The following is a 62,255-nucleotide window of genomic DNA, read 5'->3' on the forward strand; positions in this document are numbered from 1 at the left end:
TCTAAAAATCTCTTTAACTCCCAGTGTCATTTTCCATTTAGAATAAAAATCAATTTGTAAGGTTTTATTTTTCTAAAAAACAGCAGAAATTCGCTCACACACAAACCCTCAGCTAATTCGAAACTTTTRCAGTAACACTAGAGGGCAGGAGAGCAGCTTTTAAACCCAAGTCTTGCAATTTCAACTTCATCTGGCTAAAGATGGACTGAGGAACGCCCCTTTCATAAGGGAACAAAATGGAAATGAGGTAATTCTCTTCTTATAGACTACTTAAATCTGCTGAAAGTATCATGATTTTTATTACCRCATACTAGCACAAGTAAGGTAGTGCCAATTTGAGCTAAAGACAGTTTGCAATTAAATTTCCTTTCATGAACACTGTTTTTCACTGCAATCCAGCATCCCTCCATCCATTTCACTTATGCAGTCTTTACTGGCAGATTTAGTTAATGTATTTTTAGGTTTTTCCTCCTTCAGAAAATAATTTTTACATATTGTTTTATATGTCACAGTTAATTGTAAAGAGCTCTTCAGACTCACCGAGCTACCTTCCCCATCCATATACTGAGGACCATCAGGTTCTGTTCTCACAACTTATTTCCTTGATAGTCAAGAGGAACAGCCTCTTCTGGGTCAAAGRTGTTTCTGACTGCTGTAGAAAGAAGATGTGAGAATTAGTGTCTTTGAACACAGCATTTCACAGACCTCAAGGTGGTTGAGGTTTGCACCTCTGTAGGCCATGGAGTCTAAGCCCCAGCTCAAGCAGGGCTATCAGGAGCTGTTTGCCCAGGTKCATGTCCAGATGGSTTTTGAATATCTCCAGGGACAGGGACTCCACAATCCCCCTGGGCAGCCTGTTTCWGTGCTCGATTACCCTCACAGTGAAAAAGTGTTCTCTGATGATCAAATGGACCCTYCTGAGTTTCAGGTTGTGCCCATTGACTCTGCTTGGCATTGGCTCATCGGGCACCAGTAACCACAGCATTTATTTATAAGATGCAGAATAATGCATAACTATTTGTCGCATCAGAGCATTTTAAAATGTGCAATCTGGCACTAAAACATAGAAACCAAAACAAGTCTGGAACTTCAGATTAGGAACTTCTGCAGTAGCCAATGCWGTTTTAAAGTGGGGATGCATAGGACCCCCCTGAACAAGTCAGAGGCTCAATAACCAGTGACAGGAAAAAGTGTGCTTCAGTCTCACTCCTAAACAACACCAGTGTCTAGGGATGTAAAATGAAGAGGGGATTCACACCATGAGCACAAATCTGTCAAAATGCAAATGGGATTATGCAAAATACCAAAAGCACCTGCAAGAATAGTCATCGTGATCTATCTAATATCTAGATAGCATGRGAGATTTTGTCTACTTGTCGTGGGAAAGTGTTCCTTTTTTTTGTGTGTGTTAAAAAGTTTCCATGAAATGGAGTGCTTCTCTGATATGCATGCTGATGAAGCAGCTGCAACGGCTACCTTTAGAGGGTAATGACAGAAAATAAATAACATAGGGATGGAAAAAAATGTGAGCAAAACTTATCCCAAAGATGCTACAAAACTGCTTTTCAAAAAAATCAAAAGTATAAATATTTTAGCTATTTTTTGTTTCACATGGATTCTTTCTTATGCAGCTATTGATTAAACTTTTTTATGGAATTGAATGATACAAGTGCCAAACTATAACATCTCTGTATAAGAATGCTACATCTATCTTGTACAGTGACCTGAGAAAAGTAGAAGTTGTGCTCTGGATATGATTGTTTCAAACATTACATCTTAATAACAGAATAATCGAAGTCCATATTTCTTTATAAAGAAATGCCAGCAAACTAGATTTCACGTTAGCTAATCAGAAAAYACATCATGGATTTCCTTGTCCATGCTGGCAATGAACTGCAGTGGTGAGCAGTTCTCTTCACAGTTAAGGGAGACAGGTGAAAAACTTCAGAGCTGCTCAAGCTACAGTCCATGCAAGATGTGCTAAGTCTCAYTGGCAACAAAGCGATCACAGTACTCACTGTTTCACTATCCCAAARTCTAGAGACCAAACTCTTAACCAAGCAGGCACATCAGCACATTAGTCCTCTATAAATGTCACAAATATTCTACAGAAACTGAGGTAACAGTAAAATCTAACTACATTCCTACATGTGGAGAAATTCATTGAGGTCCTAGGGTACACWCCCTTGCAACATATACATTTGGGTAACTATGAGATGAGTGCTTAATGTCTGATTCTAGTCAGTAGAGATCTAATTACACAAATAATGGAGTCCAGAGAGCCAGTCCGCTCCCCATAATGCWGACACATATGCTTGGTCAGCTGTATTATCAATGTTGCTCCACTGACAACAGAAATCCTCAGGAAAATGACAAAATYTAGACAGATGGCAAAGCAAGCCCTGAGCATGTCATCTCTCTCCCAGTACTTGCAACTCAGATCACCACCTCTGACAGCAGATACCACAACAGAAATCTAAGGAAAATGAGATGTAAAGAAAATCTTAATGAAGYAGAAAATAACTCTTAGAGCTAAGTMTTCCTTCTACACATACTCATACAMTTTCTTYAAACTTACATAGAGGAACCTAAMTGTAGTCAGTTAACASASCTTTGWAATAAAACTYKKTTTTTSTGMTGCAAATATTTATTTATTTCTCAGTGTTACATTTTATCCTGAAGGTGTTACATTTTATTGTGASCAACATGAAGAAGCAAAAGAAAATTGTGTTTTCCTCATCTCTTTGAAACATATTTTCCTTTTTTTGATTCCCAAGCAAGAAAGATGAAACCTCCTTAAGCTCATCCTAGGCTAGCCAAAATGGAGTAATGCTGCATGAAGGAGAGAAATCAACATGAAAGAAGTCACTTATAAAATTTATGTCTTGGAATAAACAAAGCCAAATGTGATCTTGGTTGTTTTGATACAATCAATGGGATTCATTCACTACCATTGAAATGAGTAAAAACCTGATGAAGAGAACAAATACCAAGATTCTTTGCTTTACTGCAATAAGTTTGCAGCATCTAAATAACCACAGGACAGAGGGTTCTAAGGCAGCAAACCCAAAAAGGCTGTATTTTTACAGACTGACTCATGTGGCCCCCAAATTATTTGCCAAGCTCCAGCTTCTTTTTCTGCATAGTAACTCTAGGCCCTGTCCTCCCTTGTCCTTGAAGCCTTCTGACACAATCTCCAGTTGCAATCCTGAGCCATACACATCCTCACTGGACTGCTGGCAAGCCACATGGAGCAGGTACCTTCTTAGCTGGAGCTGAAGCCTTTCTTGAAGGAAAAGGGGCATTAGTCTGTCCAGGACTCTAATCTTGATGCTGACTTCCACAAACCTTGCAGAGACAAACTCTGCTACTGGARATGTGTCAAACTTCCTTGACAGTGACTAATGAGACAAAAGATGTTTGGAAGAGGCAAGCCTGATTTACAGCAGTTGTGTAAGCCAAGCTAAAATAAGAGAGAGGAAATTTAAATAAAGACCTCACTTTAATTGCAGATTGTGTTCTTGACAGCTCAGGCAGTTCATGGTGAGCAATCAAATAATAGAAGATCAGGTACGGAAATGTCATACTAATAAGCCTGGAAGGAGAAGAGATGACACAATTTCTGTTTGAAAAGGTACGAATTCTGTAAGCTAATTGAAGAATGCTGGTAGGAGACAAAATAAATTGCTTTGGYTTCCATCCTTCTTCCCTTTCATGAATGCCACAGATGCTCCCAATTGATTTARTTCAGTCAATTTCCCGATTGATATTTTTTAGACGCACTGAAAATCAGAATAATACCTTTTTCCAAGTTTAGCCATATTGCTGGCAGCTAAGAGAGAGTCACACCCCATGGGAGCAATTCAGATATTCTGCCTCAGTAAAGTGGGCAATGCCAAAGGTTGCCTGCTGGAAGGTCTGCATTACTTACACACAACATTGGAAACGGCTCCACRTGGGTTTGGGGTTGCAGGGATGAAGAAGAAAAACTTCAGAATGAGGGCAGTAGAAGATCACTCACTTTTTTCCACTTACCTGAACAAAACAGCTCAGTTAGAGGCCATCTCTTGAAACCTTCCCAGAAAGACTAACACMCTCTCCTGGGCTATTTCCAAGGGAATTTCTCCCATCTCAGCACACACCTCCATTTCAGGGGCCTCACTTCAGTGACAGTACTCAAGCTAGAAACAAGGATATTTTTCCAATATCAAAGAAGACTTTTTTCACATGCAAACTTAAAGTGAACATGCTCACTTTAGCTTGATGAGGTTTCTCMACCTAGTCTGGTGGAGGGTGACCCTGCCCTGCGGCAGAGAGGTTGGAACTAGATGATCTTAAAAGTCCTTCCAACCTGAACTGTTCTGTGATTCTCTGAAACATGTGCAAGCATCAAACTGACTCAGAAACAGTAACTTAAAGGCAGCAGGAAGGAACTATGTGATAGGACCAGCACATATCACATCTACATGTATTTTTAGAACAAAAAAAGAAGATATCTAAAAGTAGATAAAAATATAGGAACTTCCACAAAGTGAGAAATTCTTAATATGACTGTGGAGGCCTCCACTTCCTCTCAAGATTTAAGATACTTGAGTGCAAATTTGTAATTCAGTATGTTTTAACTGACTCTCCATACCCTCACCACTGTTAAAAGTAGTGTTAAGCAAAGCAGCAGGTATACTAACACCACTTCATCATCAGACTAGTTTTTCTCTCTGCTAGGTTTGAATCTGAAAGAGAAACTTATGTATAATTTGAAACTACATAAAATTCAAAATTTCCCCTCTTCACACCTAAAGTAGTTTTTAAGYCTCAACCAGCAGTTCACAGAGATCTTGCTGTCCACAGCACAATGGGTCAGCCCTGTCCATTTGTCCACATGCCTACCTAACTCCCAGTGAAGGGGCAAAACTAAGGAGTCTGTCCATGAGGGTGTTTTCTTTGAATGGTCAGCTACTTCATGAGTGCTGATGCCAGACGAGCTTCTTATTGAAGAAACAGGACTGGAGCTGAGCAGAGCCACTGGAGCTGAGCAGAGCCACTGGAGCTGCACAGCTGTTGCCTCCCAGCATAGCATAAACAGCCATTCCTCTGAGCTCCAGCCCTAGAAACAGCACACTTGGATGAGCTAAATTTTCAGAAAAATATGAGAAAGCAGCACATGAGTTAGGGAGCAACACGAGATGAAGTACTCTGCTTTAACAATGTAAGAACTAGGCAGATGCTAACGGAGAAATAACACTATGTGCATTTCTGTACCTGTTTCTTCACGTTCATAGAGTGTTCCTTGGATCATTCCAAGAGCCTGCAGATGACAAGTCCTCTCCATGCTTCAGAGCAGCTCCCTGTGACCATGGCTGTTCTTAACTGTCACCCATCCCCAACCAGAGCATCTTCTTCTGTTCCAACCCCCACACTTCCTGTGCATTTTTTCTTCCCCAGTCAAGACTTCTATCTTACTGGTTAGCAACAACTCCTAATTTTCATATTTTATTTAACTTTTTTGTTCTGCATTTCATGAAGTTTCAAACTTAGTTTCTCTAGTGAAATATTTAAACTAAAGGAGGGTAGATTCAGACTAGATATAAGGAAGAAATATTTTYTGATGAGGATGGTGAGGCACTGGAACGGGTTGCCCAGAGAAGTTGTGGATGCTTTGTCCCTGGAAACATGCAAGCTCAGGTTGGATGGGCATTTTTTGCAACCAGGTCTAGTGGAAAATATCCCTGCCCTTGGCAGGGAGGTTAGAACTAGGTGATCTTTGGAGGTCTTTTCCAATCCAAACCATTCAATGATTACGTGATTTTAAAATCATTTGTTCACTCTGAATGACTGCAGTTTGCTGCCCTGATGTCTCACRCTGAATATAAGCCACTGGTCTCTGGTGAGTTATTATTACACCTGATCTAAGAGGGAAACATGCCACATAGGACAAATCATGAGCTCCAGCACTCAGCAGTTTCTAAATATTATCAAAATCTCACTCAAACATCTTCTATTTTACACAGAAAGACCCACAAGCTGATGTATACATATATGCTGTTATACTGATTTCAAAGAGATTTTAAATCAACAAATGCAATGAGTGGAATGAGTGGTAGTATTCATAACAAGCCACAAGTTTCTGAGAACTGAAGGTACAAAAGYTTAATTGCATCCTGCCATGGCCAGCTACTTGTACACCCAGAAGGTGTCTTTAGGGAAGTTGAACGTGATTATAACCCTAACTAAATAAGACCATTGGATCCAAAGAAACCACTATGGATTTGTTTTTTTCATTATGTGATCTAATGGAAAGATRAACGAGGATAAAGACGCTGCTTACCAAAATATTAAAAAGTAGCAGACCTTAAAATGCAGTTGAGTAACAAAAAAAAAAAACCAAAATAAATGTACGCTTATACAGCAGGCACATAACACGTATCTGCCAACTGCAGTACACACACTCAATGGCACCAGAGAAGAATCGGCTCCCAAAATGCAACACAGCATGAGGGGAAAAGCTGACCTAACTAATAACTGGAGGAAATCACAGAAATCAAAGTTTTATGTCAAAGTGCAGCTACTGCAAATAATTCAAGAGGGCACATGGATTCATTTTCCTSAAATGGAGACWGTTTGCTTGAGACCAGCTGCCACCWTTGTGGCCTTCTCCACTCTGTAACCCTGCCGCAAATCTTCCTGCTCCACTGAAGCAAACACAGGTGATTCCTATTGACCCGGGTATACCCACTCCAGTATGTTTTGGGCAGCACGTGAATTACTTCAAATCAGGCATTTTAACGGTTCACATTAGTGGGGTTTCAATAGTGAAAGCTGACAGTGTCCTTGTGGATGATTSTCTAATCTGCGTGATACCAAAAATGCCTGAGAGATGCAGGACTCACAGAAAATCTGACACACCATCTACCAAACCCGGCAAAGTCCTGAGGGAACACTTTCACCACAAGGCTGCAGAAGCCAAAAGAGCCTCTCAGGGCAACATATCCGTGTAGGATCCCTGGCAGAGACAATCACAGAATCACAGAATATGCTCAGTTAGAAGGGACCTACAAACATCATAAAGTCCAACTCCGGGTCCGGCACAGCCACCCCCTACATTCACACCATGCGCCTGAGGGCGTTGTCCAAATGCTTCTTGCACTCTGTCAGGTTTGGTGCAGTGCCCACTGCCCTGGGGAGCTGTTCCAGTGCCCAGCCACCCTCAGGGTGAAGAACCCTTTCCTGATATCCACCCTAAACCTCCCTGACTCAGCTCCAGGCCATTCCCTCGGGCCGAATTCTACGGACAATATTTCACTTCGAAACTGTGAAGCAGTCCCTCAGCACAAGTTTGCCGAGATACGCACAGTAGAGAAGAGTGCCATGCTATGTTTATGTAGGGGGTGTGGAGCCAGCGGCCCGCACAGGGGGATGTCCCCGGCGGCCCCAGCGCTCCCGGAACGCCGCGCTCGGGGCGCTGTTTCCGGGAGGGAGGCAGAGAAGGCGGGGGGCGGGTTTGGGCGCTGCACCGGCGGGCGGCCCGTGCTCCCTCGGCGGCTCCGGCATCCAGGACGGCGCGGGAGGGACGATGAACTTGGAGCGGCTCAGGAAGCGAGTGCGCCACTACATCGACCAGGTGAGCCCGGCGGGGGCTGCTGGGGAAGGGGCGGCAGGCCCCCGAGTTGTCCCCGAGGAAAAGCCGCTCTCGGCGTGGCTCCCGCAGGGACGGAGGCCAGGGCGGGGCAGGGCAGGGCAGCGGTGCCGACCTTTGCAGCGGCGGAGAGGGTGTGATTTTGTAATTCTGCCCCGTKTTCCCTGGAAGGGGGGAGAGCGGCCGTGAGAGGGGTGCGGCGGGCCGGAAGCGCCGCCTGTGCGGTCTCCAGTGGAGYCGGGGCCTGCTGGTGGGGGCTCCTGGTTTCTCCCTCGTGTGGTGGAGGAGGAGGAGAGCCTGCTGTGGGAGCTGTGGGGCTGCTCTGCAGCGAAGGCCAATTTGCAGGATGCCACCCTTTCGGATTGTGCAGGCTGGGCCGTGCTTACCTAAGACAGGGGAAAAGGGCCTCAGTTGCACAGGGGAAACATCAGAAAAAAAAATATATCTTCGCTGAAAGGGTGATTAGRCATAGGAACCGGCTTCCCAGGGAAGTGGTGGAGTCACCCTTCCTGGAAGTGGACATGATACTTGGAGATATGGTTTAGTGAGTGAGGTGGATACAAAGGTCGGACTTGCTTATCTTGGATGTCTTTTCCAACCTTAATGTTTCTTTGATCTTTACAAGGRGGAACAGATTCAAACTAAGAGAGATTAGATTAGATATTAGGAAGAAATTCTTTACTGTGAGGGTGGTGAGGATGGCACTTGGAACAGGTTGCCCAGAGAAGCTGTTGATGACCCTTCCCTGGAAATGTTCAAGGTTGGTTTAAATGAGGCTTTGAGCAGCTTGGTCTAATGGAAAGTGTCCTTGCCCATGGCAGCTTGGAACGAGATGGTCTTTACGGTCCCAGACCATTCTGTGATTCTCTACCTGGTGATTAAAGCTGCCCATCGTGCTCCTGCACCACTGCAGACAGCTCTTAGGAGGGCAGGGTTGTTTTCATATGTTGATGGATTCAGCAGTTATGTTGCTGCAGGGCAAAAAATAAATAAATGCAGAACAAAAAAGACACAGGAGGAAAAATGCATTAATAAATTAGATTAAACATAGCATCAAACTATTCTGCTCTCATTCCAGTTCAAACTTGGTGCAGCCATTGCTACTGAGAAAAATACACCCCTTAAATTCGCAAGGCATTTCTTTGTGTGGCCAGCAAGTCTGACTGAAAGGCTGATTAGGGACCTAAGTAAATTGGRTAGGTTTGATTAGTTTTGTTTGCTGTTCTCATTTGTGTTAAACTGTTTCACCAAGCTGCTTTGCCACACAGCTGTATAGGCAGCTGTGCTCTTAAGAAGAAGGGGCATCAGGAGGAACATGAGGTTACTTTTTTGTTTAATATGGTCATCTTATAGTACCSTAAAACTGCTGAACAGAAGTCATGCTGTGCCTTGCAGACCTGGATTATAACTTTCATTTGACATTTTGAGAGAATTATTTAAATACCTTCTCTTGTAGATAGCAGTTAAATTTGTGGGGGTTGGTTTGTGGGGTTTTGTGGATTTTTTTCCCCCCTTGAGAGTGCAGATTGAAAACAATCTATTCTCTTGTCAAATTTGCTGGGCATTCTTAATCTTAAGYAGGAAATGTGGGAACACGTGATAGAAGAGACTGCTTAGGTCATGGAGTGTAGTGCTTTATGAGGACTAGGATACCATCAGCGTGTGAGTTTCAGGAAAGACTGYCAGACCTCTACTCCAAAAGCACTCCCAACAGTGTGTGAGGTTCTAAACAAACTCCACAGCCGCAATGGTGCAGGAGAGGACAGAAGCCCAAGGCTTTTTTGATCTTCAGGGAATCACAGAATGGTTTGGGTTGAAAGAAACCATAAAGACCATCTTGTTCCAACTCCCCTGCCATGGGCAAGGACACCTTCCATTAGCCCAGGTTGCTCAGTCCCTATCYAGCCTGGCCTTGAACACTTYCAAGGGTGAGGCATCCACAGCTTCTCTGGGCAACCTATTCCAGTGCCTCACCATCCTCACAGCAAAGAACTTCCTCCTAACATCAAATCTAAATTTACTCTTTCAGTTTGATTCCATTCCCCCTYGTCCTGYTACTACTTGGTCTTGTAAARTCTTACWAATCCTTGCAATGGCARGGTGTTTGATAAATGTCCAGCATATCCTGGCAACCATGTTAGGCCTCAATGCATGGAGTGGGATAAAAAGGAACAACAATAATGCCTGGTGATCTTCTCAGGATATAATCCCAGCCATTCTGTGAGATTTTGCCTGGCACTCCAAATCTGGTGGCAATTTAAGCTGAGTTAGTGGAATATAGCAGCAAACTCTGCTTCTGTCTAGTCTCTGGTTGCCACTACTCTTACCTATTTCACTCACTTCTGCTGAACTGGAGTCTTGAGAGTTGAACTCTGTATCCAAGAACAAGGGGAAATTCACACAGGCACTATAGTTATGTGAGGTTGAAATACCTTGACTGGAGAATGAAAATTTCTCAATTGGAAGTGGTGTTGCTGAAGTTACCTGAAGTAATTTATGTGCTTTTTTTTTATATTTAGTATTCTCTTTCTTCTAAAATGTAACATTTATTTTAACTGGAGGAGGAAATTCTTGCTACTTTTTCAGTGATGCAAATCAACTAACGACCTGTTGCCCTGTTTACACAGCACATACCTTTCAGTCAAAGAGACCCCATTTTATTGAAGATGAACAACTCCACTTRTAATTACTTTTGGCTATCCCTTGCAGGTTATAGTACTGACCCTCTTACACTATTTTTTTAAGTTACAAAGATCTGAAATGTGAATCACCATTCGTTAGTGACTACATGCATAAGATACTAAATGTGACTGATATACAATGTATTTCAAAATTATCCAGAAGCGCTAACCCCAAAGGAAGACTAATTATTTCTGTTCTGCTTTTTCAGCAACAGTATCAAAGTGCCCTGTTTTGGGCTGACAAAGTAGCTTCACTCTCTCATGGTAAGTCATTACTTTTTACATTTATTGACTTCTTTCTGATAGTATTCTGTTTTGGTGGGGTTTTAATACCATTTGGCTAAATGTTGAGGTTTTGAGTTTGGTGTAAGTGCTTCTTTGTGATCTTTGGAATCCTGCTCTCCTAAATAGGGTAGAACTCATCTTACTTCCCTTTTTGAATTTTGTGTTAAAATTCATGTTTGACCAAACCTTAACGTTTGTGTTCCTTAAGAAACAAAAGAACAAGAGCAACTAGGGACGATTGTGGTTTCCCACAGGACTCACGGTTGCCCTGGGTGACAAGTGCAATGCAGTTTTACAGAGGTTGTTGGTGTTGGCTGCCTGTGTCTGCCTACGGCCACTGGCGACTTGCACTTCTTAAAGTAATTCCAGGGGCTTGATCCCACAAAGGCTTTAGTGGCCAGTAAGGTAGGAGGATGTTAAGCTGGACTTCTGCAATTGCAACTCTGAGCTACGGGAGTCTAGTGTTTTCACTATTGTTAGGTTCCCAATGATCTTTTTATTGAGAGAGGCAATTATGGCTTGGTTTTTTCTGCCCTGTATCCAAGAGCAGGGTAACCTGCAACTGCTGCTTTTTTAATCTGTTTCTTTGTTGTCTCCTTCTCATGACACACCTCTAGTATGACATTCTTTGTATTCACTGTTCCATGAATCTGATGTCTTTAAAGTTAAAATCTGATTATCTTTTCATTTTAATCTCTCAGTGATAGATACTGTAAGTTCTTTATACCTATTTATAAATAAAATGTTGTAATTCAGTGGGATGCTCGAGGAGGGGGAAGATACTTCTCTAGTGAAGCAAAAGTGAATATTTTGTATTAAAGTATTTGAAGATATATTGTAAAGCAGTGGTATATGATTTGTTCTTTYACTTTAGAGGAGCCACAAGATATCTATTGGTTGGCCCAATGTCTTTACCTAACAGCTCAGTATCATAGGGCAGCACATGCCCTTCGATCACGTAAGTTGGATAAGGTAAGTCATTTTAGTCAAAGACATGCTACTGCTACCCCTCTTTTAAGCCTCTGCTGCTAACCATAGTGACTTCTTCATTATCAGAGGATTATGTTTATAAGAAAAGTAATTAAGAAAGCTGCATGATGTAGTTTATAAGGCCCCCTGTTCAACTGGTCAGGTTCAAAGTGTTATCTCCAGATATCAGGGTCACAGAAAAGAGAAGGGGACCAAGGATGTAGCTGCAGGAGGTATGGGAAGGTGGAATGTCATTTCAGATGAAGGTGTTTCAATTGTCCTTCCATTCTGATAGTGAGTGGTAAAGGCAGGAATGAAGTAAGTGTCCTGTGAGAACTTAGTAGTAGAGATAGTGTTACAGGCTTGGTTAGGAAGGACTTTTGGTGGTGAAAGGGGTGAAGAAACCAAAGAACTGAAAAAGGAGAGAGAAAAATGGAGTCTGACAGTGTAAGTGAACATGTTCTCTCTTTGTAACTAATGTGTATGAAATTTCTCTTTCAGTTGTATGAGGCTTGTCGCTACCTTGCAGCTAGATGTCATGTGAGTACATGTTTTAACCTCTACTGGAAACAAACCAAACTAAATAAAAGACACATCTTGGGAAGATTAAGTACTTGACAGGCAGTGTAGATTTTTATGTTTATGGAAAAAATGAGTTTAAATTTTCTGAGAGTTGATTTCAGTCTTTAGCTTTCAGTAGGGTCACTGGAGTATCTGTTGTAGCACTACTCTGAAGAAATCCAACTGACCTTTCTTTCCAAGGAATATTCCTCTGATATTTTGTGGGAGAAAAATGTGAACCACTTCTGTCCAATGTCTTCATGTTTACACTTTTCTTTGGTTGCTTGTAATCTGGCCAGACGAGATGTGACTTATGGTTGAATAACTATAGTTAGCAGCTTTATATTTCTGTATAAAATGTCATACATAAAAAGTAAAATGCAGTGCTTTCACAGGTGCAACTGAATCAATTGGTAGATTATTCTCTTTTGAATTTCTGTATTTAATATGCTGCTTATAGAATAAGATTGTGGTATTTTTTAAAAACCTGTGTTAGCTATTTTTACAAACGTACCTGTTTCATAATCTTATAATTTTTGCATATTATAGATGACCAATAAAAGAACTGCAATTATAARATGACATATGGCCAAATAAGAAAATGCACAAAAAACCTAGTGATGGGCACTGGTTGTTATAACTTATGCCTTTGAAATGATGCTGTGTTTATTAGTACTTTATGTRCAGATTTTTCAAAGCCTTGTTTTTCACATGTATATGTTTGGTTAGTATGCTGCAAAAGAGCATCAACAGGCCTTGGATATTCTTGATATGGAGGAGCCAATCAACAAACGACTTTTTGAAAAGTACTTGAAGGATGAAAGCGGGTTAAAAGATTCTGCTACAGACTGGGAGATGTCACAGTCCTCTGTAAGTAACATTAYTTTAAAAAAATATTTTTGTAGGACAAAAAATTGTGAAGTCAAAAAGTGATTTCACAGCTCTGTGAATCTGAAACTGCATTTAAGCTTTCTTTTTCAGAGAACATAATTTTCAGAAATGCTGAATTGTTCTTCTTTCAGTCACAAGTCATTTGTTAGCTGGCCTGTATGAAAATAACTTGTATGCAAAGATAAACAGTGCTTTTCAACAACTTTTTATAAATTACTTGCAGACACTTTGCTAGAGCTTCATAATCTGGCATTGTTTTTTATAGTCTTTTAGTTCTGTGCTWAGTCTTGATAATGTATGCTAACATTTCTTTCACTTGGGCTGCAGGTTCTGAGTTMACAAAGCAGGTTCTTTTTCTCCTCCAGTTATTTTTATTTAAATATTTCATAATCACTCAAGCATTGTTCTCGGTRGGATATTCTTTGATCACATTTGTGAAAATTATGTGAGGTGAAGGTGAAGATTTTGAAGCTCAGTAAAGAAATTCTAAGTAGACACACAATTTATAGGGATTGGTACCACATGTAGGCTGAAGAGTCTGTGAAGACTCTTTAGTTTCAGAGGTACAAATTAAAATGTATTAGCTGAAAAATTATAGTGTAGGTCATTGACAGCATTTTCCCTGTACAACTGAAGTAGCAAAGTGAGTTAAACTGTTGATGTGAGCTGATTTTTGAATGCTGGTATAAGGGAGTTAAAGGACTGTTTAGTCTGATGGTGGAGATGGGTAGTGTGTTAACTTCCTCATTTGTTGACACTTTTGTGGCCTTCTGACTGAGTTGTATACACATCTAGGGAATTTTGAAAGAATGTGTTAGTTAATAAACATTGTAGCACAACTGGTAATTATGATCTTTCACTACTTTCATTTCTGGAACATCTGTGTTTTGGATTGAAGATAGGATATATTTTTCTGTTCAGAACAGTTGAGTCCATTGATTTGGCCATTTTYATCTCTACTGTGGTCATTCTTGTCTTGCATGAAATTTGTGGTTTAATGGTCAGCAAAGAAGTGTATTGCTTTTGGAAGTGACAGTTCCTCTSTGTTGAATATGAAGGGAATTTAGTATAATAGGTTACAATTCAGTATCAGAGAGCTGGATGCCACAAATAGAGAAGATAAACTCTCGCCTCCTGTTGTTTATTTCAAGCATGTGTTTGTTTGGCAATAGGTAACGTGACAGAGCATTTTTTGGAATTTTTTTGAGACAGAGACAACTTTTTATTTAAACACAGCACTAGTAAACCAGGTTCTGTGATACAYGAAATACTTCCTACTTTACAGGGAGCACGTTTGATTTGTGTTCAAAACCAAATTGCAAACATTGATTCAGTCTTTGACCTCCAGTCCTGCTTTTCCACCAGATYAAAAGCTCTATATGCCTTTTGCGAGGGAAGATCTATGATGCTTTGGATAATAGAACCCTGGCAACTTACAGCTACAAAGAGGCCTTGAAGCTTGATGTTTACTGCTTTGAAGCATTTGATCTTTTAACATCGCACCATATGCTGACAGCGCAAGAAGGTCTGGAGAGAAGTATTTCTCAAATACAAGTAAAATTTACCGGCTTTCTCAATATGTGTTTTCCTAGATAAATGTAAAGGCAGTACAGCAAGTAACAGACTTCAAAATGTTAAGAATAGAAAACTTAYRAAATAAGTGAATATTATGATTTGTKCAAATTTACATTGGACTTCTRTTTTTCAGTCCTGCAGTGCTAAGAGTTGAAACAAAGAAAGTAACTCAGCAGTCCTGCTTGTTAGGTCCCAAACCTCCTCTGCTCTGTCCAGCCTTACAGTTTTTTCCTGTGTTCTCAATTTCACAGGCTTTGAACCAATGAAACACTCCTGGGGTTTCCTTAGTTGCCTTAGGGATTGGTTAATAGAGCATTCTGAGTGATAAAATTTGACACATGGAGTAAAAAATATAGTGGTGTGTTATCTTTATTAAATTGCATTTTAAAGTGCAGAAGGAAAAGCTAATCAATCCTTAATTTCCAAAATTAGTGGTGTTATCTGTTTCAGTGTATCTGTGCTGTTATATTCCTTACTTTTGGGATGACCATCATAAAATCCTTTACCATCTCTAAGTTCTTGAAATGTTGGCTCTTACTGTTTCTTCTGTAATATGAACCASTTCAATATTTTTTAATTCATATAGAAAAAGAACTTCTTGAATCTCTACCTCTTAATAGACAATGTACAGAAGAAGAACAGGAATTGCTTCACTTTTTATTTGAAAATAAATTGAAAAAGGTAAGTCCAAAAATTGACTAAAAAGCTGGAAAATTGATTGAAAGTCTTGGGGTGTAAATTTTCTTGGATCCCATTTATTCTGAACATTGAAGTAAATATGGGCTTTGTAATTTTTAAAATTATGGGTGCAGTACATCTCACTTTGTGGATAGTGTAACAGTTTTCTGTTGTTTTRTGCTGTGATGACAACTTAAAATTCTGATTTATGTTTTTGCAAATTTATTTATTGAGAAGCTTCTAAGTGRGGAAAAAGACTGTTAATAATGTAGGCAAAATGTCAAAAATGTCAGTTACCCAAAAATATTAGCCTGTAACAATATCATTTCAGACTATTTTTATCCCAAGATAAGGTGAGGGCACTAAAACACAACTAATACATTGTTCATTTAATGTCTGCAGCCTACATTGATATTGATTAAGATATTGATTATGGCAAACAGCTTTGTGTTCTACATGGGCTTTTAAGTACTTTTTAAAGAAGCATTTTACCAAATACATATTCTATGGACTTCCAATCTAAAAATTAAAATTTTAGGAACTTTAATGCTTCTTAAATATTCTTTTAGGSTGAAAACTATTAATACTTATACCATCTGATTTTAGATTAGTTTTTGTTTCAAATGTTGTTTCTTTTGTCTTTCAGTATAATAAACCCAGTGAAACACTGATWCCTGAATCAGTAGATGGTCTTCAGGAAAACCTGGATGTAGTAGTRTCCTTAGCTGAAAGACATTATTACAACTGTGACTTCAAAATGTGTTACAAGCTTACTTCAGTGTAAGTGTACAAAGCAGCTTTCTGKTTTTTTTTCTCATATGGTGTAGCGTAATAATTATGTCTGGACTTACAGCAAATATTGTTTTTCAATGGATAAACATACATAACGATATGTATTTCAATATATATGTGATATTTATGTCTCAGATATTTAAAATGTGTAGTTTGAGTCTGACAAAACGTGGTATTTTTATAATATGTTAGCAGAAATCCAAAGTAAAACTACTTAATCGGAACTATGATGTATTTACCGTCATGCATCCTCTTCCTCATTCTGGTACCTTCYGTTTACCTACTTCTTGTTTGCCTTCAGAATGAACTGGTTTCAATCAGTTGGTCAGTTAGGAAGTTTGATTTATCTGGCCAATTAACAGTTAACAATGCTATTGATAATGATCAAAAGATATTATTAACAACAAAATCTAGTATGTTATTTCTAATTTTGATGGCCCGGAGTAGTGTATCGGTTGTTATGTAGCCCAGGTGTGCACTGCTGCTCAGTTGTCAGAGGAGCCCAGAACACTACCATGGTTTGCTCCTCAGCTTACTGTAGTCTGAACACATGGATGTGTTTCTGAATGCAGCAGGAAACAAAATTTTACAGCTGAGCTAAATATGACTCCTAAGGCATACAGCTTAGTGTTAACCTCAGGAAGTTGAAGACTATTGCTTGAAATACATTTGGTGTCAAATGTATGKAAAAAAAATGAACAGAAATGTTGTTTGCTGCCTGCTGGTTAAATTTGAAGTGACCTGCAAAACKAAAGAGCTATTTTATTCTGATTTTCTAATTGTATCTTCAGCTTGACAGAATTTTCTGTTATCCCCTTTTTCAAGGTAAATTAACTGTTRTATTCCTAGTCTGTAGAGAGCCTTTATTATGGTGTCAATAGTTAACTTTTAGTCACAAATAGTTTTCTAATGCCATAAGTGGTCATTAACTGGAAAATTACATGCTATAAAAACAGCTTGCTTTTAACACATAAGATGTTTTGAAATGTGCATTGTAGATGTTGTTTTAATTTTTTTTTTAGAGTGATGGAAAAAGATCCCTTCCATGCAAATTGTTTACCTGTACATATAGGGACACTTGTGGAGCTTAACAAAGCAAATGGTAAGGAACATAAMATTTAATACAAGTCAACAGAAGGCTGTAAAGCATCAATTTTAATAAAGATTTTAAAATGCCGAGGTACCCCCTTATATACCACTGGAAAATTACATGTATTTTTCCTCCTATGTGCAGTTTCAAAAAACAGTAAAGAAGGGAATTTCAGAGTTGACAGCAGGATTGAGTGTTTAGGCAAAGGAGTTGTGCAAAAAGTTCATCGCCATGAGTGTTGGTATCTTTAAACTGCAGGACCTTGTAGCCAGGAGGCCGTTGAGCTACACTGCCTCATTCCCATCATTATGATTTCTGTTTCCAGGTGATCTTTGTACAGTATYTAGGTGTACTTTTTCTGCCCAACAATAAAATATAATAATTTGAACTAGAAAGAGCTCTTCAGCAGTTGTGTATGTTTTGGTGGGCATGCTTATTCTGTGATAAAAAAAAGTCCCAGACTCTCCTTGCCTTTGCTGTTGTAAAGGCYTCTCTTTAGATCAAATAAAGTTACAATCACACAACACCTTTGTTGGAATTATAGTAATAGCATACTTGCTGCTGGGACAGCTTTTCTCATTTCAGACTGCATATAAATCAAGTGAGCAGCTTGAATGTCTTTRAAATCAATTGGAAAATAGAATAAGGAGCTCATATGCTGTGCAGTCTCTCAGGGGATGGTGCATTATAAGCACACAAATAGGTCATTAAGTGTGCTGGTACTTCTTGGTGATTAGCAAACGTGATTCCCAGTTTTACGGTTAAGTACATCTGAAAATGGGGCCAGTACTCTTGATTTTTCTTCTGAATGTGCCTTGAGAAACATTACATACATAGGTTGGTATTTTGTGTTCCAGTTTTAATATTTGATTTTTCTGGAGCTGAGAGTTGACACAAAGTGCTCCAGGACAATCTCATTGGTTTAAGAGCATTGTGCTCTGAAGAAATAGAAGCTTTATGTGCCATAATGCTATTTCCTTTGAAATTGCATAGGCAATAGAATTGTTATCCTGTAGCTGATTACTGCTGCTATTATTAGAAAATCTGTAGTAAGTTATTCCAGTAACTAGACTTAATATTTTTACTAAAAAGCTRATCACTTGGAATTATTCCAAATAATATAATAATTTATTTGCTTTTGTCCTATTTTCAGCATATTAATGCACAGGACTCTACTTTGAAATGGATCTAGCCAGTATGTTATACCTTTTAGATGTAGGAAGTTGAATAGTGTTTTACCTTGACAAGGTACATTCAAGTGTAATACTACTGGCATTTATTTTAATGTATGTTAATAACCTAAGCTGTTGCAGAATTCTTTAAGGGTGGGAAGTACAGCTGYTTATTTGTGTGCTGTGAAGACTTATGGGTTGTTTTGGTTGGGTTTTCTTTAGCTAATTGCGAAACTGAAATTATTTTGAGGCAGTTTGAAGCATTTCCATTAAAAGAAAACATTTTTGTTCACTTGTTGATTAATAATGTTTCTTTGTGGAAAGCTAAAGGATCTGAAACATCTAAATGTTGAGCATGTTTTAATTTTCTTTTCTTGTTTCTTCTCACTTTGTAGAGCTTTTCTATCTTTCCCACAAGTTGGTGGACTTGTACCCAAATAATCCTGTAAGTTGTTCTAAGCCTTCATTGCCAGATCGTTTCTTTTTTAGGTAAAAGCACATAAAAGATGCAATGAAATWATTTGAGCTAGAGAATTCAAAATCTGTTTCTGGATAAAGCTTGTAGAATGGTTCACTCTTTTTATTTTCCCTTCATTGTAATTTCCTTATATCAAGGTTCTTTTTATAAAATTAGGTTTCTGTAAAAAGTATTCAGTGCAAATTATTTACTTKAATTTACAGTTTAAAACAAATGCTACAGTAATACATGTCTACATGTCACTGAGCAACCCTTTCCACTGTCCGATAACCTTCACAGTGAAAATTGTTTTTCTTTAACTTGATCTCAGTTTCCTGTGTTGCGACTTGTATCCATTGTTTCCCATGCTATCACTGCACCCCAGAGAAGAGTCTGGCTCTGTCATGTRTTCCCTACCATTAGATGATTAAGGATAGCAATAAGCTTTCCACACAGCTCTCTCTTCATGAGGCTGAATAAGCTCAGTTAGAAAGGTACATGCCAGTAGTTCTAGCTTGTCTGTAATACCAAATAATTGGGAGAGCTGACTGTGACTTCAGTGAAAATGTTTCCAACTTCTTGAATTATTACGTCTTCCTCTCTTTTGATGCTCACTTAAAATGAGTGTGATMTATCTAATAATATTCTATTTTGATTTTATTGTGTAGGTGTCATGGTTTGCAGTTGGATGCTATTATCTTATGGTTGGCCACAAAAATGAACATGCTAGAAGATATCTCAGGTAATTTTTTTTTTCTGTTTTCCTTAGTGAATCTGTTGCTCACTTGCTAAATAAACATTTAATGTTCCTGATAGTTTGTAAGCTCAGAAAAAGAAGCCTCAATAAACTGGTTACTACTTAAATACTCCTTTTGTTGCCCCCCTTTTTTTGATATAGCAATTTAGACCTCATTCATAGAGATACTTTAAAAATTAGGAAGACTTATGTGGTAGCTCTCTAGGCAGTCMTCTTCCTCTTCTGGGCAGGTGTAGTCCCTGCAGTGTTAATGCTGCTGAGCTAACTACAGCTGTAGGGGATCAGGCCTCAGTTCTTAGTTAAGAGATGCTCAGGCATTCTCCCAGGTTCAGGTTTCATATCTGAAAGGGAAGAATTTTATAGAAAATTCTAACATTTGGCTGTCCAGTTCTTTCTGTGCACAAACAACTATGGACTTTTTAGTCTTGGTCCATGCTGTTTCCTGTAGGTCTTCTGAATGTATAGTCAATATTTGCACTGGGAACCATTGCTGTGAAGTAGGCCATTTCTTTTGGTGCTGTAAGCTTAAAGAGAGAAGGCATAAATCAACCTGTAAGACTAATTTTTCTGAGATCTTTATAGAAAATATATATAAAGTTGGGTTAGTAATTTAGACTTTTTAAATGCCTGGTTCTTATGAGTAAAATGTTTAAATTCCTTACAAGCAGCAGTGTAAAATTCTTCAAGAAGCTGTCCTGAGTAATACATTTGGTTTTCGTGAGGAAATAAAAAATATCTTTAAATGTACAAGCACCCCTAGCCAGCAAGAAGGGATCTATAGATGTRTTGAAGAGAAAAACAAAAYAAAAAAMCTCAAATCAAAAAAACATCAAAATTCAGTGTAGTTTTCGCAAAAGGAAAAGAGATCTGTTGAAAGGGAAATAGTAATAAGATGCTTAAATTTCTCGGAGAAGAATGATAGTGTAAAGCTAGCAAGGCTAGGGACAGCTGTGGGCTACACAGTGGTTTTCAGAAAAGGAACTTGAAGACACAGTCAAATATCCTTGTATCTTTCTTTGCTGTCATGGTTGACAAGATACAAATGTTTGAATATGTAAAGTTTTGTCCCAAAAGATGAACAAACCATTCTCTTGGATCTGTGATGAGAAACAAYGAGTTTAACTGTGACAGACAAAATTTAGATTATATGTTAGGAAAAAAATTAYGTTTTTAAGGGTAGTTAGAACGTGTATTATCTCCATGTCAGCAGCTTTTAAGAAAAGGCTGGTCAAATTTGGTATGAGCTCTTTAGTYATGAATGCCCTTGTCTTCAGATTCAAAAAAATAATCTACACAGCTTTCTAATGTTCCTGTCAAGTCCACCTTTCTGTAAAGACTTCAGGTTGCAGTCTTGATGCTCAGGTTGCAGTTTTCTGCTCAAGACTTGAGTGACATTTTGTATRCTTCTCTGATGCACAGCCTGTGATGTGACAAATATTCATCTTCTTCAAGGCTAGCACAATTATATGGTGAAATTTCAACCTAAGTGTTCATTTGGTATTTCATGTCCTGCTTCTGAAACTTGGATTTGAAAGAACTTATTTATTTCAAAATACATAGCTAGGATTTTGCAATACATTTTGAGTCACTACTAATGTTTTCTCTATTTTACTCAATTCACCTACTATATAGTTGTTTATGCTCAGTAATATCAAATAATTCCYCCTGCCTGTGAACAATAGAAGAAATAATAAAATGAATTTTCACAGGAATTTGTAATATTTCTAAGCGCTTAATAGTTTGAACTTGTAAAATGAACTTTGTTTGACCACTGGTCATTACAGATAATTATCTTAATAGATACCTAACCATGTGGCATAGCATTGCTATCTAAGTAGTCATCTGAAGCAGATGAAATTTAATCCAGATGTGTTCGCTTATGACTTGCTCTTGCTTTTAGCAAAGCTACTACACTGGAGCGAACCTATGGACCTGCATGGATAGCATACGGACATTCATTTGCAGTGGAGAGTGAGCATGACCAAGCAATGGCTGCCTACTTCACAGCTGCACAGCTCATGAAAGGGTATGTACAAAATGTCATATTCAGGAAGATTAAAATTAATCCATAAGTAGGGTAGAATATTGACTTACATCCTTYTAAACAGCAGCAATGTGTTTGCAACAATTATCTGGTAGAGAACAAAGGAGGAAAAAAAGCCCAATAATTTAACCATCTGCATTTAAGTGCATTATTTAATGCACTGTATTGTGATACTGTTCTGATTTTATAAGTTTTAAAGTCAAGTTTTATATATATGTAATCTAAGCTCTACCTGAACATTTTTTGAAATTTGTGCATTATGGTTGTCATACCAGGTCATCAACTGCTGTGTAGTAATAGCCTGAACATCTCTTTCATCCTGTGGGAGAAGGCTGTAAAATGAGTTGTGCACTAATCATGTCATATTGCATATAAAATGATTGTATTGGATTGTAGTTACTGGTAAATGTAATTCTTTTAATTACTACTTTTTCCATATTCTATTTGTAAATGAGATGTATAAAGGAAATTAGGGAAAAAACATCATAACTAAAGTGCTGAGAAAATACATGTGTTTCCAGAGCAGATTACAATTAAATATTGCAGTTCAAACTCTTGTTAAAACAGAGATGTAAAGTCTTTGAAACTTCCCTTAGGGTCCTAGTCCATTTATATCAGCTTTTACTTGGATGTACATAAACATATGCAAACAGTTGGCATGTCTTTRTAGTTGTGACTCCATTCTTGATGACCACACAGAAACAAACAYGCACTTTGTTTGATTGTTTTTAGGTGTCATTTGCCGATGCTCTACATTGGCCTGGAGTATGGTTTAACCAACAACTCCAAGCTGGCTGAACGGTTTTTCAGTCAAGCTTTAAGCATTGCACCTGAAGATCCTTTTGTTATGCATGAAGTTGGAGTGGTAGCATTTCAAAATGGAGAGTAAGTTTACAAAATATGATCAAATACTGTCTTAAACATGGATTATTCTGAAGTGTGCCAATATATCTACTGAAGTACTTATATTGAACTAGTGTCTTTTGGTTGTAGTTTAGATGGTGTTCATCTTAAACCCTTGCTTTCGATGTTGTTCTTCGTTGTTTAAGGTTGCACAAGGACAGAATTAATTGCTTGAGGAACATCCAGAGGTTGATACTATCTTCCATGTGCCTGTCATCATGTAGCTGAATGCCTGAAAAGGCATCTATCTGCACATATACTGTAAAATTTTGTACAGCAAAACTTTTTGTCAGCTCAGGAAGTTTTAAATATATTCTGGRAAAAAACCTAATCTACATAAGAAGTGTTTAGTCAATATTCTTGGTTTGGTTCTGTTTTTAGTTTTTAGTTTTGTCTTGTTAGCTGTTAAGACTGCAATGCAAAATACAGCCAAATGTAAATTACTGGAGTTTATCTCTAATTTCACTCATATGATGAAATAATGTCATAGAAGTCTTCCTTGAATAGTTTTCTCTTACAGCTAGTAAAAATTCTTTACTCTTTTTTTCTCTCCACCACTTCAATCCTTAGCTGGAAAACTGCAGAAAAGTGGTTCCTTGATGCACTGGAAAAAATCAAAGCTATTGGAAATGAGGTATTTTTTCTAGTAACATGCRGGGTCATAAATCTGTAAAACTCCAGCAAATTCTGTAATAGCTTGTGACAAAAAATATTCTAAGATAAAAGCAATACAATATAAATGTTATTTTAAAACTGTGTCTTTGGTGCTCCTAGACATAACTTGTTCTAGTTAAGTAGAAAACAAGTTTTGTTTGGTTTGCATCAGGTTTTAATATCACTAACCCTTTAAAAAAATGTAATTGGCATTGGGGAATGTAAAATATAGAAAAATTAGTTACTGAATATTTTGAGCTTAATGGTCTGTTGTGTTAAGAATTTAAAAGGCTCATTATATTTTTATTGTTCATAAATAAAATTCCCTATTAATTTGTATGTTGTTTTTGGTTTTTTAAAGTAGACAAAATTTAGTTACAGTCTAGGAAGCTGCAGTTATTTGAATTGTTGCATTATTTTGCAGGTAACAGTTGATAAGTGGGAGCCTTTATTGAACAACTTAGGACATGTCTGCAGAAAACTCAAGTAAGCAGAGAGTATTAGAGCTACATTTCTCTGTAATGCTGCACAAATGTGTTTTTTCTCTTGTYTATATTGAGATTATGTACCAGATGAGAGCAGTGTAGAATTACCCTGTAAGAACAAGATTCTCTAAATCAGTTTATGAACATAACTACATTTATTACCCCTTATATCCCATTTATTACATAAAAGTTGAATTACCTAATGTAAAAAWCTTTCTCTAACTACTGATTCTTATTAGATAGGAATTGGTTGTAATCTTTTAGATCTTGTAATCTTTTAGATTCTTGTGTAGGTGTGAATTTTGATTCTCTGCTGTCCCAGTCCTCTCATACTGAAACACGTCCACTTATTAAATCAACACAAAGGTGGGTTTGTGCCAACTGAAGTAAAATATTCAGTGGCATTATAAAACAGCAAGGGAGTATTTCTTTATGGTTTATGGTTTTTAGAACAAAACTATTTAATATTCCATTTCATAGTTCCATTCCATGAACAGAAAAAGTGCAAAGTACCTACACAACCTTTAACAATTTTAACATAGAGATGTTTTCTCATTAATACCTTAATCTGACTTTAACTAGTGCTTTCTTTTGTTCAATCAATGCAACTTTTTTTTTGTTTTTAGTGGTTTTAATTGCTCAATTGGCGTACACTGTAATTTTTGTTTCAAAGCTGCTAATGAGAATGTGATTATGGTAGATGGAAGTTGTACTTCTGCTTTGGCTTTGGTAGTAATTGCTTTGTGCTGGAATTGCCAATTAGTCTTCATTATGAAATAAGGATGTATAATAGTTACTCCTTGTGCCAAGATCAAACAAAAGAACTGCTTCTGGAATCTGTTCATGAGTATAATTGCAGGGTTTTTTCAAATACTTGTTTTGTTTATAATTACTTTTGTCTTTTTTAATTTCTACAGTAGGTTACTAACTGCTTATATCATACTTTGTACAATTTGTAATATTTACTCAGGTTCAGAAATCAAAGCTAATACATTTTTGCATCCTTGTAAATCATCTTCGAAGAAAATCAAGTTGAGAATTTAGGCAGCTGTACACATGCTTTGACATCTTAAAAAACTCTGTAATAACTAATTTAGTAGTGTTTGTAATACATGGTATGGCAATTATGAAAAAACTTACTGGATGTATGTCTACTCACTACTATTATGTSGTTGTAATTTGAAAGCAGCATATTAAAATATGGTAGTGGTAGTCAACTGGACATGTAAATACTATGAGTGAAAATAAAATTGAAATTATGTGGAAGGTTTCTGCACCAAGCCAACAGTTGCATAGTTTTTCTGCCTCGTTATTTGATGCCCTCTAACAACTTCAGGTGTTGCTCATTGAATAATTGCACTATAGATGTTAAAATTTCTTGTGAGCAGGTGATTGCTMTCTTTATTTTTAACAACGTAGAACTAGGATGTCAAATGCGATAATTTAAGTTCTCAGAGTAATAACGTAGTGTACATTTAGTCCTTGTTTTATAAAATAATAATCAGTCTAATTAATAGATAATTTTCAAAGAAGGGGTGGTTGGTATTTATAGAAATCATGGATATATGTAAACCTTTTCTGGATAGAGAGTGTAGCAAAATGGAATTGACAAAGGTACCAGTGTGTGTAGCACTTAAGGSTTGTGAAATTTCTGCCCAGAGAGCTTTTCTCAGTTTGAATAATGTGTGATTTAGTCTCATATTGCTCCTTCTCTTCCCTGRGAAGGCAAATGARAGCAACAGAAAGAAAGCCAATGCTWCAATGAGCAGCATTAAATATCTAAAGCAATTTACCATATCAAGTAGCTAGGATCTCCAAATGGGACCTAGCTGTAGGCAGCTTTTGCTGCATAAGGAGAACAATGATTACACAGTCATAGAGTAAGAAAATTGTCAATATTCATGCGTCTTTTGTACATTCTGTTACGTTCAGAGTGTGAAACGATAGTTTTAAAGTTTGGGGACAATTGTGTTCCACTTTGCCAAGGAAAATGCCCACAAGATACTTTGTTAAAACACCTTTCACCATGAAGCTTCTAATAGATGTCCTGTATTTAACCTTAACAGGAAGTATGAAGAAGCACTGGAATACCATCGCCAGGCTCTAGTATTAATCCCTCAGAATGCTTCTACRTACTCTGCCATTGGCTACATCCACAGCCTCATGGGCAACTTYGAAAGTGCCATTGACTATTTTCACACGGTACGTAACTGGCTTCAACTGAAGGACTTGTCACAGGCTGTTTTTTATTGTTTCACTCTGGTTTGGATTTGGAACAGAGAATCAGCATTTTCCCAGTCTCCAAATAAGTGTTTATTTTATAATCTTAATAATGTTTTTTTTTAAAATATTTTCTGTTGTTAMTGTAAAAAAATGGCTTCTTTGGCAAACTTTGAATTGCAATTTACATTTTATGTACATAAGCTTCTCATGTAGTTGAAATAATTTAAAATACTTCTAACCTAGAAATTTTACAGTAAGTGAGCAGCAATACATGTTATATCTCATAATATGTGAATGATTCCCTGTCTGTATATATATTTTTTTCTGGTTTTGTTTTTGTGCTTTGCTTGCATACTACTTCAGCCAGTTCATGTGATGGTGTTATTTTGGTTGTGCAATGTTTTGCTTTTACAGTGAAGACTATGCTCAGATAGATTGTGGAACAACAAACAAGCAAACCAAACCATTGCAGATGTACTTATAATGTAAATGTTTTTCTTTGCAGCTAAAATGTAAATGTTTTTCTTTGCTGCTAAATACTTTTTACTGTTTTTTTTTTTTTTAATAGGCCCTTGGTCTCAGGCGGGATGACACATTTTCAGTCACAATGCTTGGACACTGCATAGAAATGTACATTGGTGATTCTGAAGCCTATATCGGTAATTCTCTAACTTATGTGTCTCTTAAAGTCAATAAGTCCTTTGAGAGGAGTATTATTCTTATATCAAGAAAGACTGCCTACCACTACCTAATTAACTTACAAGTAGACYATGTTTTTGTTGGGGGGGGATTAGTTGTTTTAGTGGCTAAATTGAGTCAGAACTTACCAGCAATTGCAGATGACCACTGCTTTTTGTGAGCATCATGACAGTAAATTCTCATCTGCACAAAGAAAGGAAACGGTTTGTTATTAAAGGTGTTGATGGTTTACTTTATAGAAAATACTGATTTGTGGCATCTTAGATCCCAAAGGGAATGGGGGGAAAAAAAACCAGCTATGGAGTTAGGAAATCAGAGCACTAATCTAATGTTGCTGTACAGCAAGGTATTTTCACCTTGTCAAAGCTTGGCTTTGTGGAGAAGTTGAGACAGGCTAAGTTCTTCTRACTCCAAAAACACAGCTTTATATATGGTGCAAAAAAAGGTGCTTAATGACAGTAATACATTATATTGCCATAGATTCAGATTTTCTATGAAATTTTTTTTCCTGCCAAAAAAAAATCTGTATTTTTTATAGATTTCTGCTTCTGCTAGATTGAACTTAGTGATTTATCTGTAATGAAYACAGTTGATGTCCTGTCAAGCATGTTAAGACAGCTGAAACCTTAAAAGTAAAAGCCATCTGTGTGCTCTAGTGCTTTTCCTGCAGAGTTTTCACACAACTGAAGCAGATGTTTTTCTCAATATTGTCTTGCTCCATATGCAGTCATTTAACACATCTGGAAGAACCATGCAGCCATGTGATATGCATTAATGCAAACCAAGCTGTGTGTAACTTAAACAAGAAAAAAAGCCCCTTTGGGATTGAGAAGAGAATTGGCAATTACTTCTCAAAACAGACTTGAATTCGAGCTGGATTTCTTACATTGTGCTTTTTTGAAAAAGGAGGCTGCTGGATTTTTTCAGAGCAACTCTATTCAGCTTCAGTCATTAAGCAGTAACAACTCACTGATGATCTGAAAGCAGAGAATTATAATAGTTTCTGGATGATGGTTTCTTTGAGATTACATTTTTGGGAGTATTCATTTGAAATAAACTAACGGTTTGTCTGTTTTCCTAGGAACAGAGATCAAAGACAAATTAAGATGTTATGACTTTGATGTACACACAGTGAAGACATTAAAGAACATAATTTCACCTCCCTGGGATTTCAGAGAATTCGACATAGAAAGACAAACTGTGGATGAAAGTGGCATAGTAACATTAGAGACATCAAATCAAAGGAAAAGTACAGATACCAGTCGCCCACTGGAAGAAACATTTGAGATTGAAATGAATGAAAGTGATATGATGTTAGAAACATCAATGTCAGACCATAGTACGTGACTATAAATACTGGTAGAGAGCTCCTTTTGTCTAAGTGTAGTGTGTTTGTTTTAGCATTTTTGTTATGGTGTTGTACTTTCATGAATTTGCTATTTTTTATATTAATTCAAACTACTACTATGTACTTAACACCAGGAGTTTTATAGTTCCTACTTTATAAATRCTCATTTCTTAATAGCACTCTCATGAATCCCCATCTGGATCAAGAAGACTTCATTACATTGATGCAGGCCATATACATAGTTTGAATCTTGTGCATTACTGAACATGGATTCAAGTTTTAGACACAACAGYACTTTGAAATTCAAGGGTATCGAGGGAGGAAAACCTCGGGGAGGAGTCTGTATTATATGAGCAATTGCACACGCTCTCACTGTGGAAATCTGTTGGGTCCAGGTGATCCCATTGCTTTGCTATTATCACTAGCACAGTAGTGTAGAGAATTTTGGTTCTGTCCCAGTGACAGTGGGAATTCTGCTGTGGCTCCACAGAGGGAATTGGAGATGCCCAAGTTTCCCTTCCATATGGCTGAAAATATTTGGATTGAAGTTTGCATTGAGTGCAGAATTCAATTCCAATCCCATATATTCCTAAACATRAGAAAGTAAGGTGAACAGGTTTTACTTCCTAGTTCTAAAACAATTCATCCAAAGTTACATATTCTCCTGAAAAACATGGCATCAGCCATGAGTCTTAAGTGGGAAAGCAGCCAAGGGAAAAATTAAATCATTTAGGAAATTTATGCATCTCCTGGCCAGAGTCAGGTGTCTCTTCTTCAGTGTGRCTGGCAAAAAAGTTCATACAGAGTTTCTTTTCTTTTGGAACCTGGTAGTTCGTGTGTGGTGYGGGTGACCTGGGGATTTTTCTTGGACACTCTGGAAGAATTTATAACGAGTGTGTCTCAACAGCTGCTCTGCTAGGCAGGTCTCTTCCTTTAAAGGATCTTTTGACAGTTACTTTTACATCTGTGCTTATGTCTCCTGAATGATTGTAACCAAGCCTATCTCATGGATCACATGACAGCAAAGGCTTATTGCTGCACACAGAGTAGCCAGTGCAAGATAGTGCAAATAGATTCCCAAAGATTTTCAAGGAGCCAAACTCCTTTATCTCTATAATGCCATTATTTTTAATCCAGCATACATAAATCTAGTTTTCTAGTAAGACATCCTGGCAATTTCTAAATGGAAGGTGGCAAAGCAGTCTTCTAGAGAAACAGGCCTTTTGACTACAGTCAGACATGGATATAAATCTTGCATTGTTTTKCTATGTTACTAATATTTTTCACTGGCAGAATGGTTTTAAATACTGCTAGAAGTTCATCTTGCTTCCTGCACTCCCCAGTTTCAATCTGATGGTGTGTCGGGTGTAATGGCAACACTGATTTATGTTATTCCTGCCTGTAGGAATCTACTGTGCTACTTCCTCAGTTGTGGTAATACAAATCCTTGTGTGATTACATTGTGAATGAAATCGGGCACTGGAACAGCATTTAAAAATAATTTCTAGATCTGATCAGTTCTCAGGTCCAAAGACAGCTGCTGCTATGTCTCTTGTCATCARTGGGGCAGAGTGGTTGGAATGGGAGGAGACAGATGGGATAGCAAGAACGGGCACTGCTATTAACAGCAGCAGATCGTAACACTGCCTTGGCAGTGCCTTGCTGGAGGCTAGGAATTTGTTACTGAGCCATTGTTTATTGGTATTAAAAGTTACCTGGAAAGAAATTTATGCAAACCGTCCTAGATTGTGAAGGACTTTTTTGGATGTCAGAGCAATTYGTGATATGGCTTGGCTCRSCTCCAAGCCTTTTAGGTAGCTAYAGTTGGGTTAGAGCTTGTGAGCTGRTTCATGATGTGTGTCTCAGGACTTTCCCTAAAGTTTTTCTCTTCTCATTTATCTTCTGTTCAATGCTTTGACCTGCTCTTGTTCTGTCCAAATCCCTGCCTTTGTACTGGCAGCACCTGCTTGCCCTAGCTTTCTGCACCTCCCAGCCCTGTCCTGCTCCAGTCCTGCTCTTGCCTGGACTCTGCTTCCTAGACAATGGTTAGTGCCTTTCTGGGTTATTAWGACATTTACCCTGGCTCTAGTTAAATTGAGTATTGTCCTTATGAGGACTTTGGTTATTAATTTTGGCCTGACTTGACCTCAGAATCTTGAATCTTGCTTCCATCCATTGCCGTTGCCTCACTTGGCTTTGGCTGCTGAGTACAAGGGCCCAGGATGGTTCAGGTTGGGTGGCTTACAACTACACCCCCAAAAGAGACATTTTTACTCTGTCCCATAACTTCATCTTTCTCTTCCAAGGATCGGTTTTGTCTGAGTGGGGAGATGTGACTGTTGCCTGAAAGGTTTTCAGAATAGATGTGAAAACTCACAAGATACTTCTGCTGCAAATGGCTCCAAAAGTCCCTTTATAGCTACTGATACCTGAAAGATTTGAAAAGGAGTAATGTGTTAGTTCAGTTGGTTAGAGGATGGTGCTAATAATGCCAGCAGTGCAAGYGTGATCCCCTTGTGGGCCATCTACTTGGCATCCACTCAACAAGAATTGACTCAATGGTCCTTGTGGGTGCCTTCCAACTCAGAATATTCTGTGATTTCAGTTTTCTCAGACAATGCCACCTGCTTTTATTATTCCATGTCAGATCATGTATATCCTTCATGCTGTGGACAGCTGTTTGAGGACCAATAATGCAGCAGGATGTGAAGACTGGCAATGACCCTGTGTGTTCTAATTAAACTGCAGGCTTTTTTGCACCTTCTGTCTAGTTTCTGTAGAAAGGACAAGTCTGTCCATAAATGCTTATGACTTATCCTTACTTTGGAGCTTGTTCTACCTCTGCCACCAATTCTAGATGTAGTCCAAGATACTCCAACTCACACAGGAATTTCAAGAAATTTTTTGGATGTAGAAATTGCAAAATTTGTTGATTGCAGTCTAAGACGGAATAAGCTTTGTTCTGATTGATGGGTCAGCATTTAGAATAATCATGGAATCATAGAATGGTTTGGGAAGGACCTTAAAGATCATGCATCTACACCTCCCTGMCAGGTTGCCCTGTGCAACCCAGCTTGGAACACTGCCAGGGATGGCRCAGCCACAGTCTCCCTGGGCAACCTGTTCTAGTGCCTAACCACCCTCAGAGTTAAGTTCCTTGCTAAGATCTAGTGTAAATTTCCCCTCTCTCAGTTGGTACCCATTTCCCCTTGTCCTGTCACCAGAGTTCCTGAGGAAGGCAGGCACAAAGGCCCAGAGGCACCGTTTGAAGAGGTCTCGCTGCTGCGGGCCACCGGAGCTGGGGCTGGCAATGCATTATGACAGAACCTCCCTGCAGGCACAAGACTCCTRGCTTCATGCAAGTAATTAGTAACGGCCTTTCTTCCTTTTTCCCACTGCTTTCTCCCCAGAAATTTGTTACCCCTCAGACCCTGCATCCWAAGACGGTGCATAACACACCCCCGCGGCGTCTGTGCCATTCCCGCCCTACGAGCCGCTCTGGGGCCGGGGTAACAAGGCACCCGTGAGCTTAGGGCGAGGCCGTGAGAGGAGGAAAATGGGCACATTTCAGTGTGTTCTCCTGGCACGGGCACAGTGGAGCCCTGTGGGGCTGCAGGAGCAATGAGGACCGGCACACATCCACCGGGGGACCCTCGCGAGATCCCGCCAGCCTTCGGGCAGTTCTCGCGAGGTTTCCGCGCGGCTGTGGGCGCGGCGGCTCCATGCGGTCGGAGCGGGAGGCAGGGCTGGGGTTGGGGTTGGGATTGCGGTTGGGTTTGGGTTTGGGGCCGGGATCGGGGCCGGTCCGGGGCGGCAGCCGCGACCAGCGGCCCATGGACACCCCGCTGCGGCAGGAGTCGCCGCGCCGCGACGCGGACGCTCCGCCGAACGCGCCGCCGACGCCTTCCCCGCCGTCCCCGCTGCCGCCGCCGCTTCAGCCGGCGCCGGGGAAACTGCGGGAGGAGAAGAAAACGGCGCTGAGCAAAGTGAGGGGGCGCGAGCGCGGCGCGGGGATCGGGGCGGGGGCGGCGGCTCCGGTGGGAGATGGGAGAGGATGGAAGAGGACGGGAGGGAGGCTGCAGTGAGGACACAGACCGAGTCTCACCTCAGGAGATTCCTGTGTTTATAACGGGTATTTCTTCATCTGCAGAATGAGGGTGTTCTTTGCCTGGAGTAGTGGGAGACCCCCAGCGTCAGCGCGGGAAATCATTTCACCTTTAACTGTGAAGTCAAGGCTGCCTATTGCTGTAGCAAAGCAGCTTCTGTCAAGGGCAAGAGCACATCTCTCCGCCCGTCTTTACTTGCAGACTTTAACAGGTTGCCCAGGGATGTCGTGGAATCTCCCTGGCCGGAGACGTTCAGAACCCACCTGGACATATTCCTGTGGCACCTGCTGTAATGACCCTGCCTTGGAAGTGCGGTTGAACCAAAGGCCCCTTTCATCCTTAGCAATACTTTGAGTTTTGAGTACTGTGGGATTTGATTTATTCCCCTTTTTTTGAATTGGAAAACTGAAGCACTGAACATCATTTTAATTCAGAGCTCAGTGAAGTTCAATTAAGATATTAAAATATTCAAAAATTAAAACAGATTTCCTAAAGCTTGATGGCCATTTTACTGCTTTGTGTTCTGGCATCATTCAGCCAGARGTTTCTACAGAGTTTCCAGCCTTTATTATTGGGCAGTTTAGCTGAGTGTGGTGAATTGACTCTGRGTGGCTGTCAGACCACCAGGCAACTCCTCTCACAGTCTTCCCTTAGCAAGACTCGAGAAGAAGGTATGATAGAACAAAGTGTCATCGCAGGGAAAACTGACACAGTTGAGGGAGGACCTCATAGCAGCTTCATACAGCTTCCTCACAAAGGGAAATTGAGGGACAGACCCTGATCTCTCTGGTGACCAGTGGCAGGACCCTAAGGAATGGCATGRAACTGTCAGGGGAGGTTTAGGTTGTAKATTAGGGAAAGGTTCTTCCCCCAGAGACTGGTTGGGCATTGGAACAGGCTCCCTGGGAAAATGGTGAGCACTAAGCCTGACAGTTCARGAAGCATTTGGACAATGCTGTCAGGCACAGGATGTGATTCTTGGGGCAGGGCCAGGAGTTGGACTTCAGTGGTCCTTGTGGGTAGCTACTAACTCAGGATAMAGTATGATACATGGAGATAATTAATTTACTTAATTCCTAATTTAAAAAAAAATAGAAAAGACTGGTGAGAAAAAAAGATTGCAACTAAAACACCTTCCTACCTTCCCCTTCATTCCCAGGCTCAACCTCCTCTGCCCSCAAGCACTGTAGAAAGATGAGGGATGGGGGTTGTAGACAGGACATAACAGCTCCTCTCTGTTGCTCCTTCCTCCTCACACTCCTTTCYTCCTCTGGCATGGGGGACCTGACATGGGACACAGCAGGATGCAGTCCTTCATGAGGTGTTGCAGGAGTGTCCCTACCTCATGCTGCAGTTGCTCATGACCTGCTGCAGCATGAATCTCCTTCATGGGCTACAGGCCTTCAGGATAAAACTGATCCAGTGTGGGCTCCTCTGCATGGGTTGCAGGGCCCTTCTGGGAATCTCCACCTACTTTGGCATGGAGCCCCCAAGGGCTGCAGGTGGGTGTCTGCTCCACCATGGTCCTTCACAGCATGTGTGGGCACAGCGTGCCTCACCATGATCTTCAATGGACTCTCCACTTYGACACTTGGAGCGCCTCCTCCCCTCCTTCTCCTTTTGTTGTTGTCTGCAAGGCCATGTCTTACACTTTTCCCCCCACTTACTCCTCTTTCTCACCCACAGCTGTGCAGCCTTTCCTGTTCTTCCTTAAAATACCTTTTCCAGAGTCACCACTATCTCGGCTTGAGGGGCTCAGAATGTGCCCTGGGGTGAATCTATTGGAACTGGCTGCACTCAGCATTGCACAGCCCTAGCATCCTCTCAGAGGCTGCCCTGAAACCCCTGCCAGTAGCAGCTGGACTCAGAGGCTTACTACACTAAAATACTGCTGTAACAAGACTTGAAAACTAGTTTAAATCATTTTTGGAGGAGATGCTTCTGAAATTTTATGTAATCAATATCTGGTTTTTAGTTTGTTAATGGTTAAATTGCAGTGGTACTCCAGCTCTTCAGAATTTATCAGTTACCCTACAGTTATAAATGCTTGCAGAAATGGATTTTGGGAATTTGTGCCATCTGTTTCTACAGTATTTAGATCAAAGATAAATCTCCATTTCTTTTTATATATGCAGGTGGTTATTCGAAGGCTTCCTCCTTGTCTAACCAAGGAGCAACTGGAGGAACAGCTGCATCCTCTACCTGCCCATGATTATTTTGAGTTTTGCACTGCTGATCCCAGGTGAGGGTGAGCTGTTTCTATAGGCTTTCAGGTGCTTAAAACCTAATCAAGGAATTTGGGATGTTCAAAATCATATATTTTTCCCCTTTTTTATTATATCTGTTGGTTACTGTTATGACTTGCTACAAAAGGTGGGGGTAACCCAGGTTCTTGTTGCTAGATCCCTTTGGGCAAATTAGTGTGAAATGACACTGAATTATCAGTGTTTGTAAATAAACAATGTAGGGTTTGTTATAGAACAATTTGGTTGCAAAGGAAAACAGGTATAGGAGCCGTTTTGATTGTTATAATCTATAGTAATAAAAACATGAAAGCATTGCAATGCAAAAGTTCAGCATCATCACACAAGGACACACATATGTGGAAAAAACGGAAGAAAGAGGAAGAAAAGACAAGAGTTTGAAGCAGAAAAGAAAGAAAACCAAAGTATAAGAGTGTGAGGATCTCACCAAGTCTTCTTCAAGTCAAGAAGACTTGATTGCTCTGCAGTCTTGGATCCAGACCCATGGGGAGGAGGTGGGGGGAAGTCCTGAAGAAGTGGTGGGGAGAAATCCATGGAACACATAATCTATTAGGTCTGTATTCACTCAGCTTCAGGTGAATATAAACCAGGTACCTCCTGTGGGGTAGAGAGCTTGATGTTGTAATGTGGATCAGGGGACACCTTTTAGGCACAGTTGCCCATCACACCAGCACAGCTGAGTCAGTTGTGCCCCATTATGTCACATCAGCAGCCATGGACCACTCAGGTCACACTTGACTGTCCCGGTACTCCCCAGGAGAGGAAGGGGAGCCTCACAAGCCAGTGGTTTGTGCAAGGAAGGAAAACTTAGCATGACAAGGGGCACAGTCCATCTCCACAAGGTCCTACTCTGTCTCACTCACAGCCCATCATTCACCTTGTGTCTTATCAGATCAGAGTTTTAGTCTTTACACACCTGAAAGCTCTCCTTGGTGTCTCCACAAATGAAGCATGTTTTGAGTCATTATCCCTTAACAGGTCAGTCTACTAGAGTTACATAAGGTATTTAGGAAAAGCTGGCTGCATATGCAGAAACAACAACATTCCTGCACTTTTCTTTTAAACCAAGGATTTTAAATGGGATTTTTTTTATATTAATAGGGCCTCATTTGGTTTGAAATCCTGATATTTCTTATAACTTTCATTGGTAAACATTTACAGCCTGTTTTGTTGGCTGTGAGCAAGATTCAGTCTGGGACAAGCAATCACAGAATGTTTTAATGAGTTCCATTTGAGTTTAATGTCTTTGTTTACTTGCATGTTTTTTAATGTGCTTCATACAGTTTTTCAGATAGTCTGTAGTTTTATTCATTTTTGTCTCATGCAAAAATAAAAAGAAGAAATATTGGTTGTTTTAAAAGAAAACAGAATTGCTGGTATAGTTATATAATTTATTCAGTATCACAGTGGCAAAATGCAATTCCCTTTTGAAAAAATCAATTTCCAGAAGAGAAGAARCTTAACCACTGAAACAAAACACCATGTATGCTTCACCTTCATATGTTCTGAAAAACTGAAGTATAAGATCCATCTTGTCATACCTTAGTGTGTGATGAATCACCCCTTCACTGCTATGAGATTCTTTCCACAGACTACAGAGGGATCCCAAATCTTTATTGCTGACCAAGTTTTGAAGTTAGGGGTTCTCTCAGAGTCAATTTCACAATCAGATAGAAATAATTTTTTAGAGAAATTATAAGTTTCTGACCTAGGTAGTTGCACATATTGCACATCACTTTGTCTGATGTTGCAGCAACAAAATAGTAGGTGCTTCAGCTTTGCTGTTAAGACCACAAAGATTGTGAAGTGAATAAAGAGGAGTACTTAGTCTGACTGGAAGCCTTTGTAGTACCTTACAATGCTTTTCTGAACTTTGTAATCTCTATTTCCAAGTGGGCTTCTTTAGGGCTTCTGTCCCAGCTGTTTGTTTGATAAGAGGAAAATACCAAAGGCAAACCAAAAATTTTTGAAGAAGAGTGTCAGTTCTCAGTGTGTTCAGATGCACAAATGCCAATTAACAGTTAAAAAAACTACAATTTAAATTTTCCAGGAAAGTTGTTCACATAAGAATTTATGGAGTCAGCCTGTTTAGAAAAGAGAAGGCACTGACAACAGTGGTGCATATAAAGTTTCATTTTTTCTCTTATGTGGTGAAATTTGGATTACCCAAAAATCTGGCTGTTCACTCATTTAATTGCATCTATGGCAAGTTACCAATAAAAGATAATGTGTTTTTCCTCTCATGGTGTTATTTGTCATGTTACTGTCTTCTGCCTTCACAAATTTAAACTCAAAAGAAATTTTAAGTTTGAATTTTTCAGCCTGAAGTATTTTATGCTTACTTCTTTTTTTCTTTGTCTTGCTTTTTTAAAAATGTTTCATATTTTCATACAAAATATGTAATTTTTCAGAATGGTTTTATCTTTGCCAGGTTTGTGTGTCTACAGCTTCTTTCAGCAAACTATGCAGCTTAAATAGGCATTTCACTGTGGTTCTGCATTTTTTTTTTAGATAAATAATTTTAGATTATTTGTCTTTTGACTGGCTCAGGATCACCTTGTCTCCTTTGTCCCCTTTGTTCAAATGCTGACACATACCCATGTATATCTTTTTATGAGTCATCTCTTTACATGGTCACACGCTCAGGAATATACAATAAACTTTCAGGAAGTAAAAGTTAAGAGACAAGGTTAATACATTGAGTCTCAGTCTTCTCTTAACCCAGCAGAGAACTCTTTTTGAATGTAAAGGATTAAATTGCCATCATCTGTCATGCTATCGACAGTTCACAAGATTTCAGAAAATTCTGTGTGTGTGTCTTCATGTCATTCCACCTAAGAGAAAAAGCTACAGGACAAGGTGGGCATGTTCTCTCTGTCTTTCACTGGATAGCTTTTTTCTAGATCCTGTACCATGTGCATAGTGGCAACCGATCCAGATAATTCAGTGATAATAAAAACATGTGAAGATGAAAAGAAATTTCGTGTCACCCAGTGAGAAGGATTTGAAGCTACTCAGTGAAGAGGATCACTGTTGAAAAGGGAAGGGGGCGTATAGATGCTTTGATACAGAAAGAAAAGTTTGCTTAAGGGCTGTAGTATCTCAGTTTAACAATGTCCCGTGTAACTACATCACAGAAGTTTCTAAAAGCTTATTCAGGTTTCTGTAGAAACTTTTTTTTTTACACAGTTCTCCGTTAAACTAGAACTTGTCAGAAATTCTTGCTACAAATGATGGATGTTGTAAGTGGGTCAGGAGCAGTTAGACAAATACTTCTCTATGAAAACCTATTGAACACAATGTAAAAATTTGGTATTAAAAAGTACCTAGGCTGCAAGTACTTGAAATTGTGTACTGGGTGAAGTGTTTGTACATTTCCCCTTTTTAATAAACTTTCTCTTGGCATCCTCCATCAGTTGCTGTTGGTAAGGGCACTAGGGAAGTCTTAACTGTAGCTTTTCCTACATTTTTATTTCCAAGGTAATCTCATCCTAGAGGACAAAATAAAGATATGCGTATCAACTCCAGTTTCTCTTTTTTTGTAATCTTAATAATATCTTTATATTATAAATGTTATCTTTAAGTTTACAATGTCCTATTATAGGCAAGCTATAAAACTTTTTAAAATGTCATGTGGTTAATATAATTTTCATTTTTTGTTACATCAATTTCAGTAAAATCATTTCAGAAAGTGACTTGTGTTTCGTTCATTTTTTTGACTCATCCGATTCACTGCATTACATTTATTTTCTCTTACATATTGACATCAAAAAACAAAACATTATTTATAGATGGTAATAAAGACTCTGCCTTCCTGACAGCCTGTCTTGTACTCAGGCTTCAAATATTAACTCTTTTTTTCCAGATACTCTTTTCCCTTTTTCTGCTTGTAAAGGTTTCTGAGTCTATTCTGAAGATTTGACTAATCGCTGGTCAAATGGCCCTGCAGGGTTTGGGTCATGTCTCTGGACTGGCACTGAGTGCTGAGTGCCAGGAATCATTGATAGTGTTGTGAGGTATAAAAGGAAAGAAATCTGAACACAGGCTTTGCTTAAGTGAAAACTCTTCAAATATCAGTGCTATTGTTGTATTGCAATGTATCACAGAGAGTGATAAAGCTTTCCAAAGAGCACTCCCCTTCACAACATTTTGCTCAGGATTACTGTAGCTAAACAGCATTAACACTGTAGGATACAGGTATGCACCCAGGAACTGCAGCACTGAAGGCACAGTGCCTTTAGAGCTTTGAGGGAGCCACCACTACTGTGTTGTGGATGAAATATATGAAGGGCTTTGATTGGCACAACTCAAGTGTTTCTGCTTTCTCTGCCAGACAAACTGCTCATTTATGGCTGTAAAAAAGAAAGACTAAGTTAGTTTAGAATTGTGCCAGTTCCACCCATTGCATGAATGACTACAGAGGATGACAATGGTGAAGGCCAGGGGATTTAGTCTGTGGATGATGAGTTACCAATTACTGTATGAGTGGATGGAGGAGTTATTAGACTTTCCAAAATTTTGTTGTAGACCTCTATATGCATTTAAGCATGTATATTTTTATAAATACCCACCAGGATTCACAAGCTGTTATTTCACTGAGATTGCTGTTATTATAGTTTAACATGCTGCTGTTTAGASTGTAAATATTTAAAATTGCATTCCTGTGTATCAGTCTTTTTACACAATTGTGTTAAAAGATATTTTGTAGAAGAAGTAAACATTTAGAATATGCTTCTTATTAAAGTTGCTGTGAAAATAAGGGCTTAAAGAGATGATAGTCTAAATGTTGTAGAAATAAATGTACCCTAAAATATTGAATACCCTTGAATGCAGAGCAGAAAAAGAAAAAACTGTGTTGGAATGAATAAATGTGTACACTCAGACTCATCTGGGTTATTTCCATAGCAATTGCTCCAAGTGCCAACATGTGCAGTGCATCTGTCCAAAACCTGCGTATGGAAAGCAGCATTATAGACAGCAAACATATGGTGAAATGGAACCAGCTCTCTGATGAGATGAATGCTGAATGAAATCTTTAATAATCTACTTGAAAAAATGGATACACATAGAGTTCACTGGCCCTGCTGTAGGACTAAGCTGGAAGATAAAATCCTGAAGAGCAAAAGCAGTATTTTAGACAGTAATTGCTAAAAAAAATGTACAAAAGTAAGACAAGAGTAGGAGAGGTCCTTTGCCTCAAAGTCGCCCTGTGAAGCCCTGTGCATTCTTTGCTGTTGAGGTCTCAGTGAATAGGTAAAAACATATAATCCAGGGTGAGGAGCAGCAGCTGGAAGTCAGGTGTCTGAAACCTAGAGTAAAAGTAATATATATGCAGGTCAATGCTAAGTATTTCAAATTTGCTAAGTTTAGTTAGCTTCACATTTAAAATGTTAATTTTATACACTTTTTTAGGCACACTCCGCACTTTGCTGGGTACGAAGTCTAAGACAAAGATTTGAAATGGTGTGGGTTTGGTACCATAAGCACTTGGATAGCTAACTCACATATGAGAACCAGCTCTATTTGTAGAAGTGGCTCCATCAGAGAAGGAACTTGTAACTGCTGAGCATTGTCACAGCTCCGTTTCTGCAACCTTCTGCCCTGATAACAATAATGGACAGTTCTGTGCCACTCTGCCGAGGTGTGCATCAATATCCTGCTGTGCACAACCGTGCTTTTAGATTGTTGTATGTTTCTGCTGATGCCTGTGAAATTTTTGAAGACGTTAGTAACACATAGGAACAACACTGGATCCCCTTACTTGCAAGGTAAATTCTAAAACTCTGTTTTCCATACCTGTTCATAAATTTCAGGCTCAGTTTCTCCTTACTAATAATCAATCAATGTTCTTCAGTTTTGAAAGATACTCACTCTTTTTCACTAAGCTGAAACAGCTAGAAAAAAATTATGTTGTGTACCAGGAAAAGATTATGTTGCCAAAGGAGATGAAATAGATGACATTGATATATCAGCTAAAGGAAACAAGGAAGGAACAAGTCTTTGTATTTTCAGTTCTTTTTCACAATGTGTCCAGCCTTAAGGTTCTAAGTAGGAGCTTAGAAAAAACTACTTAGGAAAAAAATAATCCAGCTGTATGATGGAGCTGCTTGCTGTGCATTGAGGCAGAGAAGTGCCACAGTAATGTAGGAGTGGACCATTGTCCAAGTAGCAGTCTTTAATCTACAGAAAGTTTTGGTATTTTACAAAAACTGAAGATGAAAAAGAACACTGAAGTAGTTATTAGCCTAGGAACCGAAGCTCAGTTTCTCAGTCTCAGATAATTAAGATGAAAAATAATGCTCTCTCGAGACTCCAGGTTTTGTCTGGTGAATATTCAGCATTTCAAGTTGCAATCAAAATGTCAGGCCTCATTTTATTTAAACTGCAAAGCACATGAAAATAAGAATAGTGCTGTTTATATGACACAAAAGGAAGTTTCCTTCTTCCTGGGAGTCCCATTTATCTGAGAGTTTTTTGCTGTTGTAGCCATTGGGTGGCACAGAGACATTGCTTCTAGCATGGCTATAGATTGCCACAAGAAAATTCCCTCCTTTGCTTACACATTTTAAAATACACCTTTTAACTCTGTGTAATTATGAAAAGTGTTAAATTTTGTCTTCTTTGAAATGGATGAGAGGAAATCTGCCTTGTATCTGCTTTGCATCTTGGTGGTAACTCTGCAGCCACCCCATCACACCTTTCAGCCCTGGCAATGCCCTAGCAGGCATTTTTGCAGTTACCCACTTACATTTCATGCAGTGGTGTTCCCGTATTAGAATGTCAAAATATACTGGTTGTATATGGATAAAATAGCTCTTCCTCTCTTCCTTGGAAATAGAGAGTTGATACTTTTCAAGCTGTAGAAACACTCCATAGCTGGTATTTGCAAAGCATTTAAATGAAAAAGCCCTCTAGGTTGGGGGGTGAGGCGTGTTAACATTTCTTCTGTCTACAGGATCAAACACAAGGGTGTATAAAACCATTAGTTATTGACAGCACTGCTCTTTATGGTCTCCTCCTAGCACCATAAGTGGAATCCATATGGATGCATATTTTAAAAAGAAAAAATTACTTTGGAACAGTCTTCCTTTGAGCTGCCACATGCATGAATTCTCTGATCCAATCCATATTTTGCTCCTTCTCAATTATTTTGAAGTACAATTTTGAAAGAGCTATGGCACTGAAATACAATTGCAGCTGTGTGTGTTGTCTCCTGGTGCTGGTGGTGAGCTGGTCTGAAGGTGGGCCATATATGACAATGGAATTATGAACATAGCTGTTTTAAGATATAGGCTTGTGTTAAGATTTGTTCAAAAACCTGATGTAACATGTAGTCATTATTGAGGCAGTTTAGAACAAATTGTTTTATATGAGATTTGCAGAAGTTTAAAGCACGTACATGCTGTGACTCACAATAACTTAGCTGACGGGTTCTAATTCGTTAAATTACCTCCATTTCATCATGGTTGTGGAGTGCCAGCCCTGAGGTTTTTATCAGGCACATTAAACGTTTACCCACGGAGTGGGATCTGTGCCAACAAATTCTTGAAGAATTGGAATTATTTTAAATACCTGTTTCTTTTGCTAGAAATGCTTTGGATTTTCACAGTGACTGTTGTTCACAAGTAGACATTGCATGTACATTGATAACACATGGATGTGAGATGGACTCTATTAATTTGTGTGTAGTTCATTGGATTATATTGCCAACTATTAGCTTATTTATGCTTACTTAACTGGAAATCTCTTCAAGTTCAGTAACAGCCTGTAAACTGCCACTTCACTGCAGTCTTTTACTTAACATTTTCTGTTTCAGTGACAGAAGACTTTTCTTAGCATGTCCAAGAAGTTCCCCAAAGGCACTGATGTTATTCATATCCCTTAAATTCTGAAATATTAAAGTTTTGATCCTGCTCAGCTGGAAGTATATACTCTGCAGTATAGGGAAACAAAACAAAATGACAGCTGTGTCAGTGCAGAATAAATTTCACAGTTGCACACAGAGCTCTGATGTTCTGTTACTTTTTGTCATATATATCATTAGATATGTAAATGTAAAGATTGCTTAAGGTAGCAGTTTCTCAAAGGAGATGAGAATTACGATGTGATAAATGGTTTTATGTTTTCTCTAGCCCTGAAAAGATTAATAAATAACAGAAAATAAAATTGTTTCTTGTTACAGCCTTTATCCTCATCTCTACTCAAGAGCATACATTAATTTTAGAAATCCTGAGGACATCCTACTTTTTAGAGATCGCTTTGATGGCTATGTCTTCATTGATAGTAAAGGTTGGATTATTTATAAGATATCAAGTGTGTATATATGCATATACCATTTTAGAACATCACCTTGCTTCCTTTTTGCTAATTGTGCTCTTATTTCTTGCTATGCACTTAAATTAGTTTATAAATACATTAACATTTAGCACTTAAAATATAATAAAGTGCAGAATATATTTGTCCATGTTGTCTTGTTTGTCTGTGTGGTGTGCATGCTTTATGTGCATTCTTGTACTTTAGGCAAAACACTATCAAGATCATACTAAGAAAATTAGCTTATGCAAGCTTCACAATTCATTACAACAGTAACTCAACACATTGTGAGCATGAATTGTTATGTCTTCAGTGTGTTTCTGAGATAAAGTTGTGCCACTTATTCCTGTTTGGAAAACACAAAAGGAAACCTTGAACATTTTGGTTGCACTCTTTTAAGACATGTAGAGCTTGAATTTTTAGGGCCTTTGCAGACATCCCGAGTTGAGTTCCAAGAAAAAGAGTGGCAAAATTGATTGCCAGTTTTAAAATGTTCAGTCTGCAAAAGTTTGCTCAACAGTAAGGAAAAAGTCTGTAATGTAGGTGTGGATTATTCCGGGTCTCCTGCAGGAATATGAAGTTGCCTTCAATAAGAGGTGGTTTAGTAGAACTTTTGCAGTCCCTTGTCTCATTCAGTCATACTTTCTGTAAAACATTGCATAAGTTATATGAAATAGACATAGATTTATGGATCTCTTGTATAGTCATTCTGTACACTCGGTTTGGGAGAGGTCCTGTGAAAAGTAGTCTTGCCTACTCTTACTAGAAACTGATCCTTAAAGATGCTGTCAAACTAATGAATTGCTCTTCAGCATTTCCTACCTGAGATGTTTTATTTGCTTCTAATATCCCTCAGATTTGGATGAGTTTTTTTAAAGATGAAGAACAACAAATTCCTAGCAGTATGTGTTTCCCAAATTTTAAAATCTGGATGTTTTAAGATTAAAAACTAGAAAGAAGTTACTTTTATGATGCTGCTAAAACTTCACTTTGCCTGAATTCAGCACATTTGTCAGTATTATGCTGGACTGAATCTAGAGTACTCTGTACATTGTGAAACTGAGCATGGACACAGATGGCCAGTTTGGTGTGAATGCTTGTGCAAAGAAAGAGCACAAGGTTTGTTCAGAAATGCCCTCTGGTGATACTTGTAGTGGCATTGCATTATGAGGCTAAAACTGAAACAAGGAATAGCAGGTTCAGTAAGGTTAAAAAATGTTCTAGCAGATTGAAGACAAGTTTTCAGTGGATTTGAGGAAGTGTAATCTCAAACCTGCTGCAGGTGCAAACCAAGTAAAATTCAAAATTCACACACAGTTCCGACTCCAGTCCAAAGAGGAAGCCAGTGCTTTAGGCACAATTCAGAGCAAAGAATCCCTGCCACTAAACACAGGCAGGAGTTGCATAGTCCATTGTAAGCAGACAAAAAATTTCACACAATTCTATGTGCTGAGTTTTACAGTTATGGTTCTGAAAGGAGATACTATGTTGTTTATTGCATATTACCCAGCATTTATTTATTTTTAAGCTTTTAGGCAAAAAAGCTTTAGAAAAGCAACTCAACAGTTTCAGATTGATTTCCACTGCAGTAGTACTTAATCACTTGTCAGACTGAGATTTTGGGGTCGATTATTCTAGTCAATGTCTGTGAATAATTAAATGGGAACTATAAATAATAATGCAAGAATTCTATTATGCAACAGTAGTCATGCACATTTTTACAGTCAGCATATCCTAATAAAATGCAATTTTTTTTATTTGAAGTACCTCTGCATGTAACTTTTCATTAGAAGTTTAGGTGTGAATTGTAGAAACATTTACTTTTGTTTTCAAGTAGGACTGCCCAACACATGTGCAAGAGTTTAAAAAAATCTTACTTGAAAGTAAAGAATGTTTCTCCCCCTCAAAAAATTAAGGATTGCTTTCTTTTAAGGTTTGGAGTATCCTGCAGTGGTTGAATTTGCTCCATTCCAGAAGATTTCAAAAAAGAAGCTGAAGAAGAAAGATGCCAAAGCCGGGAGCATTGAAGATGGTGAATGATTTTTTTTTTGTATCACACTGGAAAATTTCTGTTATGTTCTGCAAAGTGTTAACACAATTCAAAAATTTTTCTTCACAGATCCAGAATATAGGAGATTTTTAGAGAGTTATTGTGCTGATGAGGAGAAGATCTGTGCCAATCCTGAGATTCTTTTGGGAGAGATTGAGGCCAAAACAAGGGAACTCATTGGTCGGTTTTCTTGATTTTTCTTATTATTGAGAATATTCAATATCTTACTTTTATGTCTTTATTATACTACCTGCAGAAGTTGACATGTTCAGTCTAACAGATTTATATTACCACAGTTAAGTATTTATTATCTAGCCAAGTAATAGAAGTAAAACTCTTAAGTCTCTATGCATATTATCACTTGGCTTCACTTGAACTTTTGCATGCACACTGGCTTCAGAAATAAGTCCTTAATAATTCTGAATGCTTAGAGATGAATTAATAGATGGAGGATTTCTTTTTAAAATATAGCTGAATACTTAACAACTGATCCCTGATATTAGCTACTTTTGTTAAGAAACATGAAATGATCTCTCTCTGTTCTCACGGTCAAGATTCTGGAAAAACTCCGAAAGTAAGGCAACACCTTGTTTTCTGTATGCATGCAGCATGACTTCCACAGTCCTGGGGGGAATTATGAGTAAGGTCAACACTGAAATCTTCATTGCTGGTATGCAGCTTTTAGGGTGACATGGAATATTGATGTGCTGTGTCTTAAAGTGATAACATGCAGAACAATTAGTCTTTTCCTAGGTGTGACAATTAAGTAGGAAAAAGAAAAATATTACCTTTGCAAGTTACTTTTATGATGCTGCTAAAACTTCACTTTGCCTGAATTCAGCACATTTGTCAGTATGTGCTGAGTAAAGTTATTTCTTTACAGAGTAAAAGTAGCTACTTTTGATTAGAATTATTTAGGTTGGAAACTTGCTGTTTAAGAACATCAAGTGCAACCATTAACCAAACCATGCCAAGTTCACCACTAAACCATACCCCAAATGCCACAACTGCACACTGTTTAACTATGTCCAGGGCCAGTGACTATACCATTTCCCTGGGCAGCCTGTTCCAGTGCTTGACAGTCTTTCATGAAGAAATTTTTCCTTGTATTCAGTATAAACTTGCTCTGTTGCATCTTGAGTCCATTTCCTCTTTCCTGTCACTTGTTACTGCTGTTTGAGAGTTGACTGGAGAGATTTGTAACTATAACAATTTAGAGGAAATTGAAATGGACAGTTAGATAACTCTGTTATCAGTAAAACTTGTTTGTTGCTGTTTTTGATGGGGAAGTCACCCAATAATTTTTATTTACCCCAAATCTTCTGTGGTATTTGACAGCAGAGTAAAGGTAGTAAAATTTTAGTAAGTTTGCAATTTACCAAAGGTTTTGTAAATTTACAATTTCAATATGTATTAGGTTAAAAATATTCTATCAGTGAAAATTTTTAATCTTGGGAGTTGTAGATTTCTGAGTAACAGTTTTGACTGGAAGCAGCTTTACATTAAGACTTCTAAGGCTCTGTTTCTGTTAAATCAGAGGAAATCAAACTAGTTCCTTTATTTTACATGCTATTCAAAGCTGTGGCCATTGCTATCAATACAAAACCAAAGATTTCTTCAGCATGTAGCATGCTTATAGCAAAATTATGCAAAGGTTTAGTTAGCTTTGTGTCCAGTTTCAAAGGCGTTACTCCTATTGGTGTCAGCAAAGGATGTGCCCAAGGCTTTGCTGACAGAATTGAGCCTCACATGCTCAGCATTTCTCCATGTAGAGTTACTGCAAACCAATATGTTTATGCATCATGCCAGATGCGTCAGCTGATCAGTTTCCATGTGATAGAGATATAAAAGAGATTTTCTTTCTAGAAAGATGAAGATAAGGCCTTTTTTCTTTGTAGAGAGCAAGATAAAATGTAAAGTTTTGCTGCCACAGCTTTTCATTTAGTAATTCATTTTCGTTTCAAGGAAGTTCCTTAGGCATTTTAAGAAAATGCTCTCAGATTTTTATTTGTGGAAAGACCCATAAATAAAAGAAGTAAGAGTCAAATTTGATAAACATTGGGTTTTTCCCTCCTCTTTTGATAGTACTCATCACACTGCCTCTCTCCCTTGAGCTTCAAGCTTTAATTTTTCATTAAACCTTTTTCACTATAGCCTTATTCATGATTACGGTCAAGTTCTGGACTCTCAGTGCAGCTTATCCTTTCCCCTTCCAGTTACAATTTGTGATCTCTTTTGGCATATAAAGGTGCCCAGAGACAACCCCTGCTCAGATGGGGGTACTTAGGAAGGAGGAGAGAGGGGCAGAACTCAGATTTGAGGGACTGGAAGGGAGGGCACTGGGGACCTAAAACTTATCAAAAAATATGGGCTGGTGGAGAGGATGGGAGGGCATGGAAAATCTAGGRATAGAGGGAGGAAAATAGTAAATCAACAACCTTTATTGGTTGTTGCATCCTACCATTGATATCTGCTAAAAGTAAATGATGAATCCTGTCAGCCTTCCCATTCATAACTGTGTAACAAAGTTTTGTTATTAATGAATGGGTTGCCCCCAGCATAATCCAACTTTCAATGGAAAAAGACTTAAATGTTTTTGGGATATGAATTGTGTCAAGATTTTGGCTATGTCATTTCAAATTTGTTGAAAATTTTTTTTAATTCTTCCCTTTTTTCTTTTTCTTTCAAATTATGCATTTCAATAGTGAATATTTTTCTCTTGTTTGAGGGAAATCCTATACGTAACTGTAAAGCAGTTTCAAGTAGTAAACATTTTCTATTCTGGGACATCTAAAACTGACAAAATTTGTTTTAACTACTCACAGCTGTACGTACAAGTTGATTTGAAGTCTGAATTCAGTACTGAGGGTCATTAATAAAGAATTTGATAAAGAACATGATAATGAATTTGATTATGTTTTCCCAGTTTTTGTAGAATTTGGGGATGGTTCAGGCAGGTGACTTGATTTCAGAGTGTGAAGACARATGTGTAACATAAGAATGACTTTGTGATCCAGTAGATGAGACCTTTTATTAGTAATTTAAGAAGCCAGAGTTTTATTGAATCTGCTGATAATTTCCTATGTAACCTGGGACAAACTRCTTATCTCCTATTCCTCTTGTTTTCCCATGGAAAGATGAATGCCAAATGTCAGGTAAATGGAAATGTTATATGAGACTGAAAATGCTTCCTTCCTGATTTACTTTGAAATCTGGKATTGAAAAGTGCTATTTGAGATTACAGTAATGGGGGCTGTATAGGAACAGCAATATAGCTAGGCTTTGATGTACAAAAGTAAAAAGTAGGAATAGATTCGGAACACGTTTCTTTTTTGGTGAAATAACCATTTAATGAGCAAGAGAGAAAAGCCATTCTCTTGAACTGAAAAGATATGATCTTTAATTAAACATCAAATAATCATGCAACTTTTTTTTGTTGCTTCTAATGCTAACAGCAAAAAAGCAACRAAGTGTTTCTGAAGCAGAGTGATGGGAATACCTTCAAAAATACATGAAACAAATAGGTTTATCAATTATTTAGCTCCCTTTCTGATAAAGCTAGAAAAAGGGGGTTAATATTAAAGTAAATAAATGAGTACATTTTAGGAGTTGAACACTATATCACAAATTTTTTGTGTTTTAGCTAGAAGAACAACACCCCTTTTGGAATATATTAAAAATAGAAAATTAGAAAAGCAGGTACGTTCAGACTTTTGCCTGAAGTTCCACATTTATGTTTCATGTGGTTTTCAGTTGGACAATTTACAATTAATCATTATTGAACTCTTCAGAGAATACGAGAAGAGAAAAGAGAAGAACGAAGGCGGAGAGAATTGGAGAAAAAGCGTTTGCGGGAGGAAGAGAAAAGGAAGCGCCGAGAAGAAGAAAGACGTAAAAGAAAAGAAGTGGAGAAGCAAAAGAAAATATCTGAAAAAGAAATAAGGATCAAGGTAACTGAGATCAATAAAAAAAAAATTATTCTTCTTTTGAAGTTATCTAGAAGTTCTTTGGTATCTCAATGTTTATTTAGTATACAACAGCACAATGTGGAAACACCAAACCAGTTTTGACTGGAAGGGATAGTGATGTAGGGCTTTCACCAAGTGTTGTTTGAAGTGTGACTGATGGCCTTACCTACCATGATGTGCTGGTGCAATTCCAGCAGGTAGCTCGGATATCTATATACAACTCTGTTGCATTCTTGCCAGCATTACCTGACAAAACCAAATTGTTCTGTGCCAGCCTGTTGGAAGATTATTGTGGGCTGGGTCCCCATATGGGCTATTCTCTTAAGAGCTGGACTCAATGATCCTCGTGAGTCTCTTCTAACTCATTCTGTAATTTTGTGTTTCTGTGAAACATGGCTTTAACACTTCCCATCATGCAAATCTTCACTTGGCCATGTGTGCAGAGACACATGTTATGCTCAGAACTGATGTATTTTAATTATATGTTGTAGCCAAGTTATAGCAATCTTGCTAATTTCAGGTTGCATTGCCTTATACAGATTTTAATGACTTTAGGAGGGTGTATCTTGTGCTATGAAGTCAGACCATATAAAACTATCTTATTTGTATCAGGTGACATAGATAAAACTATTCATCTGAACTAAATTTTTTGGTATTGGAAAGGCTGTATAGGCTGTTTTGAAGAGGAAGTTGAGTATAAGAAGCTGTTGTGTAGAGCAAGAACACACAAATTTGACTCAAATCTAGTGGCATTGAGAAGCCACAGAACCAGACATCTTTCTTCTTTTCTTCTTGGAAAACAGTCTTCTTCACCTGACAGTATAAAAATAATAAATTCAGAAGCTGAATTACATATTTTTCATATCTGGGCAGAGAAAAAAATACCTTAGAAGTTCAGAAGAGAAGGGACTTAATCCCTAAAATGTATTACCCAAAATTGATTGTCCAAAGTGCCCCAGTATTTATGACATATCTGTGGTGATATGACCTTGAAAGCTAGTTCTGTCTCTGAAAGAAAAGGAAAATATTACCGGAGATAAACATTACAGAAGTTTTAAATGTTGGAGAAGAACAACCTTTGCTCATTTCAGAAAAACTGATGAAATTAAAAGACTAAGATGTTCTGCCTAGAGCTGATATGTCAGGGTAATAACTTAAGACAGTTGGTCCTTCTGTATAGATTATTCTTGTAATTCTATACACTGTTCAAGCTATGAAAGGAACAGACTCCTTGAAATTCCTAGTCTTCAAGGTGAAAATGTAATGACTTTTTTCTGCTAATATCATAAGTTCTTCCTCAGACCATATTTGTGTCAGGATATACTAAGCACCTATTTCTACATGCCTGTCTATCCCAGGTAATTCATGTGACACATATTTTATACATAATATTTCAAGRAATGAAGTATTAATCCTGCTCTCTTTGTAGTATTGTAGAGGTTCTGCTTCTTATTTTACGGGCAATGACACTGAGGTCTGTTACATGATTTCTAAGAAACCATAGACCATAATAATGTCTTTATAGTTAAAACTCAGGAGAGAAGAGTAGGTAAGTGCTTTGAGATGAATAGGTAAGTCCTTTCTCCAGTATTCTCAGCATATTTGAAAGTTTGCAGTGGAATGCCTGGTAATGACTGTCACTCCTAATCAAAAGTAAACTGCCCTTTCTAAATCACTTTAAATTTCGTATTTTGTAAAATATATTCCTAGCATGTAAATAAGGTATCTCCAATCTTTGCTGGTTGCTGATATATTTAATACTTGTTAAAAAATGTCTGTACAATGGAGGAAAATAATTTTGCATCATAATATAAACAAATATCTCTTAGCTTCTCAAGAAACCTGAAAAAGGAGATGAGCTGGCCAGCGAAAAGCACAAAGAAAAAGGTGAAGAAGCTGACATTGAGGAAAACAAATGGGATAAATCACCWGGATCTGGGAGTATAAAATCCAAATCCTTGGACAGTTCACTAAAAGAACTTAAGGAAAAGTAAGTAGTATTTATCTTTTAGTCTTTAATTTAGATGCTAAATGCTTTCATCCCAAGGCTTAAATATCAGTGGTGCATTGACAAGATGTTCTGTCACCAAAGAACCAATTTCATCCTGTATGTGAACAAATCTTTTCCTGTTGTTTTGGTAAAAGTTGTTCTGTAACAATTTACTGACCTGGTGGCAGAGTTGGTGAATGCAATTTTTTATTGGTGAAATGCTATGAAATCCCAGATTGGAAGGATTTCTTCAGGAAAAGTCAAGCCATTCAGAGTTTTGTTGTTATTTCACCTGTTCCCCATCAAGAGCTCGGGTAAGGGCTTCCTTCATTGTTGGCTATTATGACTAAATTGGCTATTATGCCATACTTTTCCTTCACMCTTGGGCTGGCTGCAATAAACACATAAATGTGTTTGATAAGTGGGACAATGGTAAAAGAGTGAAGGTGTGAATGAAAGCCTTGTGACAGACAAATGCAAAAAGGATGTATCTGTCTCCTATGGCCTTTTGTGTTACATTTGCAACAGTAGGAACAAGAGGCTCAGTTCTATTACTGCTGTAGCCTGGAAATGTCTTACAAGTACTTTCAGCAGTTGGTTCTCTTTCTTGTCCTTTGGCATGTGTGTCCCATCACAAGCAAATACCAGTAAAAGTGTATCTATCTATCAGATCCTGAACTTTCCTTTTCAAGGGAATGCTTATACATATGATTCACCTCAACAGCAGGCCACAAGARCTAATAGTGCAGCATGTGTTTAAGTGAAAGGTATTGGAGTACTATTGGTAGGATCTCAGAAGGAAAAAAGGTGAAGGAGAAGAATGGGCCTTCCACAGCAGTTGACACAAGCTTTACAAAGCTTTGTTTGCTATTCTGAACTGAATGTATGGTGAAGGGCTGGACATACATGGGTGAGACATTCAGCATATAACCCCTTTTAAATAAGAATAAAACAACCTTGCCATATAACTTACCTACACACTGCTGAAGTCAAAGGAAGCCTTTGTCTTGTATCCTTCTGGATCTCCTTTTTCCTGTTAATTGTTTGGATTTTCTTTCTTTTTATACATACTCATAGATCACAAAATGATAGTGACAAAGACCAAAGAGATTTGGAGAGAAGATTTCGAGAAAAAGAACCTGAAAGACAAAGGTATCGATTGGATGATGGCAGAAARCATAGAACTCACTATGAATTTGACAAGTTCATGAGAAGGAATGAAGAAGAGCTGAAATGGGGGAAAGGATACAACCAAGACAGAGGAAAGAAAGGGAACTACAACTACAGCTTCACTGTGGAGGCAGTAGACAAACTGGGTAAAGAGGACAAGTGTGATGACATGGCATCCAAAAAGGAGCGCATAAGAAATAAGGTTCTTTTATTCATTYAGGATAATCTTTCATTAGTTAAATATGCTTCAAGGTCACAGGTTTTAACTTCTGCAAACTCAGCATAAAGATGTTTTTTTGCAAAAATTCTTTATCTCATTTTTAGTAAAATCCAGACTTCTTTCTGGGTTGTTGTCAAAAGACAACAGCAGTTAATGTAAGTYAAGGTTACACGTCTGGGCTTATTCATATTCACAGTATATAGAAGACTTTCTGTCTTCATTTCAACCCTATCATTTTAAGAACACTATTCTTGGAAGCCTTGCATCAGCCTATTAAAATTTGTTTCACTTCTGATCTGTAATGAAATTTAAAAACTGTGGCATCTTAGTATTTTAAAAATATACTTTCACTTTACTCTCACAAAGTAATTATATTATGGATCTTCCATGCACCCCTTGGTAGAGCTAAGGATAAGGACAACAATAAGGACTTAAATAAATAGCTAATTCAGAGAGTGTGAATGTGTGGATTCTTCAGTATTGCATACCTGCCAGTATGAAAAGGCTGTCATTTCATCAGGATAAATTTATCCTCATAGCTGTTGTCAGGGAAAGAGCAGATGTAAAACCAGTATAAGCAGGGCCTGTATCAGGGTGTGCAGTAGAGCTGCCCCTTATTGTCTCCCAGAGATATGGGTATCGTTTTTCTCAGGCTGGCTGATTTCACAGATGTGCTGGAGTCTTTTCAGGATGCGGCACTCCTTGTCAGCCCCATTCTCCCTCTCTTGTGATCCTAGAATTTCCACAAAAGATGACCAAAACACTGTTAACATAGAAATTTATTCTGCCTGTGAAACTCTTCTTTCAAACCAAGTGACTGATCTGTACTGTGGGCTAAGGCTGACGAGAATAAACTGGTCACATGCAGAGTGAGTCTGCATAGAGTGTGCAGGGAACAAATCCAGGTGGACTCACTGCATGTTGAGGAAGTCACGTTTTGCAAACACAGAAAGTCTGGTGTGCCCTGCTTTTTGTTTATGCAGAGGTCAGCTGGGAAGGATGGATGAGATTTATCTGCCTTWACTCATTAGCTGCTTTCCTCATCCATGGCTCAAGCTGTACAACAGTCAAAAAAATGGCTAGTTGAGAAACAGGAAAATGGGAAAAATAATTTTCCTCATGCTTACCATGCTCTTCTTGGAATCCGTCAAATTAATCTCCAACCTTGGAAATGGATGGCAGGTTTTAGGGGCCTTTTGGCAACTGGCAAAATTTTATTTGTGTTAAAAAATTTGGCAAATTTTTRTTTGTGTTAAACTTCTGGTAGCTGGCTGAGTCTCTGGATTGGTCCACACTTGGAACTGAAATGCTAGATTTGTTCCCTAAAAAAATAAGAACCATCAGTAAGGCATTTTGCAGTGTGATGACTTTTTCCTTAGAGTATTTGTCGCATAGGGGAGATTAGGGAATGAGTTTTACAGCATAGGTATAGAATTGACAATGTCAACACAAATTTTTAGTAAGAGATAGATCCTCTTTCTGAAGTTTGTAAGAATTCATTAGAAAATGGGGAATTTCCAGTGTAAGTGGTGCTATGTTAGCCTTCATGCAAACTGTAGGGTACAGAGGCTGTGGTAGGAAAAGTTTTTAGGACCCTTTATCATAAACTTTCTAATGGGCACTGCTTGTCAGGGGTTCTACTTTTATGTAGCTGTTTGGGATATAGAAAGGTGTGTTACACATTTCATACCACACTGCAAAGCACTAACTAGAAATGCACTGACTAGAATGATCTAGTCATGAGGCTCAGTAGTAAATCTTGACATCTGGTCTAAAGAGAAAAAGAAAAAAAGTGGATCAAAAAAAGACAAGTAGATCAAAAAGGTGAAGGAAAAGGGGAAATGCATATTGGGAACAATAAAAAAGAATGAAAGAACAGAAGTCCAGAATTACTTAAAATTATGAGAATTAGTATAATTTGATGTAGAACAATTTCAGTCCTCTGCCACTGTCTTAAAGTAGGCTGCTAATTGTTTGCTAAACTAAACAAAAGRCTTTGACCAAAAAGCTTAGGTTTTGGTGAGCTTTCAGTTGCTTCAAAATATTGTGTGAGAGTAAAATGTTAGGAAAAGTCTTCTTAGGCAGAGTTTCTTATCAGTGTTGATTGAAATTTCAAGAATAGAGGGAGCTCTCAAGAGCTACAGAGCATCACCCTTTGCAGCTTTGAGATGTCTTTTCCTTGCAAATGGGCTCCTTCTTCCATTTTCTCRTGATCAGAGCAGCGTGTGTATGATTGGGTCGCTCGCAGAGCCTGCACATGCTCAAATTGTACTTACTTTGTTTATTGTCAGTGCATAAATTCCCCTCYTCTCATACTCAGTATGGAAGGCAAGATGAAATGGAGCAGTAACTGCAATTTTATTTTGATGTGTATAATTCAAATGTGCATCTCATGTTTAAATTCATGTAATGATTGAKGATCAGTTGAGGATAATTTTCTAGCTGCTGCTTGCTAAGCTGTTCTCTGGTTTGTCTTGGATTTTTATACTTATGTGTAATATTTGTTATTCATCTGCAGAGTTGCAAGTGCACAGGCTATTGTTCTTCTCAGCTGATGTTAGTGAAGGTAGCAACATTTTTTTTTGTTCTATTCATAATACTATGTTTGATAATTGTCTGCAGCATTTCTCCTTGTTTATGTCAAATGTATCATAGGATCTTTAATTTTTACAGCATTCTTCATTTATTCAAAATGTTGGCTCCCAAGAATAGTGTTATAAACAACATATATTGAATACTAGATATTGAATACCCAGTCAATTTTCATTACACTCCATTTTTTTTCCCTGGTTCTTATGAAATGTAATTTGAAGTAATTTAACACAAAATCTACTTTCTTCATATAGATTCAAAACTTTAAAATCCCACATGTATCCCACATGGGTTTCTCAGAGTGTTAACCACATCTCCTTCCTTCTAGGATCGTCCAGCCATGCAGTTATACCAGCCAGGAGCTCGCATMCGAACACATATGGGACCTACAAGTAAAACCTATGACTGCACTGGGAAATCCTTTGAAGATGCTCTTGAGAAAAAGTATGAGGCAGATAATTCAGCTGGAGCTGGTTCTGAAAAGACTGAAGAAGCAGAATAAAACAATCTGGGGGAAAAGACTTGTGAAAAGGAATGAATGTAAGATTCAGTGTCATCACAAAAAATCCATTGGGCTGTTTCAAAACTCCACAGGCAATTATATCAACAAAATTATAATAGCTCTGCCTCTTACTCTCTGTGAAATAAAGGGAAGAGTGACTGGAGGTGTATAAAATATCTCACAGCAAAGGAATATTGTTGCTTTTTTACAAAAAACAGCACAAACGCTCTTTGCCTAATTTAAAAGCAGTTCAAGTATTTTATTAGATTTATCTTGAAATAGAAGACCTCTAACAATTTTAAGGGAATATTTATATAAGACTTTACAGGGGCTATTTCATCTTTTTGAGTCTAAATAAATGAAATGTAAGTTTACATCAGTTTGAAATCTGAGGCACTTTACATGTATTTGGTGCATGACATGAGGGTCACAGGACCCCTTCCTGCAAATGGCCACAGTAGCAGCTGCTGCAGGGAATTGCAGCTGGAGCAGCCCTGGGAGGAAGCTCTGGAGCCAGTGGTGTTTGCAGGATGAGGCCCACAGTTTGCACAGTTGTGAGAAATGTCCATTGGTATCTGGTACCTCGTTGTGTTTACGTTGGTATTAAACTAACCATAGCATCTGATAAGTGTTAGTAAAGCTACAAGTATGTTGTTGGAGAGTTGGTCATTTTCTGAGCCTCTTTTGCCTYTTATGTTTTAATAGATTCCTCGTGCTTAAAACAGAAGACAGCTAATGCAAACGTCAGCACATTAACAATAAATCTAGCTTTAATGAATTAGCTAGTTTTTATTGTTCTGACACTGACTTTTGGGGAAAAAAGTRGTTGTACAGTGATGACTTTTTATATGCTAATGTTTCATGTAAGTTGCAGTAACAGGATTTGGAAAATGTAAGATACATCAACATTCTGCTGTTTTATTTGTTAAAAAATTAAACACACATGAATGTCAATTGCAAACCACCATTTTGTAAGATCTAGGCCAAATTCTGCCCTCTAAGGCTGGCACATATACACATACATATATGTGTATGTGTGTGTGTATTTTCTGTTTGTTTCAATGACAGCCAAGTGTTTATGAAAGGGCAGGATWTGTTCATTTATCTTTCATGGCTGCAAATTTCTTATTTGTCTAAAACGGAGACCTGCTTTGTCACTGAAGTTAAATAGTAAGATATTAATTTATTTTTACATCCTCTCTGAACATTTTTATTATCAAGCATAACATCTAATTGTCCTAGACTGGAAGATGATTTATTGTATTTTACCAGATWTTAAGCATTAAATACAATAAAAGCAAAAAAGATTTTGACTAYGATTTTGAAATGTGATGTTGTGCAATTTTTTCACCTATTACTCTGAAAAAATTAAGTAAGATGCTATTATGCTTCTTTGCATGCTKCAGAAGCAGATAAAATACACTTGAGAAGAATTTTAATATCAGGCTATATAATTGAGCTGCCAACTAAAATTACTTCAAGATTGAGTAAAACTACTGCCAGACAATCATCTTGGTTTAGCTCCATCTAAAGTTTATCTCATTTGCCAAGTTTATCCTGCCTGCAGAGAAAGGGTTTTGCCTTGGTGTCCTGTCTGAGCACTAGGAGGGCAGGCTTTTCCCTCAATGAAAGATCCCAGCTTGATCCAAAGAGACTTGACAGGGAAATTCTCCTGCAGTAGAACTGGGCGGAGCTGGGATCTTCATCAGATGAGGGTCTGCTCAAAAGCATTTCCCACCTTTTTGGATGTCYTGTGGAGACTGGAGCAGGGCGTGTGTTTCACCTGCAAGAGGAACCTGCAGGACACAGAGGAGCTGTGATTTTGCACATGCTCACAACTCGAATTTGGTGTCTTGGCTTTTGGGCTTCTCTTCCACCTGCACTCAAGTTCCTTGGATAATTTCTTGGTATCCAAGCACCTCTTGATAGCATTATAGACAATTAACACAGTATTTACATTTGGGACTTTTTATTCAAACTTGATCTCATTAAAAATTKTCAGAGTTTGAACTTGTGTCCATCAGGTCAAGCTGGAGATTCAGATCAAGACAGAGATTCCTGCAGCCTTTTGACAATTTTTTATGTTCTTGTGAATGTAGCCTCACACCCAGATGGGCAAAGAGCCTTTTCTTTGGCTTRAGTATTCACATGGAAGGAATATTCAGGACGTTGAGATTTGGGTGTGGAGAGTGCAGTAGTCAGCACCTGCACATAGATAGCTGCAGGCCAAGCCACATCCCAAGGAGCACCAGCTGCCTGATGGCTTGGCAGTGCCACTCAAGGAACTCTTGGGACAACCTGTTTTATTCAGCAGGTGCTGGCATCTATTCCCACATCTGAGAGAGGTAGTAGGAAGTACCAGCCGCCATCAGCAGGATCTGGGCAATACCATGGCCAGCTACACCTGCTGCAATTAGCTCGGGGGAGAAAGGAGCAGCAAGGCAGCCCTAGGAGCACCAGGAGCCCAGGGTGCACTGGAGTGCTGCCTGCAGGCTATCTGCTACAGTGTGACCTCTTCTACCAACAGAGAAAACACTGTTTCTGAGCTTCTCCTCTGTGCCCATGGTCATTTGAGCAGTGCCAGCAAGATGGGCTATGCTTGTGGGAACAGGGATCAGGTTTGGGATGGGAGCTTGTGCAGCCATACCTGCAGGGAAGAGTGCCCACTGGAATCKAGCATGTTTCTCATGGGAATGCTGTAAAGTACAATGGCTAAAGCAGCAGAATACATTTCCAAGTCTGTGCTCCAAAGTCTCCTGCACAGGAATGCAGCAGGGCCTGAGTTTGCTTCCCTTGCTGGGGCAACCAGGCAGGAGGAGCTGCCACCTGCTCTGTGCTCACTTGTTCTTTTATGCTTCTCCCGATGACATCAAATAAATGCAGGCTTGCTGCCTGCCTTTGTGCAAACTCATCGCAGCGTGAGAGCTYCATTGCCACAATAGTAACTTTGTTTTGCAAATGCAGCTTAGCTGAAAGTAGAGACAGCATCCCCACGGAATGGCAATTGTGTCTGGTTACATCACAGCTGCCTTCAGTGCCATCTGCTTTCTTGCTTTTAAAATATAATGTTCTACATTTAATAAAACTCCTTCAACCACTTGTTAGCTTCACCGAATTTCTGTCACCCCATTTCTTATTGAATTCCAAGGTCATTGACATCTAGGAATATGGAAATGTGTCTGTGAAATGGAGATTGGGCTCTATTCTGTCGTGAGCTATTGTGTTACAGGAAACTGATGTGGAATGTAAATATTCAGTAAAAAAAAAAAAAAAAAAAAAAAAAAAAAAAAAAAAAAAAAAAAAAAAAAAAAAAAAAAAAAAAAAAAAAAAAAAAAAACCATTTGTACTTGTTGTAGCTTTAAAGAGAAGTTTATTTAACTCCAAAACATTGTACTGACAACTTCACATTCAGTTTTTAAATCAATTCTGTTGCTTTCTTTTAATTTAAAACCAAATGGCTGTAAATTGTTTTTGAGAGTCTTTGGAGGCCAATCCATGGTTAAGCCAACACTGCTCTTCATGCTGAAGGCAGTTTCTCTGCTGGCATCTATTTGCAGCATTAGTCCTAAACAGCCCAAACGAAAGCCTGAAATATTAACATGACAAAACCCACTCACTGTGCTCAAAATAATATTGAATATCAGAAGAAAATATGCTTAAAAGGGAAAACAGAGTACTACTTCCCTCCCCAAACCTGAAAATCAATGGGAAATATGACTTGTGAGTTGGTGGTGCTGTTTGAGTCTTATATGAGGAGTGGAGAGACTTAAAATTCTTAAGTTAGTTATTGATAAATGTTCCATCAGAAAGAAAAAATATATCTGAAACAAATGGGAAACCAGAGTCTTATCTGATAATTTCCAAGTGACTTAAAGGCATGCACTCTGTCTTCTGTGCCTGCACTTGAGCTCTTCATTGAAGTTCTTGAAGACGGAAAATATCGCCTTCTTACAAAGTGCTGGTTTCTCTCTTAGCAGTAAAACCCTCTCCCATTCTTCATTGCTACATCACTAAAAAATCTTTTTCAGATGTATTTTGTGGTTTGCACTTCATTAGGCCACACCTGATCTCCTGAACATGCCTCATCTGCATATCCCATCTACAATTAGGCAAATAGTATCAGAGGCTCATTACTGTTATGTAAATATTACAGTGTTTTGATTCAAATTGACACAAACTCACAACACATTGTACTGCAGTGWTTTTTGCTCAAGTTCAATTAGCAGCCTTGATTAGGAAAGAAATATATATTATCCAACACACTCTGAAAGGGTAAAGACTAACAAAAATTGCATATAGACTCATGGTCCATGCATGATCCATAAATGACTCCCAGCATGTGCAGAAGGCCAGAGTTACAAAAACATGCAAAAATTGGACATTATTTTTCCCTTCTCTTAAAAAGTGTTGATATATTCAAAATTCAAATATGAATATTCTGCATAAAASTTGAAGGAGGGCCTGGGTCTTTGAGCGTATTGGTGTTTTAGGTTTTTTTCATATGCCAGGATCTCAGTTGCCAATTCTATTGAACAGATTGAAAATTAACTCTGGAAGGCTCCAGCTGGCCAGACAGGGGGTTTGGCTTTACATTATCCACAGCAGGAAGGGCTAGGCCTGTTACTACTGATGTGTGCCCAGGGTGTGTTGTGCTGCTCMTTATCGCTGGCTATGCAGAAAAGGGATGGTTCTGCTGGGTGAAACTGAAGGGAAGTTCTCAACTTRTTTCTTAACAATGAATTTGAATATGGGAACCTACCTGCTGGAAGCTCTTGCATGGYTTTTACAGCTGTTGAAGGTTGTCATCAGCATGCAGAAACAACAATATGTGTACAATTACGTTCTCAGGAATTCAGACAAGAAAATCAGGACATCAAAGGAAAAATGGAAACACTCCCATGGTTGAATAAGCTGAGTGTTGTTTCCTTTAACTTTCAACARCATCCTGAAATACAAAGTTTAAACGTGATTGTGTATTGCAAACTTTTAAGTTCCTCAATTAAAGATCTAATAACAAGAAGAAAATGCTTGGGAATATGTTACATAAGGTAAAAATGTATTCGGGGTATTTAGATGTATCTCAAATGAATTGTGAACTCTCCAAAGCTAGGTGTTAGGTAACAGATTAATTTCTGTTTTGTTACAGTTACTAACATAATAAGGAGAAAAAGTCAATTTTGAACCAAATTTAGAGGCCTAAGGAAATGATGACAATGAAACAAAATAGCTCTCTTGGATGACTCAAGTCCATGCCTTCAAAATGTTGACATCTTCACTGAGAGACTTCACAGGTCAWTATGGTAATTTTTGTATTTCCTTTATATAAAAAAATTCCAGTGTCTTTCACAATAACATTAACTGAAAGGGGAGAGATTTATGAAATTTTAGCAGGATTTCATAAATCAAATGAAATCCCTAGATGTAGAGAAAAACAGTTCTTAACAAGATAGACAATTTAACTATACAGTGTAAAAAAGAAAAAAGTCTATTGAAAAAAAGAAGTTCTTCACTGGGGCTGAGATGGCTTCTAACACTTTATATATTCTCTGTTTTCTAGTGCAATTCTAGCTCTGTAATTGCTAATTCAGAAGAAAAATTTGCATGGAATGTTTGTCTCTTTTGGGAAAACTGCTTGGCTAGGTTGAAAAAAAGTTCTCCAAGTATTCCAAATCACCGACAGACAACAGCACGGAAAAAGAAAAGAAATTTACTTAGTCTGGCTAAGAAGAAATGTAATAAATGGGATACACCTGGTTTATTTGGAATTTAATTAAGTGTTTGATTCCATGCTCAATGGAAATTATTAGATGAACTACAGAAGCTGAAAATTAATTCAAAAACTGTGAGCTGGGTGAAAGAGCTAGCAAACCAGAAAGAGATGARAAGCTGGGATCAAATGAGAATGACAGCTTATTAGCTGGCCTTGGGTTGACTTTACACACTATTTCCATGAATGAACAAGGTMGGAATCAGCATTTTGAGTAGTAAAAACCAGATAAAATGCAAGTACAAGGGGGATGAGTTGTAAAAGTGCTCTTAGCTGAAGACTTGGGTTGAAACAACCAGTTGATTTTTGCATTAGTCATGGGGAAACCACAATCCACAATAATGAATGTACCTGTACTCAAAGGGAGATGAGTCTATGACATGACTGCACAGAAGACCAGGCATGTACTTAGCCTGCAGTGCTAGATTTCTCTATAACATCTAGAGGTGGAACAAAGAAATTCCTCATCTGTCAGTAATTGTAGTTTATCACTACCCTTCCATTATGTTTTCAGAGCATGTGTTGGATTGATTTTGAATACTTAAACACAACTGGTGAAAAGTATTGYTTCTATCCAAGCAGCCAGGGGATGCAACAGATCGCTGCTAAATGCTGTGTGACACAGAGACTGCCCTCTTGGTAAGGAAATGCTTCTGAATGTCCAGCCCAAAGCRCCTCTGAAGGAGCTCTGACCCATTCTCATATGTCCTATCTGTGGGTATGAGGGAGAAGAGCTCAGCATCTTCTCCACTTTCCCTCCTCAGGAAGCTGTAGAAAGCATGAGGATGTGTGAGAGACTGAACTGTTAARGGATAATGACTCAAAACTTTCCTCAGTTGTGGAGATGCCAGGGTTGAGATGGGGAAGGTGAGCTTTTTATTGTGTTATGGCTAAACCCCTGATCTGATAAGGCACAGGGTGACTGATGGGCTGTGAGTGAGATAGGAGCAGGATCCTGTGGAGATGGACTGTGCCCCTTGTCATGMTAAGTTTTCCTTCCTTGCACAAACCACTGGCTTGTGGGGCTCCCCCTCCTCCCCCCGGGGAGTACCAGGGAATTGGGGTAATTTTTTTGTTCATATCGGAGCATGTTCATATCTGCTCACTGGACATAATGGGGAATAACTGACTCCGCTGTGCTGGTGGGATGGGCAGCTGTGTTGTTGTAGAAGGYGTCCAGGACTACCAAAGTGTCCCTTGATCCACATTATTACATCAGGCTCTCTGCCCCTCAGCAGGTACCTGATTTATATTCACCTGAACCAGAGTGCATATAAACCCATCAGATTATGTGTTCCGTGGGTTTCTTCCCATCACTTCTTCGGGATTTTCCTCACCATTTGACCACGACTTCAACCAAGTCTGCACAGAAATCAAATCTTGCTGTGGAGCTGAGGCTGGTGAGGTTCTTTCTTT

At 38.4% G+C, this 62,255-nt stretch overlaps 2 protein-coding genes across 5 annotated transcripts; both read left to right on the forward strand.

Annotated features, from left to right (window-relative positions):
- Window positions 1–7,497: 7,497 nt before the first annotated feature.
- On the forward strand, window positions 7,498–29,684 carry CDC16 (cell division cycle 16). Of its 2 annotated transcripts, XM_057363711.1 has the most exons (18): window positions 7,498–7,618; window positions 10,524–10,578; window positions 11,474–11,571; window positions 12,070–12,108; window positions 12,859–12,999; window positions 14,386–14,545; window positions 15,182–15,276; window positions 15,920–16,053; window positions 17,088–17,167; window positions 18,723–18,772; window positions 19,453–19,526; window positions 21,442–21,567; window positions 22,318–22,470; window positions 23,059–23,122; window positions 23,567–23,628; window positions 25,694–25,829; window positions 26,419–26,509; window positions 27,631–29,684. In XM_057363711.1, exons 1-18 carry the CDS (start codon window positions 7,571–7,573, stop codon window positions 27,894–27,896), a joined length of 1,872 nt encoding a protein of 623 aa, XP_057219694.1. In that variant the 5' UTR covers window positions 7,498–7,570; the 3' UTR covers window positions 27,897–29,684. The 2 variants fall into 2 exon arrangements, with proteins under 2 accessions (XP_057219694.1, XP_057219703.1); XM_057363720.1 differs by lacking the exon at window positions 7,498–7,618 and having other exon boundaries at window positions 10,535–10,578; window positions 11,476–11,571.
- A 1,897-nt stretch (window positions 29,685–31,581) lies between these two features.
- UPF3A (UPF3A regulator of nonsense mediated mRNA decay) lies at window positions 31,582–56,192 on the forward strand. Of its 3 annotated transcripts, XM_057363749.1 has the most exons (10): window positions 31,582–31,883; window positions 34,139–34,245; window positions 42,450–42,556; window positions 44,514–44,612; window positions 44,700–44,810; window positions 48,274–48,329; window positions 48,422–48,580; window positions 50,428–50,588; window positions 51,666–51,960; window positions 54,899–55,135. In XM_057363749.1, exons 1-10 carry the CDS (start codon window positions 31,620–31,622, stop codon window positions 55,070–55,072), a joined length of 1,533 nt encoding a protein of 510 aa, XP_057219732.1. In that variant the 5' UTR covers window positions 31,582–31,619; the 3' UTR covers window positions 55,073–55,135. The 3 variants fall into 3 exon arrangements, with proteins under 3 accessions (XP_057219732.1, XP_057219714.1, XP_057219724.1); XM_057363731.1 differs by lacking the exon at window positions 31,582–31,883 and having other exon boundaries at window positions 32,685–34,245; window positions 51,666–51,740; window positions 54,899–56,192; XM_057363741.1 differs by lacking the exon at window positions 31,582–31,883 and having other exon boundaries at window positions 32,685–34,245; window positions 51,666–51,904; window positions 54,899–55,033.
- The last annotated feature ends 6,063 nt before the right edge of the window (window positions 56,193–62,255 follow it).

This window comes from Malurus melanocephalus, unplaced genomic scaffold, assembly GCF_030028575.1.
Source record: "Malurus melanocephalus ecotype Western Australia unplaced genomic scaffold, MMel_1.1 scaffold_1, whole genome shotgun sequence".
Classification (NCBI taxonomy): domain Eukaryota; kingdom Metazoa; phylum Chordata; class Aves; order Passeriformes; family Maluridae; genus Malurus; species Malurus melanocephalus.